Genomic DNA, 68,683 nt, shown 5'->3' with positions numbered 1-68,683 from the left:
GCGGTGTTTTTGACGTGTTTTGGGGTCTCCGTTTGGTTTCGTTGTGTTCTCGTTGGTCGTTAAGTTAAATGGGAGTGGATGGTGGGTTTTGCAGAAGATCAGGTGAGTTTAGAGTGGTTTGGGGGTTGGATCCGTACTTTTTGGGGATTTTCTTCCAGTTTTGGGGGTGATCCCGTTCTTGTTTGGGGTGTTTTTGACGTGTTTTGGGGTCTCCATTGGGTTTTGTTGGGTTTTCCGTGGTCATCATGGTGGAAATGCATAAATGGTGGGTTTTGGAGAACATCAGGTATGTTTAGGATGGTTTTTGGGTGGATCTATGGTTTTGGGGGATTTTTCTTCCAGTTTTTGGGTGATCCCATTCGTGTTTGCGGTTATTTTGACATGTTTTTGGGTCTCCGTTGGGTTTCGTTTGGTTTTCCGTGGTCATCATGGTGAAAAAGGGTAAATTGTGGGTTTTGGAGAAGGATCAGGTAGGTTTAGGATGGTTTTGGGGTGGATCTATGGTGTTTGAGCGTTTTCTTTCGTTTTGGGGGTGATCCTGTTCCTTTCTGGGGTGTTTTTGACGTGTTTTGTGGGCTCTGTTGGGTTTCGTTGGGTTTTCCATGGTCATCATGTTGGAAAAGGGTCAATTGTGGTTTTTGGAGAAGATCAGGGTGCTTTAGGGTGGTTTTGGGGTGGATCTATGGAATTTGGGCCTTTATTCTGTTTTTTGGGTTGATCATGTTCTTCTTTGCGGTGTTTTTGACATGTTTTGGGGTCTCCGTTGGGTTTCGTTGGGTTTTCATGGTCATCATGGTGGAAAAGTGTAAATTGTGGGTTTTGGAGAACATCAGGTAGGTTTAGGGTGGTTTTGGGGTGGATCTATGGCTTTGGGGGTATTCTTTCGTTTTTGGGTGTGATCCTGTTCTTGTTTGGGGTGTTTTTGACGTGTTTTGGGGTCTCCATTTGGTTTCGTTGTGTTCTCGATGGTCGTTAAGTTAAAATGGGAGTGGATGGTGGGTTTGCAGAAGATCAGGTGAGTTTAGAGTGGTTTGGGGGTTGGATTCCGTACTTTTGGGGGATTTTCTTCCAGTTTTGGGTGTGATCCCGTTCTTGTTTGGGGGTGTTTTTGACGTGTTTTTGTGGTCTCCATTGGTTTTGTTGGGTTTTCCATGGTCATCATGGTGGAACAGTGTAAGTTGTGGGTTTTGGAGAAGATCAGGTAGGTTTAGGGTGGTTTTGGGTTGGATCTATGGTTTTGCGGGATTTTCTTCCAGTTTTGTTGTTGATCCCTTTCTTGTTTGGGTGTTTTTGACGTGTTTTGTGGTCTCCGTTGGGTTTCGTTTGGTTTTCCGTGGTCATCCTAGTGGAAAAGAGTAAGTTGTGGGTTTTGGAGAACATCAGGTAGGTTTAGGGTGCTTTTCGGGAGGATATGTGGTATTTGGCATTTTGTTCTATTTTTGGGGTTAATTCTGTTCTTTTTTGGGTGTTTTTGGCGTGTTTTGCGGTCTCTGTTGGGTTTTGTTAGGTTCTCGTTGGTCGTCAAGGTAAATGGGAGTGGATTGTGGGTTTTGGAGAAGATCAGGTTAGTTTACGGCGGTTTGGGGGGAAATTCATAGTTTTTGGTGTTTTTTCTTCTGATCCCGTTCTTTTTTGGGGTGTTTTAGACGTGTTTTGGGGTCTCCGTTGGGTTTCGTTGGGTTTTCCGTGGTCATCATGGTGGAAAAGGGTAAATTGTGGGTTTTGGAGAACATCAGGTAGGTTTAGGGTGGTTTTGAGGTGGATCTATGGTTTTGAGGGGTTTTCTTTCAGTTTTTGAGTGATCCCAATCCTGTTTGGGGTGTTTTTGACGTGTTTTGGGGTCTCCGTTGGGTTTCGTTTTGGTTTCCGTGGTCATCATGGTGGAAAAGGGTAAGTTGCGGGTTTTGGAGAACATCAGGTAGGTTTGGGGGGACTTTGGGGGTGGATTCTTGGTATTTGGGTTTTCTTCTGCTTTTTTGGGGGGTGATCCCTTTCTTTTTTGGGGTGTTTTTAGACGTGTTTTGTGGTCTTTGTTGGGTTTCATTGGGTTCTCGTTTGACGTTAAGGTAAATGGGAGCGGATTGTGGGTTTTGGAGAAGATCATGTGAGTTTAGTGTGGTTTTTGGGGGGCAATGCATAGTTTTTGGTGTTTTTTCTTCTGATCCCGTTCTTTTTTGGGGTGTTTTTGACTTTTGTTTGTGGTCTCTGTTGGGTTTCGTTGGGTTTTCCGTGGTCATCATGGTGGAAAAGGGTAAATTGTGGGTTTTGGAGAAGATCAGGTAGGTTTAGGGTGGTTTTGGGGTGGATCTATGGAATTCGGGCCTTTATTCTGTTTTTTTGGGTGATCCTGTTCTTGTTTGCGGTGTTTTTGACGTGTTTTGGGGTCTCCGTTTGGTTTCGCTGGGTTCTCGTTGGTCGTTAAGTTAAATGGGAGTGGATGGTGGGTTTTGCAGAAGATCAGGTGAGTTAGAGTGGTTTGGGGGTTGGATCCGTACTTTTTGGGGATTTTCTTCCAGTTTGGGGGTGATCCCGTTCTTGTTTGGGGTGTTTTTGACGTGTTTGGGGTCTCCATTGGGTTTTGTTGGGTTTTCCGTGGTCATCATGGTGGAAATGCATAAATGGTGGGTTTTGGAGAACATCAGGTAGGTTTAGGATGGTTTTGGGGTGGATCTATGGTTTTGGGGGATTTTCTTCCAGTTTTTTGGGTGATCCCATTCGTGTTTGCGGTTATTTTGACATGTTTTGGGGTCTCCGTTGGGTTTCGTTTGGTTTTCCGTGGTCATCATGGTGAAAAAGGGTAAATTGTGGGTTTTGGAAAAGATTAGGTAGGTTTAGGATGGTTTTGGGGTGGATCTATGGTGTTGGGGGTTTTCTTTCGTTTTTGGGGGTGATCCTGTTCCTTTCCGGGGTGTTTTTGACGTGTTTTGTGGGCTCTGTTGGGTTTCGTTGGGTTTTCCATGGTCATCATGTTGGAGAAGGGTCAATTGTGGGTTTTGGAGAACATCAGGTAGGTTTAGGGTGGTTTTGGGGTGGATCTATGGCTTTGGGGGTTTTCTTTTGTTTTTGGGTGTGATCCTGTTCTTGTTTGTGGTGTTTTTGACGTGTTTTGGGGTCTCCGTTGGGTTTCGTTGGGTTCTCGTTGGTCGTTAAGTTAAATGGGTGTGGATTGTGGGTTTTGCAGAAGATCAGGTGAGTTTAGAGTGGTTTGGGGGTTGGATCCGTGCTTTTTGGAGATTTTCTTCTAGTTTTGGGGGTGATCCCGTTTTTGTTTTGGGTGTTTTTGACGTGTTTTGGGATCTCTGTTGGGTTTCGTTTGGTTTTCCATGGTCATCATGGTGGAAAAGGGTAAATTGTGGGTTTTGGAGAAGATCAGGTAGGTTTAGGGTGGTTTTGGGGTGGATCTATGGTGTTGGGGATTTTCTTCTAGTTTTGGGGGTGATCCCGTTTTTGTTTGGGGTGTTTTTGACGTGTTTTGGGGTCTCCGTTGGGTTTCGTTTGTTTTTCCATGGTCATCGTGGTGGAAAAGGGTAAATTGTGCGTTTTGGAGAAGATCAGGGTGCTTTAGGGTGGTTTTGGGGTGGATCTATGGAACTTGGGCCTTTATTCTGTTTTTTGGGTTGATCCTGTTCTTCTTTACGGTGTTTTTGACGTGTTTTGGGATCTCCGTTGGGTTTTGTTGGGTTTTGCGTGGTCAACATGTTGGAAAAAGGTCAATTGTGGGTTTTGGAGAAGGTCAGGGTGCTTTAGGGTGGTTTTGGGGTGGATCTATGGAATTCGGGCCTTTATTCTGTTTTTTTTTGGGTGATCCTGTTCTTGTTTGCGGTGTTTTTGACGTGTTTTGGGGTCTCTGTTTGGTTTCGCTGGGTTCTCAATGGTCGTTAAGTTAAATGGGAGTGGATGGTGGGTTTTGCAGAAGATCAGGTAAGTTTAGGGTGGTTTGGGGGTTGGATCCGTGCTTTTTGGGGATTTTCGTTCGTTTTTGGTTGTGATCCCGTTCTTTTTTGGGGTGTTTTTAATTTTTTGTTTGTGGTCTCCGTTGGGTTTTGTTGGGTTTTCCCTGGTCATCATGGTGGAAAACGGTAAATTGTGGGTTTTGGAGAAGATCAGGTAGGTTTAGGGTGGTTTTGGGGTGGATCTATGGCTTTGGGGGTTTTCTTTCGTTTTTGGGTGTGATCCTGTTCTTGTTTGCGGTGTTTTTGACGTGTTTTGGGGTCTCCGTTTGGTTTCGTTGTGTTCTCGTTGGTCGTTAAGTTAAATGGGAGTGGATGGTGGGTTTTGCAGAAGATCAGGTGAGTTTAGAGTGGTTTGGGGGTTGGATCCGTACTTTTGGGGGATTTTCTTCCAGTTTTGGCGGTGATCCCGTTCTTGTTTGGGGTGTTTTTGACGTGTTTTGGGGTCTCCATTGGGTTTTGTTGGGTTTTCCGTGGTCATCATGGTGGAAATGCATAAATGGTGGGTTTTGGAGAACATCAGGTATGTTTAGGATGGTTTTTGGGTGGATCTATGGTTTTGGGGGATTTTCTTCCAGTTTTTGGGTGATCCCATTCGTGTTTGCGGTTATTTTGACATGTTTTTGGGTCTCCGTTGGGTTTCGTTTGGTTTTCCGTGGTCATCATGGTGAAAAAGGGTAAATTGTGGGTTTTGGAGAAGATCAGGTAGGTTTAGGATGGTTTTGGGGTGGATCTATGGTGTTGAGCGTTTTCTTTCGTTTTTGGGGGTGATCCTGTTCCTTTCTGGGGTGTTTTTGACGTGTTTTGTGGGCTCTGTTGGGTTTCGTTGGGTTTTCCATGGTCATCATGTTGGAAAAGGGTCAATTGTGGTTTTTGGAGAAGATCAGGGTGCTTTAGGGTGGTTTTGGGGTGGATCTATGGAATTTGGGCCTTTATTCTGTTTTTTGGGTTGATCATGTTCTTCTTTGCGGTGTTTTTGACATGTTTTGGGGTCTCCGTTGGGTTTCGTTGGGTTTTCCATGGTCATCATGGTGGAAAAGTGTAAATTGTGGGTTTTGGAGAACATCAGGTAGGTTTAGGGTGGTTTTGGGGTGGATCTATGGCTTTGGGGGTATTCTTTCGTTTTTGGGTGTGATCCTGTTCTTGTTTGGGGTGTTTTTGACGTGTTTTGGGGTCTCCATTTGGTTTCGTTGTGTTCTCGATGGTCGTTAAGTTAAATGGGAGTGGATGGTGGGTTTTGCAGAAGATCAGGTGAGTTTAGAGTGGTTTGGGGGTTGGATCCGTACTTTTGGGGGATTTTCTTCCAGTTTTGGGTGTGATCCCGTTCTTGTTTGGGGTGTTTTTGACGTGTTTTGTGGTCTCCATTGGGTTTTGTTGGGTTTTCCATGGTCATCATGGTGGAACAGTGTAAGTTGTGGGTTTTGGAGAAGATCAGGTAGGTTTAGGGTGGTTTTGGGTTGGATCTATGGTTTTGCGGGATTTTCTTCCAGTTTTGTTGTTGATCCCTTTCTTGTTTGGGTGTTTTTGACGTGTTTTGTGGTCTCCGTTGGGTTTCGTTTGGTTTTCCGTGGTCATCCTAGTGGAAAAGAGTAAGTTGTGGGTTTTGGAGAACATCAGGTAGGTTTAGGGTGCTTTTCGGGAGGATATGTGGTATTTGGAATTTTGTTCTATTTTTGGGGTTAATTCTGTTCTTTTTTGGGTGTTTTTGGCGTGTTTTGCGGTCTCTGTTGGGTTTTGTTAGGTTCTCGTTGGTCGTCAAGGTAAATGGGAGTGGATTGTGGGTTTTGGAGAAGATCAGGTTAGTTTACGGCGGTTTGGGGGGGAAATTCATAGTTTTTGGTGTTTTTTCTTCTGATCCCGTTCTTTTTTGGGGTGTTTTAGACGTGTTTTGGGGTCTCCGTTGGGTTTCGTTGGGTTTTCCGTGGTCATCATGGTGGAAAAGGGTAAATTGTGGGTTTTGGAGAACATCAGGTAGGTTTAGGGTGGTTTTGAGGTGGATCTATGGTTTTGAGGGGTTTTCTTTCAGTTTTTGAGTGATCCCAATCCTGTTTGGGGTGTTTTTGACGTGTTTTGGGGTCTCCGTTGGGTTTCGTTTGGTTTTCCGTGGTCATCATGGTGGAAAAGGGTAAGTTGCGGGTTTTGGAGAACATCAGGTAGGTTTGGGGGGACTTTGGGGGTGGATTCTTGGTATTTGGGGTTTTCTTCTGCTTTTTTGGGGGGTGATCCCTTTCTTTTTTGGGGTGTTTTAGACGTGTTTTGTGGTCTTTGTTGGGTTTCATTGGGTTCTCGTTTGACGTTAAGGTAAATGGGAGCGGATTGTGGGTTTTGGAGAAGATCATGTGAGTTTAGTGTGGTTTTTGGGGGGCAATGCATAGTTTTTGGTGTTTTTTCTTCTGATCCCGTTCTTTTTTGGGGTGTTTTTGACTTTTGTTTGTGGTCTCTGTTGGGTTTCGTTGGGTTTTCCGTGGTCATCATGGTGGAAAAGGGTAAATTGTGGGTTTTGGAGAAGATCAGGTAGGTTTAGGATGGTTTTGGGTTGGATCTATGGTGTTGGGGGTTTTCTTTCGTTTTTGGGGCTGATCCTGTTCCTTTCCGGGGTGTTTTTGACGTGTTTTGTGGGCTCTGTTGGGTTTCGTTGGGTTTTCCATGGTCATCATGTTGGAGAAGGGTCAATTGTGGGTTTTGGAGAACATCAGGTAGGTTTAGGGTGGTTTTGGGGTGGATCTATGGCTTTGGGGGTTTTCTTTTGTTTTTGGGTGTGATCCTGTTCTTGTTTGCGGTGTTTTTGACGTGTTTTGGGGTCTCCGTTGGGTTTCGTTGGGTTCTCGTTGGTCGTTAAGTTAAATGGGTGTGGATTGTGGGTTTTGCAGAAGATCAGGTGAGTTTAGAGTGGTTTGGGGGTTGGATCCGTGCTTTTTGGAGATTTTCTTCTAGTTTTGGGGGTGATCCCGTTTTTGTTTTGGGTGTTTGTGACGTGTTTTGGGATCTCTGTTGGGTTTCGTTTGGTTTTCCATGGTCATCATGGTGGAAAAGGGTAAATTGTGGGTTTTGGAGAAGATCAGGTAGGTTTAGGGTGGTTTTGGGGTGGATCTATGGTGTTGGGGATTTTCTTCTAGTTTTGGGGGTGATCCCGTTTTTGTTTGGGGTGTTTTTGACGTGTTTTGGTGTCTCCGTTGGGTTTCGTTTGTTTTTCCATGGTCATCGTGGTGGAAAAGGGTAAATTGTGCGTTTTGGAGAAGATCGGGGTGCTTTAGGGTGGTTTTGGGGTGGATCTATGGAATTTGGGCCTTTATTCTGTTTTTTGGGTTGATCCTGTTCTTCTTTGCGGTGTTTTTGACGTGTTTTGGGGTCTCCGTTGGGTTTCGTTGGGTTTTCCATGGTCATCATGGTGGAAAAGTGTAAATTGTGGGTTTTGGAGAAGATCAGGTAGGTTTAGGGTGGTTTTGGGGTGGATCTATGGCTTTGGGGGTTTTCTTTCGTTTTTGGGGGTGATCCTGTTCTTGTTTGCGGTGTTTTTGACGTGTTTTGGGGTCTCCGTTTGGTTTCGTTGTGTTCTCGTTGGTCGTTAAGTTAAATGGGAGTGGATGGTGGGTTTTGCAGAAGATCAGGTGAGTTTAGAGTGGTTTGGGTGTTGGATCCGTACTTTTTGGGGATTTTCTTCCAGTTTTGGCGGTGATCCCGTTCTTGTTTGGGGTGTTTTTGACGTGTTTTGGGGTCTCCATTGGGTTTTGTTGGGTTTTCCGTGGTCATCATGGTGGAAATGCATAAATGGTGGGTTTTGGAGAACATCAGGCATGTTTAGGATGGTTTTGGGGTGGATCTATGGTTTTGGGTGATTTTCTTCCAGTTTTTGGGTGATCGCATTCATGTTTGTGGTGATTTTGACGTGTTTTCCTGTCTCCGTTGCGTTTCGTTGGGTGTTCCGTGGTCATCATGGTGGAAAAGGGTAAATTGTGGGTTTTGCAGAACATCAGGTAGGATTAGGGTGGTTTTGAGGTGGGTCTATGGTTTTGACGGGCTTTCTTCCAGTTTTTGGGTGATCCCATTTGTGTTTGCGGTGGTTTTGACGTGTTTTGGGGTCTCCGTTGTGTTTCGTTTGGTTTTCCGTGGTCATCATGGTGGAAAAGGGTAAGGTGCGTGTTTTGGAGAACATCAGGTAGGTATAGGGTGATTTTTGGGGTGGATCTATGGTTTTGGGGGATTTTCTTCCAGTTTTGGGGTGATCTGGTTCTTTTTTGGGGTGTTTTTGACGTGTTTTGGGGTCTCCGTTGGGTTTCGTTTGGTTTTCCGTGGTCATCATGGTGGAAAAGGGTAAGTTGCGGGTTTTGGAGAAGATCAGGTAGGTTTGGGGGGACTTTGGGGGTGGATTCTTGGTATTTGGGGTTTTCTTCTGCTTTTTTTGGGGGTGATCCCTTTCTTTTTTGGGGTGTTTTTGACGTGTTTTGTGGTCTTTGTTGGGTTTCATTGGGTTCTCGTTTGACGTTAAGGTAAATGGGAGCGGATTGTGGGTTTTGGAGAAGATCATGTGAGTTTAGTGTGGTTTTTGGGGGGCAATGCATAGTTTTTGGTGTTTTTTCTTCTGATCCCGTTCTTTTTTGGGGTGTTTTTGACTTTTGTTTGTGGTCTCTGTTGGGTTTCGTTGGGTTTTCCGTGGTCATCATGGTGGAAAAGGGTAAATTGTGGGTTTTGGAGAAGATCAGGTAGGTTTAGGGTGGTTTTGGGGTGGATCTATGGAATTCGGGCCTTTATTCTGTTTTTTTGGGTGATCCTGTTCTTGTTTGCGGTGTTTTTGACGTGTTTTGGGGTCTCCGTTTGGTTTCGCTGGGTTCTCGTTGGTCGTTAAGTTAAATGGGAGTGGATGGTGGGTTTTGCAGAAGATCAGGTGAGTTTAGAGTGGTTTGGGGGTTGGATCCGTACTTTTGGGGGATTTTCTTCCAGTTTTGGGTGTGATCCCGTTCTTGTTTGGGGTGTTTTTGACGTGTTTTGGGGTCTCCATTGGATTTTGTTGGGTTTTCCGTGGTCATCATGGTGGAAATGCATAAATGGTGGGTTTTGGAGAACATCAGGTAGGTTTAGGATGGTTTTGGGGTGGATCTATGGTTTTGGGGGATTTTCTTCCAGTTTTTGGGTGATACCATTCGTGTTTGCGGTTATTTTGACATGTTTTGGGGTCTCCGTTGGGTTTCGTTTGGTTTTCCGTGGTCATCATGGTGAAAAAGGGTAAATTGTGGGTTTTGGAAAAGATTAGGTAGGTTTAGGATGGTTTTGGGGTGGATCTATGGTGTTGGGGGTTTTCTTTCGTTTTTGGGGCTGATCCTGTTCCTTTCCGGGGTGTTTTTGACGTGTTTTGTGGGCTCTGTTGGGTTTCGTTGGGTTTTCCATGGTCATCATGTTGGAGAAGGGTCAATTGTGGGTTTTGGAGAACATCAGGTAGGTTTAGGGTGGTTTTGGGGTGGATCTATGGCTTTGGGGGTTTTCTTTTGTTTTTGGGTGTGATCCTGTTCTTGTTTGCGGTGTTTTTGACGTGTTTTGGGGTCTCCGTTGGGTTTCGTTGGGTTCTCGTTGGTCGTTAAGTTAAATGGGTGTGGATTGTGGGTTTTGCAGAAGATCAGGTGAGTTTAGAGTGGTTTGGGGGTTGGATCCGTGCTTTTTGGAGATTTTCTTCTAGTTTTGGGGGTGATCCCGTTTTTGTTTTGGGTGTTTTTGACGTGTTTTGGGATCTCTGTTGGGTTTCGTTTGGTTTTCCATGGTCATCATGGTGGAAAAGGGTAAATTGTGGGTTTTGGAGAAGATCAGGTAGGTTTAGGGTGGTTTTGGGGTGGTTCTATGGAATTTGGGCCTTTATTCTGTTTTTTGGGATGATCCTGGTCTTGTTTGCATTGTTTTTGACGTGTTTTGGGGTCTCCGTTGGGTTTCGTTGGGTTCTCGTTGGTCGTTAAGTTAAATGGGAGTGGATGGTGGGTTTTGCAGAAGATCAGGTGAGTTTAGGGTGGTTTGGGGGTTGGTTTCTGCTGTTTGGGGATTTTCTTCCAGTTTTGGGGGTGATCCCGTTCTTGTTTGGGGTGTTTTTGTCGTTTTTTGGGGTCTCCATTGGGTTTCGTTGGGTTTTCCATGGTCATCATGGTTGAAAATTGTAAATTGTGGGTTTTGGAGAAGATCAGGTAGGTTTAGGGTGGTTTTGGGTTGGATCTATGGTTTTGGGGGATTTTCTTCCAGTTTTGTTGTTGATCCCGTTCTTGTTTGGGTGTTTTTGACGTGTTTTGTGGTCTCCGTTGGGTTTCGTTTGGTTTTCCGTGGTCATCCTAGTGGAAAAGAGTAAGTTGTGGGTTTTGGAGAACATCAGGTAGGTTTAGGGTGCTTTTCGGGAGGATATGTGGTATTTGGCATTTTGTTCTATTTTTTGGGTTAATTCTGTTCTTTTTTGGGTGTTTTTGGCATGTTTTGCGGTCTCTGTTGGGTTTCGTTAGGTTCTCGTTGGTCGTCAAGGTAAATGGGAGTGGATTGTGGGTTTTGGAGAAGATCAGGTTAGTTTACAGTGATTTGGGGGGGAAATTCATAGTTTTTGGTGTTTTTTCTTCTGATCCCGTTCTTTTTTGGGGTGTTTTAGACGTGTTTTGGGGTCTCCGTTGGGTTTCGTTGGGTTTTCCGTGGTCATCATGGTGGAAAAGGGTAAATTGTGGGTTTTGGAGAACATCAGGTAGGTTTAGGGTGGTTTTGAGGTGGATCTATAGTTTTGAGGGGTTTTCTTTCAGTTTTTGAGTGATCCCATTCGTGTTTGCGGTGATTTTGACGTGTTTTGGGGTCTCCGTTGGGTTTCGTTTGGTTTTCCGTGGTCATCATGGTGGAAAAGGGTAAGTTGCGGGTTTTGGAGAACATCAGGTAGGTTTGGGGGGACTTTGGGGGTGGATTCTTGGTATTTGGGGTTTTCTTTTCTTTTTTTGGGGTGATCCCTTTCTTTTTTGGGGTGTTTTAGACGTGTTTTGCGGTCTTTGTTGGGTTTCGTTGGGTTCTCGTTGGTCGTTAAGTTAAATGGGAGTGGATGGTGGGTTTTGCAGAAGATCAGGTAAGTTTAGGGTGGTTTGGGGGTTGGATCCGTGCTTTTTGGGGATTTACGTTCGTTTTTGGTTGTGATCCCGTTCTTTTTTGGGGTGTTTTTAATTTTTTGTTTGTCGTCTCCGTTGGGTTTTGTTAGGTTTTCCCTCGTCATCATGGTGGAAAATGGTAAATTGTGGGTTTTGGAGAAGATCAGGTAGGTTTAGGGTGGTTTTGGGGTGGATCTATGGTTTTGGGGGTTTTCTTTCGTTTTTGGGTGTGATCCTGTTCTTGTTTGCGGTGTTTTTGACGTGTTTTGGGGTCTCCGTTGGGTTTCGTTGTGTTCTCGTTGGTCGTTAAGTTAAATGGGTGTGGATTGTGGGTTTTGCAGAAGATCAGGTGAGTTTAGAGTGGTTTGGGGGTTGGATCCGTGCCTTTTGGGGATTTTCTTCCAGTTTTGGGGGTGATCCCGTTTTTGTTTGGGGTGTTTTTGACGTGTTTTGGGGTCTCCGTTGGGTTTCGTTTGGTTTTCCCTGGTCATCATGGTGGAAAAGTGTATATTGTGGGTTTTGGAGAAGATCAGGTAGGTTTAGGGTAGTTTTGGGGTGGATCTATGGTGTTGGGGGTTTTCTTTCGTTTTTGGGGGTGATCCTGTTCCTTTCTGGGGTGTTTTTGACGTGTTTTGGGGGCTCTCTTGGGTTTCGTTGGGTTTTCCATGGTCATCATGGTGGAAAAGGGTAAATTGTGGGTTTTGGAGAAGATCAGGGTGCTTTAGGGTGGTTTTGGGGTGGATCTATGGAACTTGGGCCTTTATTCTGTTTTTTGGGTTGATCCTGTTCTTCTTTACGGTGTTTTTGACGTGTTTTGGGATCTCTGTTGGGTTTTGTTGGGTTTTGCATGGTCAACATGTTGGAAAAAGGTCAATTGTGGGTTTTGGAGAAGGTCAGGGTGCTTTAGGGTGGTTTTGGGGTGGATCTATGGAATTCGGGCCTTTATTCTGTTTTTTTTGGGTGATCCTGTTCTTGTTTGCGGTGTTTTTGACGTGTTTTGGGGTCTCTGTTTGGTTTCGCTGGGTTCTCAATGGTCGTTAAGTTAAATGGGAGTGGATGGTGGGTTTTGCAGAAGATCAGGTAAGTTTAGGGTGGTTTGGGGGTTGGATCCGTGCTTTTTGGGGATTTTCGTTCGTTTTTGGTTGTGATCCCGTTCTTTTTTGGGGTGTTTTTAATTTTTTGTTTGTGGTCTCCGTTGGGTTTTGTTGGGTTTTCCCTGGTCATCATGGTGGAAAACGGTAAATTGTGGGTTTTGGAGAAGATCAGGTAGGTTTAGGGTGGTTTTGGGGTGGATCTATGGCTTTGGGGGTTTTCTTTCGTTTTTGGGGGTGATCCTGTACTTGTTTGCGGTGTTTTTGACGTGTTTTGGGGTCTCCGTTGGGTTTCGTTGTGTTCTCGTTGGTCGTTAAGTTAAATGGGAGTGGATGGTGGGTTTTGCAGAAGATCAGGTGAGTTTAGAGTGGTTTGGGGGTTGGATCCGTACTTTTGGGGGATTTTCTTCCAGTTTTGGGGGTGATCCCGTTCTTGTTTGGGGTGTTTTTGACGTGTTTTGGGGTCTCCATTGGGTTTTGTTGGGTTTTCCGTGGTCATCATGGTGGAAATGCATAAATGGTGGGTTTTGGAGAACATCAGGTATGTTTAGGATGGTTTTGGGGTGGATCTATGGTTTTGGGGGATTTTCTTCCAGTTTTTGGGTGATCCCATTCGTGTTTGCGGTTATTTTGACATGTTTTTGGGTCTCCGTTGGGTTTCGTTTGGTTTTCCGTGGTCATCATGGTGAAAAAGGGTAAATTGTGGGTTTTGGAGAAGATCAGGTAGGTTTAGGATGGTTTTGGGGTGGATCTATGGTGTTGGGGGTTTTCTTTCGTTTTTGGGGGTGATCCTGTTCCTTTCTGGAGTGTTTTTGACGTGTTTTGGGGGCTCTGTTGGGTTTCGTTGGGTTTTCCATGGTCATCATGTTGGAAAAGGGTCAATTGTGGTTTTTGGAGAAGATCAGGGTGCTTTAGGGTGGTTTTGGGGTGGATCTATGGAATTTGGGCCTTTATTCTGTTTTTTGGGTTGATCATGTTCTTCTTTGCGGTGTTTTTGACATGTTTTGGGGTCTCCGTTGGGTTTCGTTGGGTTTTCCATGGTCATCATGGTGGAAAAGTGTAAATTGTGGGTTTTGGAGAACATCAGGTAGGTTTAGGGTGGTTTTGGGGTGGATCTATGGCTTTGGGGGTATTCTTTCGTTTTTGGGTGTGATCCTGTTCTTGTTTGGGGTGTTTTTGACGTGTTTTGGGGTCTCCATTTGGTTTCGTTGTGTTCTCGATGGTCGTTAAGTTAAATGGGAGTGGATGGTGGGTTTTGCAGAAGATCAGGTGAGTTTAGAGTGGTTTGGGGGTTGGATCCGTACTTTTGGGGGATTTTCTTCCAGTTTTGGGTGTGATCCCGTTCTTGTTTGGGGTGTTTTTGATGTGTTTTGTGGTCTCCATTGGGTTTTGTTGGGTTTTCCATGGTCATCATGGTGGAACAGTGTAAGTTGTGGGTTTTGGAGAAGATCAGGTAGGTTTAGGGTGGTTTTGGGTTGGATCTATGGTTTTGCGGGATTTTCTTCCAGTTTTGTTGTTGATCCCTTTCTTGTTTGGGTGTTTTTGACGTGTTTTGGTGTCTCCGTTGGGTTTCGTTTGTTTTTCCATGGTCATCGTGGTGGAAAAGGGTAAATTGTGCGTTTTGGAGAAGATCAGGGTGCTTTAGGGTGGTTTTGGGGTGGATCTATGGAATTTGGGCCTTTATTCTGTTTTTTGGGTTGATCCTGTTCTTCTTTGCGGTGTTTTTGACGTGTTTTGGGGTCTCCGTTGGGTTTCGTTGGGTTTTCCATGGTCATCATGTTGGAAAAGTGTAAATTGTGGGTTTTGGAGAAGATCAGGTAGGTTTAGGGTGGTTTTGGGGTGGATCTATGGCTTTGGGGGTTTTCTTTCGTTTTTGGGGGTGATCCTGTTCTTGTTTGCGGTGTTTTTGACGTGTTTTGGGGTCTCCGTTTGGTTTCGTTGTGTTCTCGTTGGTCGTTAAGTTAAATGGGAGTGGATGGTGGGTTTTGCAGAAGATCAGGTGAGTTTAGAGTGGTTTGGGTGTTGGATCCGTACTTTTTGGGGATTTTCTTCCAGTTTTGGCGGTGATCCCGTTCTTGTTTGGGGTGTTTTTGACGTGTTTTGGGGTCTCCATTGGGTTTTGTTGGGTTTTCCGTGGTCATCATGGTGGAAATGCATAAATGGTGGGTTTTGGAGAACATCAGGCATGTTTAGGATGGTTTTGGGGTGGATCTATGGTTTTGGGGGATTTTCTTCCAGTTTTTGGGTGATCGCATTCATGTTTGTGGTGATTTTGACGTGTTTTCCTGTCTCCGTTGCGTTTCGTTGGGTGTTCCGTGGTCATCATGGTGGAAAAGTGTAAGTTGCGGGTTTTGGAGAACATCAGGTAGGTTTGGGGGGACTTTGGGGGTGGATTCTTGGTATTTGGGGTTTTCTTCTCTTTTTTTTGGGGTGATCCCTTTCTTTTTTGGGATGTTTTTGACGTGTTTTGCGGTCTTTGTTGGGTTTCATTGGGTTCTCGTTTGACGTTAAGGTAAATGGGAGCGGATTGTGGGTTTTGGAGAAGATCATGTGAGTTTAGTGTGGTTTTGGGGGGCAATTCATAGTTTTTGGTGTTTTTTCTTCTGATCCCGTTCTTTTTTGGGGTGTTTTAGACGTGTTTTGGGGTCTCCGTTGGGTTTCGTTGGGTTTTCCGTGGTCATCATGGTGGAAAAGGGTAAATTGTGGGTTTTGGAGAACATCAGGTAGGTTTAGGGTGGTTTTGGGGTGGATCTATGGAATTCGGGCCTTTATTCTGTTTTTTTGGGTGATCCTGTTCTTGTTTGCGGTGTTTTTGACGTGTTTTGGGGTCTCCGTTTGGTTTCGCTGGGTTCTCGTTGGTCGTTAAGTTAAATGGGAGTGGATGGTGGGTTTTGCAGAAGATCAGGTGAGTTTAGAGTGGTTTGGGGGTTGGATCCGTACTTTTGGGGGATTTTCTTCCAGTTTTGGCGGTGATCCCGTTCTTGTTTGGGGTGTTTTTGACGTGTTTTGGGGTCTCCATTGGATTTTGTTGGGTTTTCCGTGGTCATCATGGTGGAAATGCATAAATGGTGGGTTTTGGAGAACATCAGGTAGGTTTAGGATGGTTTTGGGGTGGATCTATGGTTTTGGGGGATTTTCTTCCAGTTTTTGGGTGATCCCATTCGTGTTTGCGGTTATTTTGACATGTTTTGGGGTCTCCGTTGGGTTTCGTTTGGTTTTCCGTGGTCGTCATGGTGAAAAAGGGTAAATTGTGGGTTTTGGAAAAGATTAGGTAGGTTTAGGATGGTTTTGGGGTGGATCTATGGTGTTGGGGGTTTTCTTTCGTTTTTGGGGCTGATCCTGTTCCTTTCCGGGGTGTTTTTGACGTGTTTTGTGGGCTCTGTTGGGTTTCGTTGGGTTTTCCATGTTCATCATGTTGGAGAAGGGTCAATTGTGGGTTTTGGAGAACATCAGGTAGGTTTAGGGTGGTTTTGGGGTGGATCTATGGCTTTGGGGGTTTTCTTTTGTTTTTGGGTGTGATCCTGTTCTTGTTTGCGGTGTTTTTGACGTGTTTTGGGGTCTCCGTTGGGTTTCGTTGGGTTCTCGTTGGTCGTTAAGTTAAATGGGTGTGGATTGTGGGTTTTGCAGAAGATCAGGTGAGTTTAGAGTGGTTTGGGGGTTGGATCCGTGCTTTTTGGAGATTTTCTTCTAGTTTTGGGGGTGATCCCGTTTTTGTTTTGGGTGTTTTTGACGTGTTTTGGGATCTCTGTTGGGTTTCGTTTGGTTTTCCATGGTCATCATGGTGGAAAAGGGTAAATTGTGGGTTTTGGAGAAGATCAGGTAGGTTTAGGGTGGTTTTGGGGTGGATCTATGGTGTTGGGGATTTTCTTCTAGTTTTGGGGGTGATCCCGTTTTTGTTTGGGGTGTTTTTGACATGTTTTGGGGTCTCCGTTGGGTTTCGTTGGGTTTTCCATGGTCATCATGGTGGAAAAGTGTAAATTGTGGGTTTTGGAGAACATCAGGTAGGTTTAGGGTGGTTTTGGGGTGGATCTATGGCTTTGGGGGTATTCTTTCGTTTTTGGGTGTGATCCTGTTCTTGTTTGGGGTGTTTTTGACGTGTTTTGGGGTCTCCATTTGGTTTCGTTGTGTTCTCGATGGTCGTTAAGTTAAATGGGAGTGGATGGTGGGTTTTGCAGAAGATCAGGTGAGTTTAGAGTGGTTTGGGGGTTGGATCCGTACTTTTGGGGGATTTTCTTCCAGTTTTGGGGGTGATCCCGTTCTTGTTTGGGGTGTTTTTGATGTGTTTTGTGGTCTCCATTGGGTTTTGTTGGGTTTTCCATGGTCATCATGGTGGAACAGTGTAAGTTGTGGGTTTTGGAGAAGATCAGGTAGGTTTAGGGTGGTTTTGGGTTGGATCTATGGTTTTGCGGGATTTTCTTCCAGTTTTGTTGTTGATCCCTTTCTTGTTTGGGTGTTTTTGACGTGTTTTGGTGTCTCCGTTGGGTTTCGTTTGTTTTTCCATGGTCATCGTGGTGGAAAAGGGTAAATTGTGCGTTTTGGAGAAGATCAGGGTGCTTTAGGGTGGTTTTGGGGTGGATCTATGGAATTTGGGCCTTTATTCTGTTTTTTGGGTTGATCCTGTTCTTCTTTGCGGTGTTTTTGACGTGTTTTGGGGTCTCCGTTGGGTTTCGTTGGGTTTTCCATGGTCATCATGTTGGAAAAGTGTAAATTGTGGGTTTTGGAGAAGATCAGGTAGGTTTAGGGTGGTTTTGGGGTGGATCTATGGCTTTGGGGGTTTTCTTTCGTTTTTGGGGGTGATCCTGTTCTTGTTTGCGGTGTTTTTGACGTGTTTTGGGGTCTCCGTTTGGTTTCGTTGTGTTCTCGTTGGTCGTTAAGTTAAATGGGAGTGGATGGTGGGTTTTGCAGAAGATCAGGTGAGTTTAGAGTGGTTTGGGTGTTGGATCCGTACTTTTTGGGGATTTTCTTCCAGTTTTGGCGGTGATCCCGTTCTTGTTTGGGGTGTTTTTGACGTGTTTTGGGGTCTCCATTGGGTTTTGTTGGGTTTTCCGTGGTCATCATGGTGGAAATGCATAAATGGTGGGTTTTGGAGAACATCAGGTATGTTTAGGATGGTTTTGGGGTGGATCTATGGTTTTGGGTGATTTTCTTCCAGTTTTTGGGTGATCGCATTCATGTTTGTGGTGATTTTGACGTGTTTTCCTGTCTCCGTTGCGTTTCGTTGGGTGTTCCGTGGTCATCATGGTGGAAAAGGGTAAATTGTGGGTTTTGCAGAACATCAGGTAGGATTAGGGTGGTTTTGAGGTGGGTCTATGGTTTTGACGGGCTTTCTTCCAGTTTTTGGGTGATCCCATTTGTGTTTGCGGTGGTTTTGACGTGTTTTGGGGTCTCCGTTGTGTTTCGTTTGGTTTTCCGTGGTCATCATGGTGGAAAAGGGTAAGGTGCGTGTTTTGGAGAACATCAGGTAGGTATAGGGTGATTTTTGGGGTGGATCTATGGTTTTGGGGGATTTTCTTCCAGTTTTGGGGTGATCTGGTTCTTGTTTGGGGTGTTTTTGACGTGTTTTGGGGTCTCCGTTGGGTTTCGTTTGGTTTTCCGTGGTCATCATGGTGGAAAAGTGTAAGTTGCGGGTTTTGGAGAACATCAGGTAGGTTTGGGGGGACTTTGGGGGTGGATTCTTGGTATTTGGGGTTTTCTTCTCTTTTTTTTGGGGTGATCCCTTTCTTTTTTGGGATGTTTTTGACGTGTTTTGCGGTCTTTGTTGGGTTTCATTGGGTTCTCGTTTGACGTTAAGGTAAATGGGAGCGGATTGTGGGTTTTGGAGAAGATCATGTGAGTTTAGTGTGGTTTTGGGGGGCAATTCATAGTTTTTGGTGTTTTTTCTTCTGATCCCGTTCTTTTTTGGGGTGTTTTAGACGTGTTTTGGGGTCTCCGTTGGGTTTCGTTGGGTTTTCCGTGGTCATCATGGTGGAAAAGGGTAAATTGTGGGTTTTGGAGAACATCAGGTAGGTTTAGGGTGGTTTTGGGGTGGATCTATGGAATTCGGGCCTTTATTCTGTTTTTTTGGGTGATCCTGTTCTTGTTTGCGGTGTTTTTGACGTGTTTTGGGGTCTCCGTTTGGTTTCGCTGGGTTCTCGTTGGTCGTTAAGTTAAATGGGAGTGGATGGTGGGTTTTGCAGAAGATCAGGTGAGTTTAGAGTGGTTTGGGGGTTGGATCCGTACTTTTGGGGGATTTTCTTCCAGTTTTGGCGGTGATCCCGTTCTTGTTTGGGGTGTTTTTGACGTGTTTTGGGGTCTCCATTGGATTTTGTTGGGTTTTCCGTGGTCATCATGGTGGAAATGCATAAATGGTGGGTTTTGGAGAACATCAGGTAGGTTTAGGATGGTTTTGGGGTGGATCTATGGTTTGGGGGGATTTTCTTCCAGTTTTTGGGTGATCCCATTCGTGTTTGCGGTTATTTTGACATGTTTTGGGGTCTCCGTTGGGTTTCGTTTGGTTTTCCGTGGTCGTCATGGTGAAAAAGGGTAAATTGTGGGTTTTGGAAAAGATTAGGTAGGTTTAGGATGGTTTTGGGGTGGATCTATGGTGTTGGGGGTTTTCTTTCGTTTTTGGGGCTGATCCTGTTCCTTTCCGGGGTGTTTTTGACGTGTTTTGTGGGCTCTGTTGGGTTTCGTTGGGTTTTCCATGGTCATCATGTTGGAGAAGGGTCAATTGTGGGTTTTGGAGAACATCAGGTAGGTTTAGGGTGGTTTTGGGGTGGATCTATGGCTTTGGGGGTTTTCTTTTGTTTTTGGGTGTGATCCTGTTCTTGTTTGCGGTGTTTTTGACGTGTTTTGGGGTCTCCGTTGGGTTTCGTTGGGTTCTCGTTGGTCGTTAAGTTAAATGGGTGTGGATTGTGGGTTTTGCAGAAGATCAGGTGAGTTTAGAGTGGTTTGGGGGTTGGATCCGTGCTTTTTGGAGATTTTCTTCTAGTTTTGGGGGTGATCCCGTTTTTGTTTTGGGTGTTTTTGACGTGTTTTGGGATCTCTGTTGGGTTTCGTTTGGTTTTCCATGGTCATCATGGTGGAAAAGGGTAAATTGTGGGTTTTGGAGAAGATCAGGTAGGTTTAGGGTGGTTTTGGGGTGGATCTATGGTGTTGGGGATTTTCTTCTAGTTTTGGGGGTGATCCCGTTTTTGTTTGGGGTGTTTTTGACGTGTTTTGGGGTCTCCGTTGGGTTTCGTTTGTTTTTCCATGGTCATCGTGGTGGAAAAGGGTAAATTGTGCGTTTTGGAGAAGATCAGGGTGCTTTAGGGTGGTTTTGGGGTGGATCTATGGAATTTGGGCCTTTATTCTGTTTTTTGGGTTGATCCTGTTCTTCTTTGCGGTGTTTTTGACGTGTTTTGGGGTCTCCGTTGGGTTTCGTTGGGTTTTCCATGGTCATCATGGTGGAAAAGTGTAAATTGTGGGTTTTGGAGAAGATCAGGTAGGTTTAGGGTGGTTTTGGGGTGGATCTATGGCTTTGGGGGTTTTCTTTCGTTTTTGGGGGTGATCCTGTTCTTGTTTGCGGTGTTTTTGACGTGTTTTGGGGTCTCCGTTTGGTTTCGTTGTGTTCTCGTTGGTCGTTAAGTTAAATGGGAGTGGATGGTGGGTTTTGCAGAAGATCAGGTGAGTTTAGAGTGGTTTGGGTGTTGGATCCGTACTTTTTGGGGATTTTCTTCCAGTTTTGGCGGTGATCCCGTTCTTGTTTGGGGTGTTTTTGACGTGTTTTGGGGTCTCCATTGGGTTTTGTTGGGTTTTCCGTGGTCATCATGGTGGAAATGCATAAATGGTGGGTTTTGGAGAACATCAGGTATGTTTAGGATGGTTTTGGGGTGGATCTATGGTTTTGGGTGATTTTCTTCCAGTTTTTGGGTGATCGCATTCATGTTTGTGGTGATTTTGACGTGTTTTCCTGTCTCCGTTGCGTTTCGTTGGGTGTTCCGTGGTCATCATGGTGGAAAAGGGTAAATTGTGGGTTTTGCAGAACATCAGGTAGGATTAGGGTGGTTTTGAGGTGGATCTATGGTTTTGACGGGCTTTCTTCCAGTTTTTGGGTGATCCCATTTGTGTTTGCGGTGGTTTTGACGTGTTTTGGGGTCTCCGTTGTGTTTCGTTTGGTTTTCCGTGGTCATCATGGTGGAAAAGGGTAAGGTGCGTGTTTTGGAGAACATCAGGTAGGTATAGGGTGATTTTTGGGGTGGATCTATGGTTTTGGGGGATTTTCTTCCAGTTTTGGGGTGATCTGGTTCTTGTTTGGGGTGTTTTTGACGTGTTTTGGGGTCTCCGTTGGGTTTCGTTTGGTTTTCCGTGGTCATCATGGTGGAAAAGGGTAAGTTGCGGGTTTTGGAGAACATCAGGTAGGTTTGGGGGGACTTTGGGGGTGGATTCTTGGTATTTGGGGTTTTCTTCTCTTTTTTTGGGGTGATCCCTTTTTTTTTGGGATGTTTTTGACGTGTTTTGCGGTCTTTGTTGGGTTTCATTGGGTTCTCGTTTGACGTTAAGGTAAATGGGAGCGGATTGTGGGTTTTGGAGAAGATCATGTGAGTTTAGTGTGGTTTTGGGGGGCAATTCATAGTTTTTGATGTTTTTTCTTCTGATCCCGTTCTTTTTTGGGGTGTTTTAGACGTGTTTTGGGGTCTCCGTTGGGTTTCGTTGGGTTTTCCGTGGTCATCATGGTGGAAAAGGGTAAATTGTGGGTTTTGGAGAACATCAGGTAGGTTTAGGGTGGTTTTGAGGTGGATCTATGGTTTTGGGGGTTTTATTTCGTTTTGGGGGTGATCCTGTTCCTTTCTGGGGTGTTTTTGACGTGTTTTGGGGTCTCTGTTGTGTTTTGTTGGGTTTTCCATGGTCATCATGGTGGAAAAGTTTAAATTGTGGGTTTTGCAGAAGATCAGGTAGGTTTAGGGTGGTTTTGGGGTTGATCTATGGTTTTGGGGGTTTTCTTTCATTTTTGGTGGTGATCCCGTTCTTGTTTGGTGTGTTTTTGACGTGTTTTGGCGTCTCCGTTGGGTTTTAGTGTGGTTCTTGTTGGTCATCATGTTGAAAAAGGGTAAACTGTGGGTTTTGGAGAACATCAGGTAGCTTAGGCGGCCTTTTGGGGTGGATCTATGGCTTTTTTGGTTTTCTTTTCTTTTTGGTGTGATCCTGTTTATTTTTGTGCTGTTATTGACGTGTTTTGGGGTCTCCGTTGGGTTTTGTTGGGTTTCCATTGGATTTTCTCGTGGTTGGGAGTGGATTGTACATTTAGGAGAACATCAGGTAGGTTTAAGGGTTTTGGGGGGTTAAATCACGTTTTTTCTTCTGATCCAGTTTACTTTTGGGGTGTTTTTGACGTGTTTTGGGGTTTCCGTTGTGTTTCGTTGAGATCCTAATGGATTTTATGGTGGTTGGGAGTGGACTTTGGGATTTGGAGAACATCACGTAAGTTTAGGGTGGTTTTCGGATTGGATCCGTGCTTTTTGGGGATTTTCTTCCAGTTTTGGGGGTGATGTCATTTTTCTTAGGGGTGTTTTTGACGTGTTTTGGGGTCTCCATTGGGTTTTGTTGGGTTTTCCGTGGTCATCGTGATGGAAAAGGGTAAATTGTGGAATTTGGAGAACATCAGGTAGGTTTACGGTGTTTTTTGGGTGGATCTATGGTTTCTGGGGCTTTTCTTTTTTTGTTGTTGTTTTTTTTTTTTTTTTTTTTTCTCCCAAGAACCATATAAATTACATGCAAAACATTGTACATAGAGATTAATATGAAAATGCAATACACATCACGTGCACTTTAAGCTGGACTCTAGTATATGGCAAACACACCAGGGTACATATTGCTTTGAAACCACCATTTTTTTTTAATGTCATGCATACCACATAATATTCAGTCTTTTGTTTTGTATTTCTCTGATTTTATACAAACATACCAGTGCTTATTATACTATTTACTGGAAAAGAATAAAAAAATCAGATCTGTGTGCCCTCTTCAAATCAAAATTTTGTTCTGAGAGCACTGGATAAATATATATACACACACCAACAAGTGTCATAAGCTTTGCCTTTGCTGACGGAAGATAAATAGTACAAAGAAAGTCTGTCTAGTTTGTTTTACAGACTTGTCTTTCTCAGTATGGAACAAACTGACCTCCCTGGTCTAACTTTGCAGTTGCCTATTCTGCCTTTGTCCTGCAGAGAAGAGCAAGAAAGGAACAAATCTATTTTTGCACCCCAAAAACGCATTAGAGGAGGATTATCACACCCACCTAAGGGTACTTCCTTGTTTGTTTATAAAGCACAAAGCATTTCTCTTGGACAGTCTCTGATGCTGGCCTCTTTTGTGCCTTCCATTTATAATAAAGATATTAAGATGCTTACCCCTTGCTTGTTTTTTTTTTTTTTTATTTGTATGTTTGTTTGTTTTTGTTTTTTTTAAAGAACAGTGGAAGTGGAGAGTCGGATGACAAGCAAGAACAAACACTAGAAACTCCTTGTTCTGCCCCTGCTTTTTAATCACCCAGCATCACCCCGGCTGCAAAACAGCCTCTGCTGATTTACCTGCTTGTTAAAGCACCCCACAGGCTGCAAGTGCGGTGTGCTAGGTGTCAAGTTATATTTAACGGTGCACACGTAACCATTCATCTTCCCACAGTCGAAGCACAGAACAGCCTCTTGCTAACACAACTCATCCCTGCTGCTGCAAGAAACCTCATGGCCTGCAGGAAAACCTCAAGCTAAGAGTTCCAAAGCAAAAGCAGAAAACGCATCATTTGTACTCTTTCTATTTGAGGGAATTCTAGCTGCTAAATGCTGCCTACATCTGAGGGCACGTTCTGAGGCTGCCGGGAAGGACACTCAACACCCACTGACAGCAGGAGTGCAAAGATGCCAGCCAAGAAGGCAAAGGTTAGAGCTGAACGCTGCCTCAGCTTCCTCCAGCAGCCAGCTGGGGGTCACCTTTCACCACGCTCTCTGAGACTCGGAGCACCGAGTTACCGCAGCCGCCACGTACAGCTGCTCCTTGCTGGCCCAAACTATTTGAAGAGTCTTCAGACTTCAGGGACCTGTTTTACGACAGCCTCAAGATCAAATTCATCTGTTCCTGAAGGCGCTGATCGTCCTGCTGTTTCTGTAGCTGTCAAAGAACAATCCTGAACTGAGGCACTCGTCTGATCAAACAGTGCTTCGGCACAGATTTCTCTTTAGCTTGACACATCAAGGTGAAGAGGAATCGATTCTTGCAAGCAACCTCTCAAGCAGGGATCTAATAAGGTGACCAAAACGACAGATCTGTTGTGCAGATCTGAGCACGTCACTCTGCAGGGAATCACTTTCAAGCCTAAGATGTTTCACCCATCTCCCTGCCCCAGAGCGACACAAGGAAAGCTCTTAAGCAATTGCTAGCCTCTCCTCAGTGCTCACGAGTCCCAAATCACTAATTTTACAATATATAAACCATGGCAGCTGGCACCTAGTTGGCACACGGTGACACTGCACACGTGGGCAGTGCTGTCAGGAGCTGGAAAGTCAGGGGTGAGGGGGTTAAGGGAAAACCACACATCAGTTTAGCAACTTGGCTCCCGTAGGATACTTCCTACGGCAGGAGTTTTAGCAAAGTCCCTCCCTCAGAGGGACCTGCTGGCTAATTAAAACAGGACTTCTGCTGGAGCAGTCAGAAGGCAGCAGGGTATCAGGAGATATCCAGTGGGCATCACCGTCAGCCTGTGGCAGTTTGGGGTCCAGGTATCAGTGGTTATGCGTGGTTTTCTCTGCTTCACTTTCTCCAAAGCTGTGAAAAAATAGTTCTTTTACAGCACTGTACAGTCACACGTTACGGATGGAACCAGCTGCATCAACTTCCAGTACGACGGTGTTGGAAAAAGGTGTCTTTGGTGGTCAGGAGCACAACAGCTCTGGTGAGGTGTTATTTAAGTGTGTTCTTACATCTGAGTTTCCTCATAGCAGTATGTAGCTGAGGGGGTCCAGGTTTCCCAGGTAAGATTGATGTTTTTTCTCCTACCAAGCACCAGCTCAGTATACAAAGCTCTGTTAATAACACCCAAGCGTGTAGATGTTAAACTGAAACTGCTTTTAAACCTATTTGTTGTTACGAAAATAGCTTAATACACCATCTTCACAGGGTAAAAATTCACATGGAAGGACAAAAAAACCCAGAAGCGCTTCCTGAGCTTCAGTTTACCAACAGCACCATCGGATTTAGATCCTGGCCTGGCAGCCAGGATGCAGGGTCTGTAAGCATTGCTGCGATGTGCAAGTGCCAAGGCAGGTTTCTGGCCTGCCCTGAATAAAATACCTTTTTTTTTTTAATACAAACAGCGTGCCAGGTACGCTGTAATGCCAATGTGCCAGCTCAATAGAGGATGTCAAACAACAGAGGCGTTTATCCTAATTTCTGGCATGAAAACACTTTTAACAGCATTCTTTTCATGAAGAAAACCCTCTCTATCTTCTCCAATGCTCCAGGATCTGCTGCAGCTGCAGCAGCCGCGCTGGTACAACCCACATCTTTGCCAAATCTTTTCAGTAATTGTGCTTTACCTCGGCAATGTTGAGGTCACTCCTCTTCCTCCTCCAGCTGAGCAAGCAGCTCGCTGTCTCTGCCACACCTCAGGTGCAGAAGCGAAAGCTGGGAACACAGGAGTCAAACTCTCAGTGCTCACGAAGCCACCAGGGCAGAGGGCTGACACAGAGGCACCCCGGATCCACTCTCCCTCCCCGCTGCGAGGCTCGCAGCAGCCCCAACCCGAAGCACACACAATGCTTCGCATGGTGATGTCACCGCTGATTCTGAGTCCCCACGTGAGGATCTGCTTCACCACTCTCAACGTTGGTGTTGGTTTTTGATTTTTTTTTTCTTTTAAACATTCTCAGCTTATGGGAAACCATCAGGTAAACCACAGATCGCTAGGGAAGAAGGCCCACACGAGGGAAGTCCGTGCTTTTCTTCCAGGCAGTGGCACGTGCTTTAACACGCCGCGTTCGACAAAGCAGCTCTCCCCGTTTTGCTCAGTGGCAACAGGCACGACTGCAATGCACACAGGTGTAGGCAGCACCTGCAGGTCCCAAACCCTTAACCCGTTTTTAGAGAGCACCAATTTTTTAAGTATTGCTTTTCCCTTAATCCATGACCCCTTCTTTCCTTTATTTCTATCGGGTGGCTCTCCTCCATTTTCCTCCTCAGTGTCTGAGCAGACACTGGGAATCGTTTCCGGAGGAAGGGCACGGCTGAAGCTCCTCCATCTACTCTCCGAGAAAAGAGAGTATGTTAAAGAATACATCTTTCCTTTCTTTTCCCTTTTTTAAATACAATTTCTGAAATCAACGCTGCGGCCTGGCAGCAAATACCTACGGGACTAAAGGTGATTCCTCATCCTCACTGTAACGTTGTAGTTAACCTCCCAACGAACCCATCTCCCCAGGAAGCGGCCATTTGAGATGGGAAGGGGCAGAGCAAGAGGAAGCTCTCCTTAGCCTAGCTCTTCCCCCAACACCACCTCGCCACCCAGCACCAAATTCAACTCACCTGCTCCGCCCGATCACTCGAACGGGCGTCCGACGCTGGCACACGCCGCAGCGGTGGTTCTGACGTGCCTTAAATCACCTCTCCGCAGAATATCTCGGGTCTGTACGCTCAAATAACGCAGTATTTGAGAAATAACGCCCAGAGCTCACACTCTGAGTGCAGCCCAACAGCACCGAAGCACCGGTAGGCTAAACATTCCAAACCTGGCAACAAGGCTGACCCAAGCAACAGCACGGAACCCTTCTGCACCTTCAGCGTGGACATCAGCGTAAGGAAACACAGACCTCCTCGATCCAAATTTTAAGCGAGAAACGCAAAAGGTCACCCAACCGGCTTGTTTTCAGCAAGCTAAAGGAGAAATTAAGGCGACAACCGGGTGCATCCAGAGTTAGTCAGATCCTGAAGGCAGTTCCTTGGGGGAACGGAGGAGCAACGCGCCAGATGAGGGCTGCCTTACAGCGCACCCCTTAGAAGCACTGCTACGGAAGGAAGGCAGAAGGTTGGAACTCGAAAGAACTCGCAAGGCGCCCGTTAAGGGGGAAATCTTTCATTTTTTTCTCAGCAGAACCTCCCCTCTCCCTCCCCCCCCGCCCCCCCCATGAAGGCAGACCGGGGACTCTTTGCTTCCTTAGGGAGAGGGCAGGGACGGGGCAGGGTGGTGGGACAGATGGCCAGAGGTTCGGATGGATGGACAGACAGCCGGACAGAGGGCCCAGCAAGGCCTGACGAAGGGCTCAGGAGCGGGAGGGAAGGGCAGGGCGAGGGGAAAGGCAGAGAAGTACAAATCTCTTTTTCCTTGTGATAACTTTTCTTGACCAAAAAACACGATTGTGAATGAGGCAAAATGAAAGATGTAACATGGGGACGTGCGGATACTCACGATGATGCAGCCTTCTATCCGCATGTTCGCTGTGCTGCTGGGATAGCAGCTGCGGGAGCCTGGCAGCAGAGGGCAGTGAAGCCAAGCAGCTGGGATCCGTCTCTGGGGAAGGGGGCACTGAGAAAGCGCTTGCAAACGGGGCACAAGCCCTCAGCCTCTGGAGGCGGCGCCTGTCAGGCGTGAAGGAAAGGGATCCCTTCTGGGAAGATGCTGTGGGCTTGCTGAGGCTCGAAGAACAGACGGTGCTGGCTGCTACCAGCGTGCTGCAGCAGCGGCAAGACAGAGCCGTGGTGGTTTTCCTCAGCTGGGCAGCTGAGCTCCAGCACAAGCGCTCTCTCCCTGCCCCTCCTCCAACGCCAAGGGGAGAAAAGAGGCTGGCAAGGGCTCAAGGGCTGCCAGAAGGACAGGGAGATCACTCCACAAGGAGCGTCACGGGCAAAGCAGGCTCAGCACAGCCTGTTCCAGTCCAGCCCGGGGCCTGCTCCTGCGGGGGCTCTCCACAGGCCGCGGCCTCCTCCAGGCCACAGCCACCTGCTCCACCGGGGGCTCCTCCACCCGCAGGGGGGCTGCAGCGTGGAGATCTGCTCCACGGGGGACCCATGGGCTGCAGGGGGACAGCCTGCTCCACCAGGGGCCTCTCCCTGCACAGGCCGCAGGGGAACTGCTGCTGTGAGCCTGGAGCACCTCCTGCCTCCTGCTGCACGGACCTTGGGGACTGCACAGAGCTTTCTCACTCCTCCCTGAGCCAGACGCTGCTGGGCAGCAGCTTTTGTTCCCTTTCTTAGATGCAAGATCTTCTTAAATTCATCAGCGTAAGGAAACACAGACCTCCTCGATCCAAATTTTAAGCGAGAAACGCAAAAGGTCACCCAACCGGCTTGTTTTCAGCAAGCTAAAGGAGAAATTAAGGCGACAACCGGGTGCATCCAGAGTTAGTCAGATCCTGAAGGCAGTTCCTTGGGGGAACGGAGGAGCAACGTGCCAGATGAGGGCTGCCTTACAGCGCACCCCTTAGAGGCACTGCTACGGAAGGAAGGCAGAAGGTTGGAACTCGAAAGAACTCGCAAGGCGCCCGTTAAGGGGGAAATCTTTCATTTTTTTCTCAGCAGAACCTCCCCTCTCCCTCCCCCCCCCCCCCCCCCCCATGAAGGCAGACCGGGGACTCTTTGCTTCCTCAGGGAGAGGGCAGGGACGGGGCAGGGTGGTGGGACAGATGGCCAGAGGTTCGGATGGACGGACAGACAGCCGGACAGAGGGCCCAGCAAGGCCTGACGAAGGGCTCAGGAGCGGGAGGGAAGGGCAGGGCGAGGGGAAAGGCAGAGAAGTACAAATCTCTTTTTCCTTGTGATAACTTTTCTTGACCAAAAAACACGATTGTGAATGAGGCAAAATGAAAGATGTAACATGGGGACGTGCGGATACTCACGATGATGCAGCCTTCTATCCGCATGTTCACCTGCTCATAGAGCCACACCTGGATCCTCGACCTCTGCAGAACGAAGGAGGAGAGTAAGTCGGGCCACAAACACTGAGCACTTTTGTTCTCTCGTGTTCAGAAATACCTGCTAGCCACAGCCACGACAGCTCCCAAACGCTCCGAGGAGCAACTCTCAGGGGCAGTTCCAATGTGCAATCTGACATTTGAGCGTTATACCATCGGGTGAATACTACACGTTTGGTGAAGAACACGTTTCCAGTCACAAGGGAACACCCCTGCACGCCCGGCTACACGAGGGGGAAATGCCGGGCTCCTTGTGCCCACCAGCACACCGCACAGCTCTCCATCCCCCACAAACCCGTCCCGGGACACAGCCAGGAGCCGAAAACTCACCGAGGGGAATCCCCAGACCCTCCCCACTCCCCCCACACTCCCCAAATCCCCATCCCCGCCCCCTCCCCGCGGTACTCACGTTCTGCAGGTAGCAGAAGATGAGGTTCTGGGGCGCTGCGTTAAGGGCTCAGCACGGGGACGACAGTTCCGGGCTTGGGACAAGGCCCCAAACCCCACAGCGAGGCCTCAGGGCCCCGCGACAAGGCCTCAAGGCCCGGGCCGAGCCCCCTGAGGTCCGAGCCGCCCCCCACCCACCTCCCCGGCACCCCCCAGCCGCAGGAAGGATACGATGGGCTGCACCATCACCTTCTGCACCTTCTGGCCCTGCCCGCGGTACGCCATGGCTGCTGCCGCCTCGCCGCTCCCGCTCCCAGCACCGCAGGCAGAAGAGGCGAAGGCTGATGGTAGAACAGGGCTTCTTGGGGTGAAGGGAAAGCGAGGGCAGGTGGGCGCAGTCTCTGAGCTCTCCTCCTCCTGAGTTTGCTTTTTCTCCCCCATTTCTGAGCCGGCAGAAGTCCCCGTGAAGTCCTTCGGCACGATGAAGGCCTGCGTGAGCTCCAGCAGCAGTTTCGTCGGCGGAGGTTTTCCCTGGTCGGGCCGGGGCGTCACAGCACACACACACACACACAGAGACGCGTGGTTTTGTCCAAACATTAAGTATTTACAACAAATTCGACAAGCGCTTTTCCTCTGCCAGCAGCAAATGCCTGAGGGCCCCCACAGCTTCACAAATCATAGCGGGAAGTGCCTACCGTGCCGCGAAAAGTTCGGAAAATAATTCAAAATTGATCTGCTAGGGGAAAAAAAACGATGGCTGGTGCCAGGGTACACAATACACCCGAATCTCAGCTCTGTCCTCCGCAGGGTCAGTGCCCACGCCCAAGTGCGATGCTGATGGCACCCGAACATTTGCTGTAGCAGGCAGCAGAGCCAGCAGCTCAGGGGAGCAAGTTTTAAAACCAAGAGGCACTTAAACAACCCTTCATCGACCCTGTGACTGTGGCAGAGTCCCGACTGCTCGCCCCGGAGTCCTCACACAGGCAAAAAGCACCAACCAAAGCCTGGGGGAACTTTGGTATAGCACAAGAGAAGGGAGTGGGGGTAGTGGAGCCGCATGGCAGAGCTGCTGCTTTTCACCATTTGATCCTCCCTGATAATTGAAAGGAAGGCTGGGTGGGCTGACCCCCACCCCCATTCCTGGCAGCAAGTTTGGTCCACAACACACTGGAATAACGATTCTGCTCCCTCCCACCCCTACAGCTTCATCATCTGACACGGGTACAGTCAAAACAATGGCATACACGAGTAAAAGTCAAGAGTTGACATAGTAACTCCAGGATTTGGCTATCAACTGTCCGAGAAATCAGAACACCGAAGCTTCACAATGTGCCCAACATCGAGTTGTGCCAAGGGCGGAGGAAGGAAGAAGCTTTACATTTAAGCCTTCAGAGCATCGCTCCATCAGAAGATCGATTTGCAGCCACCATGGCGTGCCAATGGAGATCTTTCTGTGCCAAAAGAAGTGCTTTGTCCTCTCGATATCGAAGGTAACCACCTATAGTTACAGAACGGATGCACAAGACCTTAACTCTGACCAGCAGGGAAATTTAGGACAACTGAGCGCAGATTCTGCCAATTTCTACCACTTCAGACTGTGCTTTAAGTCTCATTGCAAAGCCTCAGTTAGAAAAAGGATCACCTCGGGGTATCCAACAAGAAGAACAGTTTTAATTTTTATTTTTTTTTTTAATTATACCCTAGGACTACGCAGTTCAACTGTCAATCATCTCGGAGAGTTCAAGGAGGAGGTCATCCTCGTCCTTCCCTGGGTCTAAGTCGATTTCAGCTTCCAGTCTGCCTCCTGAGATTTCCCAAAGTAGCTTCTCAAAATCTTCATCCGCAGATAAGGGCGCGTTCCCTGTGGAACTCAGCCAGCGTGTCCGTGCCTCTTCTGGCTGGGAAGAAGCTGAGGTCGAGGTCTCGAGATCCATCTCCATCTGCTCCTCAAATCGTTCCGGGCTTCCAAGACGCACTTCAGGTCTTGGGAGAGCAAGAAAGAACAATCAGGATATGCCATTTCTTAACGGGAAATCCTTTTCCTGCAAACCGGCTCTTAAAACTGTAGGCAAGCCCTCCTATGCTTCAATCTTACACAGGGATTGTTATCAATCAACCCAGGGCTACATTTAGAGCCCGATGTGTTACCAGGTACATTTTTCAGTCTGGGGGTTTATCTGTGAAGCCAGGGCACCTGGAGTTGAGGTGGCATTCTTGAGGACCAAAAGGCAGAGGACACTACTCATCATCTATCACCTCACGAGGAAGTAGAACTTCACCTCATCCTCGTTCAGGTATTCAGACAACCCAAGAAGTCACCGGAAAGCTGTGCTGACTTGCAGCATTTCAAGAAAGCCTAATTAAGCAATCCTGCTAGCTGCTAGAAAGTGGTTTCAGGTGACTTATTCCTTTGATGGATTTTGGCTTCAATTATCTCAGAACCCTCATTTTTTCCCACATGTGACAGAACTTGTTTCCCTGGGGATATACACTGATTAAGAAAAAGAACAAGTTGGGGTTGTCACCTGTTTTGGGGATTTTCTTCAAGTCTGATGGCTGGGACGTGCTCCGGCACGTCTGAAACACCCTAGAAAGCAGCAAAACAGTATTTATGACACATGGGTAAAAGATTCCTTAATAGCTTTTTCCTCCACACTGCTTCTCCTCTGGCATTGCGGAGCCGTGGCCAAAATACAAAACCAAGGTGCTCCTGAAGAAAGTTCACATTCACCTGGAGGTTACTCACGATCTGGTGTCTTTTAAGAACATGGCATTAATGGACAAAATCCCCCACACCAGAGAAATCACAGCATCAGAGTACCGGTTAAAGAGTGCCATTCATCTCATAAATACAGAAGGGTTCTACAAGCATCCTGGAGACAGCTACTGGATTTCTAAGGAAACAGAAGGCCTGCAGAACGTTTGAGTTTTCCACCTTTTCAAATAGAGGAGGGTAGAAATTTAACAAGGGATCCATCGCTGCATTAGCCCCTGGCCTTACCATGGCTGCTTTTCTGGCTGGAGGTCCCATCATGTCAGCATCAAAGGCAGTCTGTAGTTCCACAGCTGCTATGGCAGACGGGTAACTCCCAGGTGCCTTACGTTTCAGTGCCTTCTTCTTGGGGAAAGTGACTTTCCCACGCGAAGGCTTCGCAGATGTCATAAAGTTGGCTAGAGTAAAAGGAAGAGAGAACTGATACAGTCTTGCTCTGCCTCAGGAAAAATCCAGGTTCTCTTAATCATTTCCACAGTCCTTCTACACACTTAAATGCATTTGGCCAGCACAATTACACCGCCATTGCCTGGATTCTCAGGAATCTTTTCCACATAGTAAACTCTGTCTACCAACAAGCCATACAAAGGAACAAAGAAACCGAAGAGCTACAGTAAATAATAATCCAGGACAAGGAAAACCTCAGACACATAGCAATCCTAAGTGCAAGCTAGGTTCACAAATATAGACAGCTTTTATATTTAAAGTCCTGCTCCCGCTAGGAAAGGAAAAAGCAGCAGTTATAGTAGGACAAGAGTGTATGCAACTCTTGTACCAGCTTCCTCTCCCTTGCAGTGATGTCCCACAGTTAAGTTGTTCTACAAAGTCCACATTTGTAGTGTCATTTTCTAGTCTCCCGTTCCTTACCTAACATCTGGCTGGCAGGAAAAGAAGCAAACTAAGAAAAAGAAAGTACACCCTTCGCTTCGTAGCACTGCGTGGCAAAATGCACCCAGCCAGAGTTACAGCATGAGAAGTGTCATCTTCTGTCTGTATTTCAGAAGACAACCTAAGTAACTCTTAACCTTCAACACTTACTTTTAGCTTCCTGGCCCTGAAATTGAGCTGCCACTTTCCCTGCTGGTTCAGTATTAAAGAAGCCAGCAGTAGATTTGACAGCAGCTTCCTCCTGCCGAAGCTTCTCTTGTTGTTCTCTCTGTTGCCACTTCTCCCACCGTCTCTCTTCAAAGCTCTTCTCTGGACATTTACGAGTTCCACTCTGCTGAGTGGGCTAGAAGGAAAGAAAAGTAGTGCATGAATAGGACAAAAAAAATAAATAAAATCCGTGGAGATTTCGTTAAGAAAATCTGATCAGCAATCCCTCCAAAATGGTCTTGATGTGGAACAGCATATTAATCTCGTTCAGGTTACTGTTGGTTTTTTTGTTTGTTTGTTTGTTTGTTTGTTTTCCCATAAAATTCTGCCTGTAACAAGAGCCATGCTTTACTATGGACGCAGTCTCACATATCTGCAATATCCACTATGGCAAGCTTCTTTAAACAGCTAGGGTGTTCTGCTGTACATCTATTTATCACATTCTTTTTAAGCAGCAGAAAGTCATACAAGTTCCCCTATACAGTATCCACTGACAGATTGATTTCCTTGAACACAGAACTCTGGCCTTCTGTATTAAATCCTTCATGTCTGACAGATCAAGTCAGTAAGAACAAAAAGAATTCCCTCCACGTTAACTGTGTAGATTTCAGCTGGTGCTAACAGGGTTTCTTTCTTGCTGTGGTATAAACAGACTGATTCCAAGTTTGAGGATTACAGAGTTGTCTGGAAATGCTGCTGGCGATAGGATTTAGACTGCACTGCAGCTCCTACCAGCTGCTGAAGGGTAAGAACACACTCAAGAGGGTGGCACACGGTGAGTAACAAAACTTGTCAGAATTATCAGAAATTGTACGAATGTATGTGTGTCTTCACAGAGGACTCACCTGTACATCAGGTCCAGAGGAAAGTTTAGGAAAAGGCCGGTTCAATTCCACTGCCTTCTTTTCTTCTTTTTCAGGTGCTTTAAAAAAAGACAAAAAAAAGTGTTGTCAACGGCAGAAATAAAGAAAGCTGGGTACTTGTTTCCTTTGTGCATTTATTTCCTTGTGTCCCATGAGAGAGAGAGAGAAAGGCTACAATGTGCAAGCCATTCAGCATTTATCCATGAAGCAGATCCTGAGCAAACTGAACTTGCTCAATATGGGAAGCACCTCACTGGGGCAGGCATTAAAGCATCTTATTACCTGTTAGTTTTGTGCTCCATAAAGATTTCTGCTCTGCTGGGGCAGGTCCGGGTTGTGCTGAGGGAGCTGGCACATCTCCTTCACTCTGCTGCATCCGCAGAGCTTTCTCACGCTTTATTTCTTCCAAGGTTTTAACACGCACTTCTCCTTCTGGCTTGACTTTTCCTGCCGGCTCCCTCGCCTGCCCTTTGCTGGGCCCGGACAGAGCGAGCTGCTTCTTGGACTCACCCTGAATTTTGCTCTTGCTATGGCATTCTCCTGCTTTTTTCTTCTCTTCTACCAAGCGATTATTCTTTTTTTCAGACAAGGCTTCAGAGAAAGTTTGCATGCGACCTGCACGAGCAGCTCTTGCCCCTGCGCTGGAATCTTCAGTTTTACCGTGCCCTTCAGCCTCGGCTTTGGCTTGAGGTTCGCGTCTCTGAAGAGCTTTCTCACGACGGATTTCCTCCAGTGTTTTCACATGGATCTCTCCCATCGGCTTAGCAGCCTTCCCTGTCATCATCAAGAAATGAGGAGAAGCACCAACATTTAAAGAGAGTCCAGCAATATTTTAAGTCTCCAAAATTTGTCAGAGCACTAAGGAAAACTCATCTTGAGCGTTCCCAATAATGCATCTTAGAACAATATCCTTAGAACAACATTCTCCTCCTCCTCTGAGCCACTTGTATTTTGAAGACCAGCCCTATCCAGAGAGAACTGCTACACAGAAATGCTGCTTTACTTTATTACTTTTTCAGACTGCATTTCAAATTCCTGCTCCTGGCAGTGGTTCTATTCTAATTGTACGTAACGGTTCACACAAGCAGCTAAAAACCTCGACAAGGCACAAGTAGAAAATAAACACACACCTAGAGCCAGACTTCTGATAGTGGCTGTCAGAAGAGCTTCAGCACTCAACCAAGAGGCGTCAGTTCTTTGTTTTCGTTTAAATTAGTTTGTAGGGATGTATGAAAGCAGTCCAAGTTTGTGGAAAGGAAGGAGGAGAAAGCATATTTAAGATCTAGCTGTTACCTCTCTCAGTACTGGTCTGTTTAGGAGGTAATCCCAGCCTGTCCTTCAGAGACTTGGGAACTCGAACTGCAAAACAGAAAAAGAACGAATTAGGGAGGCTGCATAATGTCAACTTCAGGTTCACATTTCAAAACAAGACAGGAAAGGTAACTTTGAATCCCAGTGATTACGACCTCAGCCAACATGCAAAAAGAAACATCACTGGAAAAGGACAAACAGAAAGACTAAAAACGAAACCCAGGAATCCAATCCAGATGCCCGTTTAGTACCTGTCTCTCTCTTGGGTGCTTTGTCAGCATTTCCCGGAGCCTCTACCTTCTTCCCCAGCCTTTCAGCAAGGCTGCGCTTCACTGGAAGGCTGCCTACATCATCTTCAGAGAAAACAAGGAATATTGTAAGAACTTTTCTTTGCAGGAAGGTTTGAGAACAGTCAACAATAAGCTTCTCTTTTTCAAGCATATTTTCATAGAATTGCCTTTCAGCTGCTAAATGATTTATTTTTTTTTTTTTTTCCGTTTCTGCCGTCAACACAGATCTCCACTGCAATGTATTTTCCTTTCATACATCACAAATACTCTTTAATGCAGTCATATATAGAAGGCAGCACCTACGTAACAGCTCGTAAAAAGTTCTCACCTGCGGAGGCTTTCCGTTTTCCTTGTCTATCAGCAAGATCTACTCGAACCACAGGTTCCTCCCCTAAAACAAAAGGGAATTTTTTTTTCTATTTCACAGAAACCAGTAGCCAACAGAAATATTATCCTGTTAGCCCATGTCCAAAAAACCCTAGTCAGACACTGTTTTGACAGCTAAACCACACAAACTCATATTTTAACTATAATTAACATGGAAAAAAAATATTAATAGTCTCAGTGCTTGCTTCAAATTCCAGCTGAGATAGTAGAGAGTGAATCTGAGTCTGCTTGACACCTATACTTTGTGCAGAACAAAGCTGCATAAGCAAGCAGAATATTCTTAGGTGCAAATGCTGAGAAATATTCCTTTCTAAGGTGAATGTCTACGAGTAAAAGTACTTCCACACTTTTTTCCCTTTAAAAGGCATTTGCACAGCTCTAAACAATTTATACACAAACACCTGTCATACTGTGTCCACACCTGCCACTGTACGCCTCTTTAATGCTTCAGAAATTGCTTCTTATATAGCACTGGCTTCTACAGCTCGCTCTTCTCGTTACTCTTCTGTTTTTCAGTTACCCCCCTATTGGCATACTGACACTTTTTTTTTTCTCCTGCCACTGCACTTAACCTGAGCACCAAATCTTTCCAGTACAACCAGGGACTTTAAGCATAAAAGCACGTTTTGAACAGAAGGCAGCACCAGAAGGCTAACATGGGTGAATTGTTTTAATTATTGCTTAACCCTCCAGTTTAGGAGTAATGAAATCAAAACAAAAGCATTCATTATTACCTTTCTTGGAAGACACTGTCACAGTTCTCACCACTGTCCGGACATTTTCCTCTTCTGGAGCAGGAAAAATCATAGAATCAACGGGACGAAGAGAAGATCTTGAAGAACCTTCTGTTCAGAGCAACCAAAACGTAAGGAAGTTTACCCAACATAAAAAACTATCACAAAGAACAAAAAACTTTAAATGATTTGTTACTGTCAAAAATACAGCAAGCAGAGCATGTAAAGAAGAGAGGTGACTAATTTGCCTCTGGTTGCCCTTTGAACTCCCATTTAGAATACCAGCTGGCTGAGAATCAGGTTGCTTTATGCCCCCAGCTAAAAATGGAAGTCTGTCCCTCAAGCAGCTCCCAGTCACCATCACCTGCCGTGAACAGGATAAGAAAGTAGGCAATATTAACTCACCACCGTGTCTCTTCTTTTTTTCCTTCATCTTCTGCCATTTGATTTCCTCAAGTGTTTTTATTCCAAAATTCAGATTGCCCTCTGAAAACAGGAAACAGTTCATGAGACAGGCTTAGAGGCACTCACTGAGGACCACAGATCCTCAGGCTTCTTAGCGCTCAGGAACTTTCTGAAGTATTTCGAATAAAGCCTGTCAACACTCCTCACAAGTGAAAGAGCCATAGAACCAATGGCATTTTGCCCCTCCTTTCATCCTTCAGGGTTCAAAATGTAGTTTTAATTTTAATCCATTTACACAATATTAGATCCCTCTATCGTTAGATATGGCTTATCAGCAGTGGTTGCAAGGCTGCACGTGCAGCCATTTAAACTCCATGCTGTGGCCCTGTTTTGTTCTCCAAAAGTAAAGAAAAGGAGTTCACCTTTCTGACCCAATGGGCACATGATGGTATTAATGGCAGAAATGAGATCATGGAAATAACCGACTCCATTCAGCACCCCTACATTTTGTTGTGTTTTTACACCACGCTGCTTTTGACTTAACTGTCAAGTTCTTCTGATTTATCCTACTAAGGTGCTGGCATACCTTGTTTAGTAGTAATAGAACTGCCTTTCCGAGTGGAAATCACCCGTAATCCATTTTTGCCTTCCGCAGCTGGATGCTGGACGGGAGTTTTAGTTTCTTCTCCTTCCTCAGAAAGTTGGTCTGAAGGGGAAAAATCGATTCAGTTATGCATAGACCAGGTTGGTCGTGATTACGTAGCTCATGCAGTGACACTTCAGCCCATGGTTCATATAAAAAACTTTGTTGCTGTTTTGTTTTTTTTGTTTGTTTGTTTGTTTGTTTGTTTTTAAACAGCTACACTGACCTGATGAACTCCTAAGTAGAATACACTAGGACAAAACATCTAGGACTCTAGATTCTCTCTGCAGCTTTAACTACTACACAACACATTGCTCTTCAGACAGAAAAAAGAAATTTCCTTCCTAGTTTCACATAGAACTTTACACAAAAGACCAGCTAAAGCCAGGAGTGGTTCTAAGCTTTCCTCCAACGTTTCAGCTTCTGTCCACTGACTGCCAGACAAAGCCACCAGTGACCTGGCCAGACTGCCTGCCCTATCGCTAGTCAGACCTCAGGTCATCTGTGATTTATACACTCATTTACAGCACAGATTCCTTCCAAGAACCAAAGATTTAACACATTCATTTACAGCACAAATTCCTTCCAAGAACCAAAACATGCTCACCATCATCATCTTCATCATCATCTGCAGCATTGATTACAACTGGAGGGTGTGTAGGGCTTGGGACATTTTCAGAGTTTTCCACTTTCGTCACCCCCTTAGCTGTGGAGAGGGATTTGACTGGACAGAAAGTTTGTTTTGCTGCAGTGACATCTGAGCCACTTTCAGATCATCGTCCGCGCACTCAGGCGGACTTGGCAGTGTAGCTAGAGGAAGAGGAGGATCATCGGTAATATGGCAGTTTAAAACTTTGACCACAATGCAAAGAGATGGTAGCAAAGGCAGATAACCCGCACAGACAACGAATTCAGCATCTCCTTTTGCCCATCCCATCACTGCTTACACCGTGAACAATGATTTCCCTTCCAACAACAACACATCTCCCTACCACCCAGCAAAAGAGGAAACAACAGGAAGCAAACTGCAAGGCAAACATCACACAAAGCAAAGAGAAGCTGAGCACGAAAGCAGAAAACAAACACCAGCAGTACACTCGGTGCAGTACACCTATGACTGCAGACCTTTTCCTGCCCTCACAAATGAACAGTTACCTGACGCCCCCTACAGGATTGGCACCCACTAAGTAATACTCAAAATTAATTCTTCAGCGCTTAAAGAAAAAGGACCTAAACTCACTCTTGCTTGGTGGTAAGAATTGTCCATCGATGTAACGTCCCTTTGCATGATGAAAAGCACAGTTGGCTTTCTGACAGCCTCCCGGCTGGTTCTCCCAGTAGCAAGGAATCTCACTGCGCTTTTTCTGAAGACAGAAAGAAAGAAAAGCTCGTGATAACATGCACCTGAGGCTTGCAAAGAGATGCACAGCTCCAGATCGTGACAGCTGTCACAACACAGTGCTGAAACAGCATTCCAAAGGTCAGTTTCTCAGTTAAGCGTAGTATTTCTGGGCATATTCACAAAGTTTGCATACGCTGTAACCACTATGCACATTTAGTTTGGTCATCACTCAGTTTGAGAAGACAGGCACTCTCAGACATCACTTGAGGGTGGCTTAAACTAATACACCTAGGATTATACTAGGATTATTCAGAGGGAAAAAGAACATCTGAAATTGCCTAGGTTAACCCTGTCTAGAACTACTTCTTGGAGACTTAGTTCTGCTGCACCTTTAACTTTCCCCACTTCCTACCCCAGGCAGCTACAACAGCGTTATCTGAAGGACTGTGGGTCAGAAGACACCTGATAGTTCATTATCAAGCCTGCTCCCATGAGGATAGAACAGCCTGTTTATTACCCCCCTGCTCCAGCACGTTTTAGCAGTCTATTTAACAGCTATTCTGCATCTCTTGAGAAAACTGTCAGCATCTAATAAAAAAAAATAAACAAATATCTTGCTAAGACATACCTAAGGCATTGATTTTATTTCCCTCTGCTTCCTCCCACCCCCTCTCTTGGTAACAGAAACCAGTATGATTTTGAAGCAAACAAATCTATCCTGCAAAAGCGCAATCAGTACACCTACGGCACTGAAAAATGCTTTTGTGGATTTATTTTGAGAACACATTGTTAGGCACTCACCTCAATTTCCATGTGTCTGAATCGGCAGACATTCCTGAAACAACGACCCTCCTGCCACAGCTTGCAGACCGTCTCATTGCCCAGAGCAGCTTCGCAGTGGCGGTAGGCACATTTGTCTCCCTGGAACCAAAAGGAAACCAACAAGGAAAATAGAGTACAGCCTCAAAAATGGCCATGCTGCTGCCTAATGGTGCTACAACTGAATTCACAATCTATCTGGTTCTCAAGTTAACCAAAGACCAGTGTGCTTCCTCCTCCTAATCTACTCCTTCCTGAAAAAAAGGGGGAAAAAAAGCAAAGCAAAGGAAAGCCAGCCATACCTTGCTACAGGTAGAATAGAAATAGAAGTAGCAATCGTCTCCTTGTTTAGACATGCCGACGAGTTCTGCTAACAAGCTCGGGTTCTCTCCACAGGGACTTCCTCTGCTCTTGGAGAGAGCTGTCTTCACCCTTGCTTGGGCTGAAAGTCTTCTACTGGCTTGTGATCAGTGAAATCTTCTTTTTAAAAGTAACCCGAAAGAAAGTAACAAGTGAAAAATAATGAGGAACAAACATTTTTCCAGCTTTCTTCAGTTAATCAAATCAAGTTATCAGTCTCTCAAAGAGAGCAAAGCCTTGAAATCAGCTGTTACATGAACTAACTAAATATTAAAGTTCTGTAAAGCTGCCAGGAGCTTTGTCAGCAAGCGTTCTCTTCCACATCCTCAATAATATGACCTGGAGCACATCTGGAAGCCTGAAAACGGAGTCACTCCTTAAAAAACCACCTGATGATACATGCAAGTCAATTATCAACTATGGCTACAAATAACTTCTCTAGAACACAGTTAGGACGCATTAAACAGCACGTTCCAGGCCCTGTGGGTCTTCGATTTCACCTACCTGGACAACCTCAGCAAAGTTATCGATCTTCAAAGGCTTCCAGTTAACTGCTCCTGTAGGCCGAACCAAGACTGAATCCGTGAATTAATAATAAAGGGGTAGGAAGAATTTTCCTCCTCACTTTGCCAAGGGAACCTCTCATCCACAATTCAAACATAGGATGCGCTTTTAAACAGCTTATAACTAAGAGAGGAAGCAAGTCCATTTGAATGCTCTCTCAGACTGGATGCAGCCACGGTTAGTTAGCTCTTCAAAAAAATAAAAAACAAAAACCAAAACAAAACAAAAACAAAAAAAAACAGCGCATTTAGAGATGAACTCGTGATTCAAAGTGGCTGCAAAAATGAGGCTCCATCTTCCACAGCCGGACAATTTAACTTTTTTTTTTCTTTTTTTTTTTTTAATTTAAAATTCAGCATGTTCCAATCTCTGGTCTTCAAGATTTCTTCACCTATTAAGAAAACACAAAAACCTTTCCCCGTCTTTATTACCTGTACAGCAAAAAACATACCAGTGCATCTAAATCCACAGATGTGCATACGCATACACACATCTGTGTTTATACACACACGAGGAGGGAGTGAGAGAAAGTTAGCGAGAGCGACAGTGAAAATCAGAATTTTTGCCTTTTCGACACAGAGAACGCGTAAAAATTCTCTCATTTTGAGGGAACTAGAAAAAAATGGAGGCTCTACAAAAGATTTTGATGAGTATGCCTTCGAGGCCGATGCTTTGTAACATGAGGGATCTGGGGGCCAGCACACAAATATGCATACGGATGTACATGCATACAGGATAAACATATCTATACACACAAGCGTGCACAGTATATGTTGTATGATCTCCATATCGAGAACAACTCGTAGCCCTGATCAGACATGTAGAGTTGCAATCAATTAACAGCAGCAAGACAGCAGATCAAGGGTACAGCAAGCTTTGAGAGGCAGGGGAATGCTCACTTTGCCAGTGGCACGGCTGCATGATACCAAGGATTTTGAATTACTTTGATTTTTTGGAAGCAATTTGGTTTTTCTTTCTGCGCTGTAGCTGTGGTGGTTTTACCGTGCTGGGCAGCTAAACCCCACAACCGCTCTCTCACTCCCCCTCCTTTAGATGAGGAGGGGGAGAAGTAAAGCAAAGAACAACTCACGGGTTGAGATAAGGATAATTTAATTAAAGGGAAAAAATTATAATAATTAAATAAAGACTACCATGAACTAAACAATTTAACTAAGGGGAAATAAAAAGGGAAAGGGGAAAAGGAAAAATAAAAAGAAGGGAGGAAAACAAACAAACAAAATAAATGAAGGCTATATGGAAGTGCAGAGGAAAGAAATTACTCTCTACTTCCCACAAATGAGCCATGATTGACCACGTCCTTGAAGCAAGGCCTCAACGCACGCAGCCGGTGTTCGAGAGGAGGACCGACGTTTTCCCAACGAGAGCCCACCCCTCCCCTCTTCTTCCTGTTTCCACCTTTTATTGCTGAGTGGGACATCACATGGTATGGAATATCCCTTTGATTGGTTTAGGTCAGCTGCCCTAGTGATGTTTCTCTCCTCACCTTTTTGCCCACCCCCTAGGAGGGTTAGAGAAAGGCCCAATGCTGTGCCACTGCTGCTCAGCAGTAGACACAACACTGGTGTGATAACACTGCTGTTCCAGCTACAAGTACAGAGTACGGCACTGTATGGGCTGCTGCAGGGAAAGTAAACATTCCAGCCAGACCCAGTACAGTAGCAAATACCACAGGTTTGCCATCACGTGCTGTTCCCTAATCCATATATCCATCATCAGCCATTGCTGCAGGATCATGAAAGGTTAGAGAAGACGACTTAGGTCCAATTTAACAGCCAATGAGTTTTCGATGAGCAGAGCTGCAACAGATTTTATTTCGCCACAAGCATTTTTTTTTTCTTTTTTTCTGATATGAAGTCAGAAATTTTGATTTTTTTTTTTTTAAAGACACTAAATGTCACAAAACCTGCAACCAGACCAGATAAAGTTCAATTCAGAGTGATTCTGAATCCTTTCATTAAAACGCTGCACATTTCTGTGCAAATTATTTCTGACTCTTCTGGACAAAAGTGGATGAAATAGTTCTTACAAATTAATAATAAAAGGTTGGAAGCTTTTACTCACACAAACACTAGTGAATTTTCCAGGAAATATTGTTTTGGCAGGGAATTTTCCCAAATCTAAAATAAAGAGAGGAAAAGTTGGGTTCTCATATTAGTTACTGCTTTTGACTGCTGGACAAAGGGAATAAAAACAGTAGTTAAGTGCAAGGTTTCCTTCTCTTCTTTAGTATGGATAGGAATCGTCACTTCGGACCTTTAGCACCTTCAGAAACACACCCAGTGCCATGCAGGTTCCTCTGCAGCTACTTCTAACAATTACTGGTGCTCCTTAGCATGGAAGTTTGACTCAAAACACTCTCCAGATTTAGCTCTTTTGACTGCCCAAGGAGCTCATCATTTTGCTTGTTGCCTTCCATTTTCCTGAACACACCGGGAACGCTGTTCAGAATCTGAATGGATCTGGTCTAAGGAATGGGAAGAAAGCAAAACCAACGATACCTTGCAGTATTCCAAATTCCAAAAAAGCAGTCTCATTTTAAAAAGGACCTCAAAAGCTTTTTTTTTTTTTAAACTGACATCTGCCAACATAGCAATCCAAGCGCTAAACCAACTGAAGTTGCCCCTGAAAGCCTGAATAAAAATGAGTAACTCTGGTGCACTCAGCAGGTCTGTAATAGAAGTTGGTAAGGGTTTTAGGTTTCTTTTTTTTTGCTCCAGGGTGCTGGTAAAATTTTTGCATTAAGAGATTTTGAACCTTTTGTACCAAAGAATTAGAGATGCGCTACAGTGCCAGTAGCTGGGGGTCTGGAAATACACACCAACAAGTGTCATAAGCTTTGCCTTTGCTGAAGGAAGATGAATAGTACAAAGAAAATCTGTCTAGTTTGTTTTACAGGCTTGTCTTTCTCAGTACGGAACAAACTGACCTCCCTGGTCTAACTTTGCAGTGCCTATTCTGCCTTTGTCCTGCAGAGAAGAGCAAGAAAGGAACAAATCTATTTTTGCACCCCAAAAACGCATTAGAGGAGGATTATCACACCCACCTAAGGGTACTTCCTTGTTTGTTTATAAAGCACAAAGCATTTCTCTTGGACAGTCTCTGATGCTGGCCTCTTTTGTGCCTTCCATTTATAATAAAGATATTAAGATGCTTACCCCTTGCTTGTTTTTTTTTTTTTTTTGTTTTTGTTTTTGTTTTTTTTAAAGAACAGTGGAAGTGGAGAGTCAGATGACAAGCAAGAACAAACACTAGAAACTCCTTGTTCTGCCCCTGCTTTTTAATCACCCAGCATCACCCCGGCTGCAAAACAGCCTCTGCTGATTTACCTGCTTGTTAAAGCACCCCACAGGCTGCAAGTGCGGTGTGCTAGGTGTCAAGTTATATTTAACGGTGCACACGTAACCATTCATCTTCCCACAGTCGAAGCACAGAACAGCCTCTTGCTAACACAACTCATCCCTGCTGCTGCAAGAAACCTCATGGCCTGCAGGAAAACCTCAAGCTAAGAGTTTCAAAGCAAAAGCAGAAAACGCATCATTTGTACTCTTTCTATTTGAGGGAATTCTAGCTGCTAAATGCTGCCTACATCTGAGGGCACGTTCTGAGGCTGCCGGGAAGGACACTCAACACCCACTGACAGCAGGAGTGCAAAGATGCCAGCCAAGAAGGCAAAGGTTAGAGCTGAACGCTGCCTCAGCTTCCTCCAGCAGCCAGCTGGGGGTCACCTTTCACCACGCTCTCTGAGACTCGGAGCCCCGAGTTACCGCAGCCGCCACGTACAGCTGCTCCTTGCTGGCCCAAACTATTTGAAGAGTCTTCAGACTTCAGGGACCTGTTTTACGACAGCCTCAAGATCAAATTCATCTGTTCCTGAAGGCGCTGATCGTCCTGCTGTTTCTGTAGCTGTCAAAGAACAATCCTGAACTGAGGCACTCGTCTGATCAAACAGTGCTTCGGCACAGATTTCTCTTTAGCTTGACACATCAAGGTGAAGAGGAATCGATTCTTGCAAGCAACCTCTCAAGCAGGGATCTAATAAGGTGACCAAAACGACAGATCTGTTGTGCAGATCTGAGCACGTCACTCTGCAGGGAATCACTTTCAAGCCTAAGATGTTTCACCCATCTCCCTGCCCCAGAGCGACACAAGGAAAGCTCTTAAGCAATTGCTAGCCTCTCCTCAGTGCTCACGAGTCCCAAATCACTAATTTTACAATATATAAACCATGGCAGCTGGCACCTAGTTGGCACACGGTGACACTGCACACGTTGGCAGTGCTGTCAGGAGCTGGAAAGTCAGGGGTGAGGGGGTTAAGGGAAAACCACACATCAGTTTAGCAACTTGGCTCCCGTAGGATACTTCCTACGGCAGGAGTTTTAGCAAAGTCCCTCCCTCAGAGGGACCTGCTGGCTAATTAAAACAGGACTTCTGCTGGAGCAGTCAGAAGGCAGCAGGGTATCAGGAGATATCCAGTGGGCATCACCGTCAGCCTGTGGCAGTTTGGGGTCCAGGTATCAGTGGTTATGCGTGGTTTTCTCTGCTTCACTTTCTCCAAAGCTGTGAAAAAATAGTTCTTTTACAGCACTGTACAGTCACACGTTACAGATGGAACCAGCTGCATCAACTTCCAGTACGACGGTGTTGGAAAAAGGTGCCTTTGGTGGTCAGGAGCACAACAGCTCTGGTGAGGTGTTATTTAAGTGTGTTCTTACATCTGAGTTTCCTCATAGCAGTATGTAGCTGAGGGGGTCCAGGTTTCCCAGGTAAGATTGATGTTTTTTCTCCTACCAAGCACCAGCTCAGTATACAAAGCTCTGTTAATAACACCCAAGCGTGTAGATGTTAAACTGAAACTGCTTTTAAACCTATTTGTTGTTACGAAAATAGCTTCATACACCATCTTCACAGGGTAAAAATTCACATGGAAGGACAAAAAAACCCAGAAGCGCTTCCTGAGCTTCAGTTTACCAACAGCACCATCGGATTTAGATCCTGGCCTGGCAGCCAGGATGCAGGGTCTGTAAGCATTGCTGCGATGTGCAAGTGCCAAGGCAGGTTTCTGGCCTGCCCTGAATAAAATACCTTTTTTTTTTAATACAAACAGCGTGCCAGGTACGCTGTAATGCCAATGTGCCAGCTCAATAGAGGATGTCAAACAACAGAGGCGTTTATCCTAATTTCTGGCATGAAAACACTTTTAACAGCATTCTTTTCATGAAGAAAACCCTCTCTATCTTCTCCAATGCTCCAGGATCTGCTGCAGCTGCAGCAGCCGCGCTGGTACAACCCACATCTTTGCCAAATCTTTTCAATAATTGTGCTTTACCTCGGCAATGTTGAGGTCACTCCTCTTCCTCCTCCAGCTGAGCAAGCAGCTCGCTGGCTCTGCCACACCGCAGGTGCGGAAGCGAAAGCTGGGAACACAGGAGTCAAACTCTCAGTGCTCACGAAGCCACCAGGGCAGAGGGCTGACACAGAGGCACCCCGGATCCGCTCTCCCTCCCCGCTGCGAGGCTCGCAGCAGCCCCAACCCGAAGCACACACAATGCTTCACATGGTGATGTCACTGCTGATTCTGAGTCCCCACGTGAGGATCTGCTTCACCACTCTCAACGTTGGTGTTGGTTTTTGATTTTTTTTTTTTTTTCTTTTAAACATTCTCAGCTTATGGGAAACCATCAGGTAAACCACAGATCGCTAGGGAAGAAGGCCCACACGAGGGAAGTCCGTGCTTTTCTTCCAGGCAGTGGCACGTGCTTTAACACGCCGCGTTCGACAAAGCAGCTCTCCCTGTTTTGCTCAGTGGCAACAGGCACGACTGCAACGCACACAGGTGTAGGCAGCACCTGCAGGTCCCAAACCCTTAACCCGTTTTTAGAGAGCACCAATTTTTTAAGTAGTGCTTTTCCCTTAATCCATGACCCCTTCTTTCCTTTATTTCTATCGGGTGGCTCTCCTCCATTTTCCTCCTCAGTGTCTGAGCAGACACTGGGAATCGTTTCCGGAGGAAGGGCACAGCTGAAGCTCCTCCATCTACTCTCCGAGAAAAGAGAGTATGTTAAAGAATACATCTTTCCTTTCTTTTCCCTATTTTAAATACAATTTCTGAAATCAACGCTGCGGCCTGGCAGCAAATACCTACGGGACTAAAGGTGATTCCTCATCCTCACTGTAACGTTGTAGTTAACCTCCCAACGAACCCATCTCCCCAGGAAGCGGCCATTTGAGATGGGAAGGGGCAGAGCAAGAGGAAGCTCTCCTTAGCCTAGCTCTTCCCCCAACACCACCTCGCCACCCAGCACCAAATTCAACTCACCTGCTCCTCCCGATCACTCGAACGGGCGTCCGACGCTGGCACATGCCGCAGCGGTGGTTCTGACGTGCCTTAAATCACCTCTCCGCAGAATATCTCGGGTCTGTACGCTCAAATAACGCAGTATTTGAGAAATAACGCCCAGAGCTCACACTCTGAGTGCAGCCCAACAGCACCGAAGCACCGGTAGGCTAAACATTCCAAACCTGGCAACAAGGCTGACCCAAGCAACAGCACGGAACCCTTCTGCACCTTCAGCGTGGACATCAGCGTAAGGAAACACAGACCTCCTCGATCCAAATTTTAAGCGAGAAACGCAAAAGGTCACCCAACCGGCTTGTTTTCAGCAAGCTAAAGGAGAAATTAAGGCGACAACCGGGTGCATCCAGAGTTAGTCAGATCCTGAAGGCAGTTCCTTGGGGGAACGGAGGAGCAACGCGCCAGATGAGGGCTGCCTTACAGCGCACCCCTTAGAAGCACTGCTACGGAAGGAAGGCAGAAGGTTGGAACTCGAAAGAACTCGCAAGGCGCCCGTTAAGGGGGAAATCTTTCATTTTTTTCTCAGCAGAACCTCCCCTCTCCCTCCCCCCCCGCCCCCCCCATGAAGGCAGACCAGGGACTCTTTGCTTCCTTAGGGAGAGGGCAGGGACGGGGCAGGGTGGTGGGACAGATGGCCAGAGGTTCGGATGGACGGACAGACAGCCAGACAGAGGGCCCAGCAAGGCCTGACGAAGGGCTCAGGAGCGGGAGGGAAGGGCAGGGCGAGGGGAAAGGCAGAGAAGTACAAATCTCTTTTTCCTTGTGATAACTTTTCTTGACCAAAAAACACGATTGTGAATGAGGCAAAATGAAAGATGTAACATGGGGACGTGCGGATACTCACGATGATGCAGCCTTCTATCCGCATGTTCACCTGCTCATAGAGCCACACCTGGATCCTCGACCTCTGCAGAACGAAGGAGGAGAGTAAGTCGGGCCACAAACACTGAGCACTTTTGTTCTCTCATGTGTTCAGAAATACCTGCTAGCCACAGCCACGACAGCTCCCAAACGCTCCGAGGAGCAACTCTCAGGGGCAGTTCCAATGTGCAATCTGACATTTGAGCGTTATACCATCGGGTGAATACTACACGTTTGGTGAAGAACACGTTTCCAGTCACAAGGGAACACCCCTGCACGCCCGGCTACACGAGGGGGAAATGCCGGGCTCCTTGTGCCCACCAGCACACCGCACAGCTCTCCATCCCCCACAAACCCGTCCCGGGACACAGCCGGGAGCCGAAAACTCACCGAGGGGAATCCCCAGACCCTCCCCACTCCCCCCACACTCCCCAAATCCCCATCCCCGCCCCCTCCCCGCGGTACTCACGTTCTGCAGGTAGCGGAAGATGAGGTTCTCGGGCGCTGCGTTAAGGGCTCAGCACGGGGACGACAGTTCCGGGCTCGGGACAAGGCCCCAAACCCCACAGCGAGGCCTCAGGGCCCCGCGACAAGGCCTCAAGGCCCGGGCCGAGCCCCCTGAGGTCCGAGCCGCCCCCCACCCACCTCCCCGGCACCCCCCAGCCGCAGGAAGGATACGATGGGCTGCACCATCACCTTCTGCACCTTCTGGCCCTGCCCGCGGTACGCCATGGCTGCTGCCGCCTCGCCGCTCCCGCTCCCAGCACCGCAGGCAGAAGAGGCGAAGGCTGATGGTAGAACAGGGCTTCTTGGGGTGAAGGGAAAGCGAGGGCAGGTGGGCGCAGTCTCTGAGCTCTCCTCCTCCTGAGTTTGCTTTTTCTCCCCCATTTCTGAGCCGGCAGAAGTCCCCGTGAAGTCCTTCGGCACGATGAAGGCCTGCGTGAGCTCCAGCAGCAGTTTCGTCGGCGGAGGTTTTCCCTGGTGGGGCCGGGGCGTCACAGCACACACACACACACACACACAGAGACGCGTGGTTTTGTCCAAACATTAAGTATTTACAACAAATTCGACAAGCGCTTTTCCTCTGCCAGCAGCAAATGCCTGAGGGCCCCCACAGCTTCACAAATCATAGCGGGAAGTGCCTACCGTGCCGCGAAAAGTTCGGAAAATAATTCAAAATTGATCTGCTAGGGGAAAAAAAAACGATGGCTGGTGGCAGGGTACACAATACACCCGAATCTCAGCTCTGTCCTCCGCAGGGTCAGTGCCCACGCCCAAGTGCGATGCTGATGGCACCCGAACATTTGCTGTAGCAGGCAGCAGAGCCAGCAGCTCAGGGGAGCAAGTTTTAAAACCAAGAGGCACTTAAACAACCCTTCATCGACCCTGTGACTGTGGCAGAGTCCCGACTGCTCGCCCCGGAGTCCTCACACAGGCAAAAAGCACCAACCAAAGCCTGGGGGAACTTTGGTATAGCACAAGAGAAGGGAGTGGGGGTAGTGGAGCCGCATGGCAGAGCTGCTGCTTTTCACCATTTGATCCTCCCTGATAATTGAAAGGAAGGCTGGGTGGGCTGACCCCCACCCCCATTCCTGGCAGCAAGTTTGGTCCACAACACACTGGAACAACGATTCTGCTCCCTCCCACCCCTACAGCTTCAACATCTGACACGGGTACAGTCAAAACAATGGCATACACGAGTAAAAGTCAAGAGTTGACATAGTAACTCCAGGATTTGGCTATCAACTGTCCGAGAAATCAGAACACCGAAGCTTCACAATGTGCCCAACATCGAGTTGTGCCAAGGGCGGAGGAAGGAAGAAGCTTTACATTTAAGCCTTCAGAGCATCGCTCCATCAGAAGATCGATTTGCAGCCACCATGGCGTGCCAATGGAGATCTTTCTGTGCCAAAAGAAGTGCTTTGTCCTCTCGATATCGAAGGTAACCACCTATAGTTACAGAATGGATGCACAAGACCTTAACTCTGACCAGCAGGGAAATTTAGGACAACTGAGCGCAGATCCTGCCAATTTCTACCACTTCGGACTGTGCTTTAAGTCTCATTGCAAAGCCTCAGTTAGAAAAAGGATCACCTCGGGGTATCCAACAAGAAGAACAGTTTTAATTTTTTTTTTTTTTTTAATTATACCCTAGGACTACGCAGTTCAACTGTCAATCATCTCGGAGAGTTCAAGGAGGAGGTCATCCTCGTCCTTCCCTGGGTCTAAGTCGATTTCGGCTTCCAGTCTGCCTCCTGAGATTTCCCAAAGTAGCTTCTCAAAATCTTCATCCGCAGATAAGGGCACGTTCCCTGTGGAACTCAGCCAGCGTGTCCGTGCCTCTTCTGGCTGGGAAGAAGCTGAGGTCGAGGTCTCGAGATCCATCTCCATCTGCTCCTCAAATCTTTCAGGGCTTCCAAGACGCACTTCAGGTCTTGGGAGAGCAAGAAAGAACAATCAGGATATGCCATTTCTTAACGGGAAATCCTTTTCCTGCAAACCGGCTCTTAAAACTGTAGGCAAGCCCTCCTATGCTTCAATCTTACACAGGGATTGTTATCAATCAACCCAGGGCTACATTTAGAGCCCGATGTGTTACCAGGTACATTTTTCAGTCTGGGGGTTTATCTGTGAAGCCTGGGCACCTGGAGTTGAGGTGGCATTCTTGAGGACCAAAAGGCAGAGGACACTACTCATCATCTATCACCTCACGAGGAAGTAGAACTTCACCTCATCCTCGTTCAGGTATTCAGACAACCCAAGAAGTCACCGGAAAGCTGTGCTGACTTGCAGCATTTCAAGAAAGCCTAATTAAGCAATCCTGCTAGCTGCTAGAAAGTGGTTTCAGGTGACTTATTCCTTTGATGGATTTTGGCTTCAATTATCTCAGAACCCTCATTTTTTCCCACATGTGACAGAACTTATGTTTCCCTGGGGATATACACTGATTAAGAAAAAGAACAAGTTGGGGTTGTCACCTGTTTTGGGGATTTTCTTCAAGTCTGATGGCTGGGACGTGCTCCGGCACGTCTGAAACACCCTAGAAAGCAGCAAAACAGTATTTATGACACATGGGTAAAAGATTCCTTAATAGCTTTTTCCTCCACACTGCTTCTCCTCTGGCATTGCGGAGCCGTGGCCAAAATACAAAACCAAGGTGCTCCTGAAGAAAGTTCACGTTCACCTGGAGGTTACTCACGATCTGGTGTCTTTTAAGAACATGGCATTAATGGACAAAATCCCCCACACCAGAGAAATCACAGCATCAGAGTACCGGTTAAAGAGTGCCATTCATCTCATAAATACAGAAGGGTTCTACAAGCATCCTGGAGACAGCTACTGGATTTCTAAGGAAACAGAAGGCCTGCAGAACGTTTGAGTTTTCCACCTTTTCAAATAGAGGAGGGTAGAAATTTAACAAGGGATCCATCGCTGCATTAGCCCCTGGCCTTACCATGGCTGCTTTTCTGGCTGGAGGTCCCATCATGTCAGCATCAAAGGCAGTCTGTAGTTCCACAGCTGCTATGGCAGACGGGTAACTCCCAGGTGCCTTACGTTTCAGTGCCTTCTTCTTGGGGAAAGTGACTTTCCCACGCGAAGGCTTCGCAGATGTCATAAAGTTGGCTAGAGTAAAAGGAAGAGAGAACTGATACAGTCTTGCTCTGCCTCAGGAAAAATCCAGGTTCTCTTAATCATTTCCACAGTCCTTCTACACACTTAAATGCATTTGGCCAGCACAATTACACCGCCATTGCCTGGATTCTCAGGAATCTTTTCCACATAGTAAACTCTGTCTACCAACAAGCCATACAAAGGAACAAAGAAACCGAAGAGCTACAGTAAATAATAATCCAGGACAAGGGAAACCTCAGACACATAGCAATCCTAAGTGCAAGCTAGGTTCACAAATATAGACAGCTTTTATATTTAAAGTCCTGCTCCCGCTAGGAAAGGAAAAAGCAGCAGTTATAGTAGGACAAGAGTGTATGCAACTCTTGTACCAGCTTCCTCTCCCTTGCAGTGATGTCCCACAGTTAAGTTGTTCTACAAAGTCCACATTTGTAGTGTCATTTTCTAGTCTCCCGTTCCTTACCTAACATCTGGCTGGCAGGAAAAGAAGCAAACTAAGAAAAAGAAAGTACACCCTTCGCTTCGTAGCACTGCGTGGCAAAATGCACCCAGCCAGAGTTACAGCATGAGAAGTGTCATCTTCTGTCTGTATTTCAGAAGACAACCTAAGTAACTCTTAACCTTCAACACTTACTTTTAGCTTCCTGGCCCTGAAATTGAGCTGCCACTTTCCCTGCTGGTTCAGTATTAAAGAAGCCAGCAGTAGATTTGACAGCAGCTTCCTCCTGCCGAAGCTTCTCTTGTTGTTCTCTCTGTTGCCACTTCTCCCACCGTCTCTCTTCAAAGCTCTTCTCTGGACATTTACGAGTTCCACTCTGCTGAGTGGGCTAGAAGGAAAGAAAAGTAGTGCATGAATAGGACAAAAAAAATAAATAAAATCCGTGGAGATTTCGTTAAGAAAATCTGATCAGCAATCCCTCCAAAATGGTCTTGATGTGGAACAGCATATTAATCTCGTTCAGGTTACTGTTGGTTTTTTTGTTTGTTTGTTTGTTTGTTTGTTTTCCCATAAAATTCTGCCTGTAACAAGAGCCATGCTTTACTATGGACGCAGTCTCACATATCTGCAATATCCACTATGGCAAGCTTCTTTAAACAGCTAGGGTGTTCTGCTGTACATCTATTTATCACATTCTTTTTAAGCAGCAGAAAGTCATACAAGTTCCCTTATACAGTATCCACTGACAGATTGATTTCCTTGAACACAGAACTCTGGCCTTCTGTATTAAATCCTTCATGTCTGACAGATCAAGTCAGTAAGAACAAAAAGAATTCCCTCCACGTTAACTGTGTAGATTTCAGCTGGTGCTAACAGGGTTTCTTTCTTGCTGTGGTATAAACAGACTGATTCCAAGTTTGAGGATTACAGAGTTGTCTGGAAATGCTGCTGGTGATAGGATTTAGACTGCACTGCAGCTCCTACCAGCTGCTGAAGGGTAAGAACACACTCAAGAGGGTGGCACACGGTGAGTAACAAAACTTGTCAGAATTATCAGAAATTGTACGAATGTATGTGTGTCTTCACAGAGGACTCACCTGTACATCAGGTCCAGAGGAAAGCTTAGGAAAAGGCCGGTTCAATTCCACTGCCTTCTTTTCTTCTTTTTCAGGTGCTTTAAAAAAAGACAAAAAAAAGTGTTGTCAACGGCAGAAATAAAGAAAGCTGGGTACTTGTTTCCTTTGTGCATTTATTTCCTTGTGTCCCATGAGAGAGAGAGAGAAAGGCTACAATGTGCAAGCCATTCAGCATTTATCCATGAAGCAGATCCTGAGCAAACTGAACTTGCTCAATATGGGAAGCACCTCACTGGGGCAGGCATTAAAGCATCTTATTACCTGTTAGTTTTGTGCTCCATAAAGATTTCTGCTCTGCTGGGGCAGGTCCGGGTTGTGCTGAGGGAGCTGGCACATCTCCTTCACTCTGCTGCATCCGCAGAGCTTTCTCACGCTTTATTTCTTCCAAGGTTTTAACACGCACTTCTCCTTCTGGCTTGACTTTTCCTGCCGGCTCCTTCGCCTGCCCTTTGCTGGGCCCGGACAGAGCGAGCTGCTTCTTGGACTCACCCTGAATTTTGCTCTTGCTATGGCATTCTCCTGCTTTTTTCTTCTCTTCTACCAAGCGATTATTCTTTTTTTCAGACAAGGCTTCAGAGAAAGTTTGCATGCGACCTGCACGAGCAGCTCTTGCCCCTGCGCTGGAATCTTCAGTTTTACCGTGCCCTTCAGCCTCGGCTTTGGCTTGAGGTTCGCGTCTCTGAAGAGCTTTCTCACGACGGATTTCCTCCAGTGTTTTCACATGGATCTCTCCCATCGGCTTAGCAGCCTTCCCTGTCATCATCAAGAAATGAGGAGAAGCACCAACATTTAAAGAGAGTCCAGCAATATTTTAAGTCTCCAAAATTTGTCAGAGCACTAAGGAAAACTCATCTTGAGCGTTCCCAATAATGCATCTTAGAACAATATCCTTAGAACAACATTCTCCTCCTCCTCTGAGCCACTTGTATTTTGAAGACCAGCCCTATCCAGAGAGAACTGCTACACAGAAATGCTGCTTTACTTTATTACTTTTTCAGACTGCATTTCAAATTCCTGCTCCTGGCAGTGGTTCTATTCTAATTGTACGTAACGGTTCACACAAGCAGCTAAAAACCTCGACAAGGCACAAGTAGAAAATAAACACACACCTAGAGCCAGACTTCTGATAGTGGCTGTCAGAAGAGCTTCAGCACTCAACCAAGAGGCGTCAGTTCTTTGTTTTCGTTTAAATTAGTTTGTAGGGATGTATGAAAGCAGTCCAAGTTTGTGGAAAGGAAGGAGGAGAAAGCATATTTAAGATCTAGCTGTTACCTCTCTCAGTACTGGTCTGTTTAGGAGGTAATCCCAGCCTGTCCTTCAGAGACTTGGGAACTCGAACTGCAAAACAGAAAAAGAACGAATTAGGGAGGCTGCATAATGTCAACTTCAGGTTCACATTTCAAAACAAGACAGGAAAGGTAACTTTGAATCCCAGTGATTACGACCTCAGCCAACATGCAAAAAGAAACATCACTGGAAAAGGACAAACAGAAAGACTAAAAACGAAACCCAGGAATCCAATCCAGATGCCCGTTTAGTACCTGTCTCTCTCTTGGGTGCTTTGTCAGCATTTCCCGGAGCCTCTACCTTCTTCCCCAGCCTTTCAGCAAGGCTGCGCTTCACTGGAAGGCTGCCTACATCATCTTCAGAGAAAACAAGGAATATTGTAAGAACTTTTCTTTGCAGGAAGGTTTGAGAACAGTCAACAATAAGCTTCTCTTTTTCAAGCATATTTTCATAGAATTGCCTTTCAGCTGCTAAATGATTTATTTTTTTTTTTTTTTCCGTTTCTGCCGTCAACACAGATCTCCACTGCAATGTATTTTCCTTTCATACATCACAAATACTCTTTAATGCAGTCATATATAGAAGGCAGCACCTACGTAACAGCTCGTAAAAAGTTCTCACCCGCGGAGGCTTTCCGTTTTCCTTGTCTATCAGCAAGATCTACTCGAACCACAGGTTCCTCCCCTAAAACAAAAGGGAATTTTTTTTTCTATTTCACAGAAACCAGTAGCCAACAGAAATATTATCCTGTTAGCCCATGTCCAAAAAACCCTAGTCAGACACTGTTTTGACAGCTAAACCACACAAACTCATATTTTAACTATAATTAACATGGAAAAAAAATATTAATAGTCTCAGTGCTTGCTTCAAATTCCAGCTGAGATAGTAGAGAGTGAATCTGAGTCTGCTTGACACCTATACTTTGTGCAGAACAAAGCTGCATAAGCAAGCAGAATATTCTTAGGTGCAAATGCTGAGAAATATTCCTTTCTAAGGTGAATGTCTACGAGTAAAAGTACTTCCACACTTTTTTCCCTTTAAAAGGCATTTGCACAGCTCTAAACAATTTATACACAAACACCTGTCATACTGTGTCCACACCTGCCACTGTACGCCTCTTTAATGCTTCAGAAATTGCTTCTTATATAGCACTGGCTTCTACAGCTCGCTCTTCTCGTTACTCTTCTGTTTTTCAGTTACCCCCCTATTGGCATACTGACACTTTTTTTTTTCTCCTGCCACTGCACTTAACCTGAGCACCAAATCTTTCCAGTACAACCAGGGACTTTAAGCATAAAAGCACGTTTTGAACAGAAGGCAGCACCAGAAGGCTAACATGGGTGAATTGTTTTAATTATTGCTTAACCCTCCAGTTTAGGAGTAATGAAATCAAAACAAAAGCATTCATTATTACCTTTCTTGGAAGACACTGTCACAGTTCTCACCACTGTCCGGACATTTTCCTCTTCTGGAGCAGGAAAAATCATAGAATCAACGGGACGAAGAGAAGATCTTGAAGAACCTTCTGTTCAGAGCAACCAAAACGTAAGGAAGTTTACCCAACATAAAAAACTATCACAAAGAACAAAAAACTTTAAATGATTTGTTACTGTCAAAAATACAGCAAGCAGAGCATGTAAAGAAGAGAGGTGACTAATTTGCCTCTGGTTGCCCTTTGAACTCCCATTTAGAATACCAGCTGGCTGAGAATCAGGTTGCTTTATGCCCCCAGCTAAAAATGGAAGTCTGTCCCTCAAGCAGCTCCCAGTCACCATCACCTGCCGTGAACAGGATAAGAAAGTAGGCAATATTAACTCACCACCGTGTCTCTTCTTTTTTTCCTTCATCTTCTGCCATTTGATTTCCTCAAGTGTTTTTATTCCAAAATTCAGATTGCCCTCTGAAAACAGGAAACAGTTCATGAGACAGGCTTAGAGGCACTCACTGAGGACCACAGATCCTCAGGCTTCTTAGCGCTCAGGAACTTTCTGAAGTATTTCGAATAAAGCCTGTCAACACTCCTCACAAGTGAAAGAGCCATAGAACCAATGGCATTTTGCCCCTCCTTTCATCCTTCAGGGTTCAAAATGTAGTTTTAATTTTAATCCATTTACACAATATTAGATCCCTCTATCGTTAGATATGGCTTATCAGCAGTGGTTGCAAGGCTGCACGTGCAGCCATTTAAACTCCATGCTGTGGCCCTGTTTTGTTCTCCAAAAGTAAAGAAAAGGAGTTCACCTTTCTGACCCAATGGGCACATGATGGTATTAATGGCAGAAATGAGATCATGGAAATAACCGACTCCATTCAGCACCCCTACATTTTGTTGTGTTTTTACACCACGCTGCTTTTGACTTAACTGTCAAGTTCTTCTGATTTATCCTACTAAGGTGCTGGCATACCTTGTTTAGTAGTAATAGAACTGCCTTTCCGAGTGGAAATCACCCGTAATCCATTTTTGCCTTCCGCAGCTGGATGCTGGACGGGAGTTTTAGTTTCTTCTCCTTCCTCAGAAAGTTGGTCTGAAGGGGAAAAATCGATTCAGTTATGCATAGACCAGGTTGGTCGTGATTACGTAGCTCATGCAGTGACACTTCAGCCCATGGTTCATATAAAAAACTTTGTTGCTGTTTTGTTTTTTTTGTTTGTTTGTTTGTTTGTTTGTTTTTAAACAGCTACACTGACCTGATGAACTCCTAAGTAGAATACACTAGGACAAAACATCTAGGACTCTAGATTCTCTCTGCAGCTTTAACTACTACACAACACATTGCTCTTCAGACAGAAAAAAGAAATTTCCTTCCTAGTTTCACATAGAACTTTACACAAAAGACCAGCTAAAGCCAGGAGTGGTTCTAAGCTTTCCTCCAACGTTTCAGCTTCTGTCCACTGACTGCCAGACAAAGCCACCAGTGACCTGGCCAGACTGCCTGCCCTATCGCTAGTCAGACCTCAGGTCATCTGTGATTTATACACTCATTTACAGCACAGATTCCTTCCAAGAACCAAAGATTTAACACATTCATTTACAGCACAAATTCCTTCCAAGAACCAAAACATGCTCACCATCATCATCTTCATCATCATCTGCAGCATTGATTACAACTGGAGGGTGTGTAGGGCTTGGGACATTTTCAGAGTTTTCCACTTTCGTCACCCCCTTAGCTGTGGAGAGGGATTTGACTGGACAGAAAGTTTGTTTTGCTGCAGTGACATCTGAGCCACTTTCAGATCATCGTCCGCGCACTCAGGCGGACTTGGCAGTGTAGCTAGAGGAAGAGGAGGATCATCGGTAATATGGCAGTTTAAAACTTTGACCACAATGCAAAGAGATGGTAGCAAAGGCAGATAACCCGCACAGACAACGAATTCAGCATCTCCTTTTGCCCATCCCATCACTGCTTACACCGTGAACAATGATTTCCCTTCCAACAACAACACATCTCCCTACCACCCAGCAAAAGAGGAAACAACAGGAAGCAAACTGCAAGGCAAACATCACACAAAGCAAAGAGAAGCTGAGCACGAAAGCAGAAAACAAACACCAGCAGTACACTCGGTGCAGTACACCTATGACTGCAGACCTTTTCCTGCCCTCACAAATGAACAGTTACCTGACGCCCCCTACAGGATTGGCACCCACTAAGTAATACTCAAAATTAATTCTTCAGCGCTTAAAGAAAAAGGACCTAAACTCACTCTTGCTTGGTGGTAAGAATTGTCCATCGATGTAACGTCCCTTTGCATGATGAAAAGCACAGTTGGCTTTCTGACAGCCTCCCGGCTGGTTCTCCCAGTAGCAAGGAATCTCACTGCGCTTTTTCTGAAGACAGAAAGAAAGAAAAGCTCGTGATAACATGCACCTGAGGCTTGCAAAGAGATGCACAGCTCCAGATCGTGACAGCTGTCACAACACAGTGCTGAAACAGCATTCCAAAGGTCAGTTTCTCAGTTAAGCGTAGTATTTCTGGGCATATTCACAAAGTTTGCATACGCTGTAACCACTATGCACATTTAGTTTGGTCATCACTCAGTTTGAGAAGACAGGCACTCTCAGACATCACTTGAGGGTGGCTTAAACTAATACACCTAGGATTATACTAGGATTATTCAGAGGGAAAAAGAACATCTGAAATTGCCTAGGTTAACCCTGTCTAGAACTACTTCTTGGAGACTTAGTTCTGCTGCACCTTTAACTTTCCCCACTTCCTACCCCAGGCAGCTACAACAGCGTTATCTGAAGGACTGTGGGTCAGAAGACACCTGATAGTTCATTATCAAGCCTGCTCCCATGAGGATAGAACAGCCTGTTTATTACCCCCCTGCTCCAGCACGTTTTAGCAGTCTATTTAACAGCTATTCTGCATCTCTTGAGAAAACTGTCAGCATCTAATAAAAAAAAATAAACAAATATCTTGCTAAGACATACCTAAGGCATTGATTTTATTTCCCTCTGCTTCCTCCCACCCCCTCTCTTGGTAACAGAAACCAGTATGATTTTGAAGCAAACAAATCTATCCTGCAAAAGCGCAATCAGTACACCTACGGCACTGAAAAATGCTTTTGTGGATTTATTTTGAGAACACATTGTTAGGCACTCACCTCAATTTCCATGTGTCTGAATCGGCAGACATTCCTGAAACAACGACCCTCCTGCCACAGCTTGCAGACCGTCTCATTGCCCAGAGCAGCTTCGCAGTGGCGGTAGGCACATTTGTCTCCCTGGAACCAAAAGGAAACCAACAAGGAAAATAGAGTACAGCCTCAAAAATGGCCATGCTGCTGCCTAATGGTGCTACAACTGAATTCACAATCTATCTGGTTCTCAAGTTAACCAAAGACCAGTGTGCTTCCTCCTCCTAATCTACTCCTTCCTGAAAAAAAGGGGGAAAAAAAGCAAAGCAAAGGAAAGCCAGCCATACCTTGCTACAGGTAGAATAGAAATAGAAGTAGCAATCGTCTCCTTGTTTAGACATGCCGACGAGTTCTGCTAACAAGCTCGGGTTCTCTCCACAGGGACTTCCTCTGCTCTTGGAGAGAGCTGTCTTCACCCTTGCTTGGGCTGAAAGTCTTCTACTGGCTTGTGATCAGTGAAATCTTCTTTTTAAAAGTAACCCGAAAGAAAGTAACAAGTGAAAAATAATGAGGAACAAACATTTTTCCAGCTTTCTTCAGTTAATCAAATCAAGTTATCAGTCTCTCAAAGAGAGCAAAGCCTTGAAATCAGCTGTTACATGAACTAACTAAATATTAAAGTTCTGTAAAGCTGCCAGGAGCTTTGTCAGCAAGCGTTCTCTTCCACATCCTCAATAATATGACCTGGAGCACATCTGGAAGCCTGAAAACGGAGTCACTCCTTAAAAAACCACCTGATGATACATGCAAGTCAATTATCAACTATGGCTACAAATAACTTCTCTAGAACACAGTTAGGACGCATTAAACAGCACGTTCCAGGCCCTGTGGGTCTTCGATTTCACCTACCTGGACAACCTCAGCAAAGTTATCGATCTTCAAAGGCTTCCAGTTAACTGCTCCTGTAGGCCGAACCAAGACTGAATCCGTGAATTAATAATAAAGGGGTAGGAAGAATTTTCCTCCTCACTTTGCCAAGGGAACCTCTCATCCACAATTCAAACATAGGATGCGCTTTTAAACAGCTTATAACTAAGAGAGGAAGCAAGTCCATTTGAATGCTCTCTCAGACTGGATGCAGCCACGGTTAGTTAGCTCTTCAAAAAAATAAAAAACAAAAACCAAAACAAAACAAAAACAAAAAAAAACAGCGCATTTAGAGATGAACTCGTGATTCAAAGTGGCTGCAAAAATGAGGCTCCATCTTCCACAGCCGGACAATTTAACTTTTTTTTTTCTTTTTTTTTTTTTAATTTAAAATTCAGCATGTTCCAATCTCTGGTCTTCAAGATTTCTTCACCTATTAAGAAAACACAAAAACCTTTCCCCGTCTTTATTACCTGTACAGCAAAAAACATACCAGTGCATCTAAATCCACAGATGTGCATACGCATACACACATCTGTGTTTATACACACACGAGGAGGGAGTGAGAGAAAGTTAGCGAGAGCGACAGTGAAAATCAGAATTTTTGCCTTTTCGACACAGAGAACGCGTAAAAATTCTCTCATTTTGAGGGAACTAGAAAAAAATGGAGGCTCTACAAAAGATTTTGATGAGTATGCCTTCGAGGCCGATGCTTTGTAACATGAGGGATCTGGGGGCCAGCACACAAATATGCATACGGATGTACATGCATACAGGATAAACATATCTATACACACAAGCGTGCACAGTATATGTTGTATGATCTCCATATCGAGAACAACTCGTAGCCCTGATCAGACATGTAGAGTTGCAATCAATTAACAGCAGCAAGACAGCAGATCAAGGGTACAGCAAGCTTTGAGAGGCAGGGGAATGCTCACTTTGCCAGTGGCACGGCTGCATGATACCAAGGATTTTGAATTACTTTGATTTTTTGGAAGCAATTTGGTTTTTCTTTCTGCGCTGTAGCTGTGGTGGTTTTACCGTGCTGGGCAGCTAAACCCCACAACCGCTCTCTCACTCCCCCTCCTTTAGATGAGGAGGGGGAGAAGTAAAGCAAAGAACAACTCACGGGTTGAGATAAGGATAATTTAATTAAAGGGAAAAAATTATAATAATTAAATAAAGACTACCATGAACTAAACAATTTAACTAAGGGGAAATAAAAAGGGAAAGGGGAAAAGGGAGGGGATAAGGAAAAATAAAAAGAAGGGAGGAAAACAAACAAACAAAATAAATGAAGGCTATATGGAAGTGCAGAGGAAAGAAATTACTCTCTACTTCCCACAAATGAGCCATGATTGACCACGTCCTTGAAGCAAGGCCTCAACGCACGCAGCCGGTGTTCGAGAGGAGGACCGACGTTTTCCCAACGAGAGCCCACCCCTCCCCTCTTCTTCCTGTTTCCACCTTTTATTGCTGAGTGGGACATCACATGGTATGGAATATCCCTTTGATTGGTTTAGGTCAGCTGCCCTAGTGATGTTTCTCTCCTCACCTTTTTGCCCACCCCCTAGGAGGGTTAGAGAAAGGCCCAATGCTGTGCCACTGCTGCTCAGCAGTAGACACAACACTGGTGTGATAACACTGCTGTTCCAGCTACAAGTACAGAGTACGGCACTGTATGGGCTGCTGCAGGGAAAGTAAACATTCCAGCCAGACCCAGTACAGTAGCAAATACCACAGGTTTGCCATCACGTGCTGTTCCCTAATCCATATATCCATCATCAGCCATTGCTGCAGGATCATGAAAGGTTAGAGAAGACGACTTAGGTCCAATTTAACAGCCAATGAGTTTTCGATGAGCAGAGCTGCAACAGATTTTATTTCGCCACAAGCATTTTTTTTTCTTTTTTTCTGATATGAAGTCAGAAATTTTGATTTTTTTTTTTTTAAAGACACTAAATGTCACAAAACCTGCAACCAGTTCAAATTAGAGTGATTCTGAATCCTTTCATTAAAACGCTGCACATTTCTGTGCAAATTATTTCTGACTCTTCTGGACAAAAGTGGATGAAATAGTTCTTACAAATTAATAATAAAAGGTTGGAAGCTTTTACTCACACAAACACTAGTGAATTTTCCAGGAAATATTGTTTTGGCAGGGAATTTTCCCAAATCTAAAATAAAGAGAGGAAAAGTTGGGTTCTCATATTAGTTACTGCTTTTGACTGCTGGACAAAGGGAATAAAAACAGTAGTTAAGTGCAAGGTTTCCTTCTCTTCTTTAGTATGGATAGGAATCGTCACTTCGGACCTTTAGCACCTTCAGAAACACACCCAGTGCCATGCAGGTTCCTCTGCAGCTACTTCTAACAATTACTGGTGCTCCTTAGCATGGAAGTTTGACTCAAAACACTCTCCAGATTTAGCTCTTTTGACTGCCCAAGGAGCTCATCATTTTGCTTGTTGCCTTCCATTTTCCTGAACACACCGGGAACGCTGTTCAGAATCTGAATGGATCTGGTCTAAGGAATGGGAAGAAAGCAAAACCAACGATACCTTGCAGTATTCCAAATTCCAAAAAAGCAGTCTCATTTTAAAAAGGACCTCAAAAGCTTTTTTTTTTTTTAAACTGACATCTGCCAACATAGCAATCCAAGCGCTAAACCAACTGAAGTTGCCCCTGAAAGCCTGAATAAAAATGAGTAACTCTGGTGCACTCAGCAGGTCTGTAATAGAAGTTGGTAAGGGTTTTAGATTTCTTTTTTTTTGCTCCAGGGTGCTGGTAAAATTTTTGCATTAAGAGATTTTGAACCTTTTGTACCAAAGAATTAGAGATGCGCTACAGTGCCAGTAGCTGGGGGTCTGGAAATACACACCAACAAGTGTCATAAGCTTTGCCTTTGCTGAAGGAAGATGAATAGTACAAAGAAAATCTGTCTAGTTTGTTTTACAGGCTTGTCTTTCTCAGTACGGAACAAACTGACCTCCCTGGTCTAACTTTGCAGTGCCTATTCTGCCTTTGTCCTGCAGAGAAGAGCAAGAAAGGAACAAATCTATTTTTGCACCCCAAAAACGCATTAGAGGAGGATTATCACACCCACCTAAGGGTACTTCCTTGTTTGTTTATAAAGCACAAAGCATTTCTCTTGGACAGTCTCTGTTGCTGGCCTCTTTTGTGCCTTCCATTTATAATAAAGATATTAAGATGCTTACCCCTTGCTTGTTTTTTTTTTTTATTTGTTTGTTTGTTTGTTTGTTTGTTTTTGTTTTTTTTAAAGAACAGTGGAAGTGGAGAGTCGGATGACAAGCAAGAACAAACACTAGAAACTCCTTGTTCTGCCCCTGCTTTTTAATCACCCAGCATCACCCCGGCTGCAAAACAGCCTCTGCTGATTTACCTGCTTGTTAAAGCACCCCACAGGCTGCAAGTGCGGTGTGCTAGGTGTCAAGTTATATTTAACGGTGCACACGTAACCATTCATCTTCCCACAGTCGAAGCACAGAACAGCCTCTTGCTAACACAACTCATCCCTGCTGCTGCAAGAAACCTCATGGCCTGCAGGAAAACCTCAAGCTAAGAGTTCCAAAGCAAAAGCAGAAAACGCATCATTTGTACTCTTTCTATTTGAGGGAATTCTAGCTGCTAAATGCTGCCTACATCTGAGGGCACGTTCTGAGGCTGCCGGGAAGGACACTCAACACCCACTGACAGCAGGAGTGCAAAGATGCCAGCCAAGAAGGCAAAGGTTAGAGCTGAACGCTGCCTCAGCTTCCTCCAGCAGCCAGCTGGGGGTCACCTTTCACCACGCTCTCTGAGACTCGGAGCACCGAGTTACCGCAGCCGCCACGTACAGCTGCTCCTTGCTGGCCCAAACTATTTGAAGAGTCTTCAGACTTCAGGGACCTGTTTTACGACAGCCTCAAGATCAAATTCATCTGTTCCTGAAGGCGCTGATCGTCCTGCTGTTTCTGTAGCTGTCAAAGAACAATCCTGAACTGAGGCACTCGTCTGATCAAACAGTGCTTCGGCACAGATTTCTCTTTAGCTTGACACATCAAGGTGAAGAGGAATCGATTCTTGCAAGCAACCTCTCAAGCAGGGATCTAATAAGGTGACCAAAACGACAGATCTGTTGTGCAGATCTGAGCACGTCACTCTGCAGGGAATCACTTTCAAGCCTAAGATGTTTCACCCATCTCCCTGCCCCAGAGCGACACAAGGAAAGCTCTTAAGCAATTGCTAGCCTCTCCTCAGTGCTCACGAGTCCCAAATCACTAATTTTACAATATATAAACCATGGCAGCTGGCACCTAGTTGGCACACGGTGACACTGCACACGTTGGCAGTGCTGTCAGGAGCTGGAAAGTCAGGGGTGAGGGGGTTAAGGGAAAACCACACATCAGTTTAGCAACTTGGCTCCCGTAGGATACTTCCTACGGCAGGAGTTTTAGCAAAGTCCCTCCCTCAGAGGGACCTGCTGGCTAATTAAAACAGGACTTCTGCTGGAGCAGTCAGAAGGCAGCAGGGTATCAGGAGATATCCAGTGGGCATCACCGTCAGCCTGTGGCAGTTTGGGGTCCAGGTATCAGTGGTTATGCGTGGTTTTCTCTGCTTCACTTTCTCCAAAGCTGTGAAAAAATAGTTCTTTTACAGCACTGTACAGTCACACGTTACAGATGGAACCAGCTGCATCAACTTCCAGTACGACGGTGTTGGAAAAAGGTGCCTTTGGTGGTCAGGAGCACAACAGCTCTGGTGAGGTGTTATTTAAGTGTGTTCTTACATCTGAGTTTCCTCATAGCAGTATGTAGCTGAGGGGGTCCAGGTTTCCCAGGTAAGATTGATGTTTTTTCTCCTACCAAGCACCAGCTCAGTATACAAAGCTCTGTTAATAACACCCAAGCGTGTAGATGTTAAACTGAAACTGCTTTTAAACCTATTTGTTGTTACGAAAATAGCTTCATACACCATCTTCACAGGGTAAAAATTCACATGGAAGGACAAAAAAACCCAGAAGCGCTTCCTGAGCTTCAGTTTACCAACAGCACCATCGGATTTAGATCCTGGCCTGGCAGCCAGGATGCAGGGTCTGTAAGCATTGCTGCGATGTGCAAGTGCCAAGGCAGGTTTCTGGCCTGCCCTGAATAAAATACCTTTTTTTTTTAATACAAACAGCGTGCCAGGTACGCTGTAATGCCAATGTGCCAGCTCAATAGAGGATGTCAAACAACAGAGGCGTTTATCCTAATTTCTGGCATGAAAACACTTTTAACAGCATTCTTTTCATGAAGAAAACCCTCTCTATCTTCTCCAATGCTCCAGGATCTGCTGCAGCTGCAGCAGCCGCGCTGGTACAACCCACATCTTTGCCAAATCTTTTCAATAATTGTGCTTTACCTCGGCAATGTTGAGGTCACTCCTCTTCCTCCTCCAGCTGAGCAAGCAGCTCGCTGGCTCTGCCACACCGCAGGTGCGGAAGCGAAAGCTGGGAACACAGGAGTCAAACTCTCAGTGCTCACGAAGCCACCAGGGCAGAGGGCTGACACAGAGGCACCCCGGATCCGCTCTCCCTCCCCGCTGCGAGGCTCGCAGCAGCCCCAACCCGAAGCACACACAATGCTTCGCATGGTGATGTCACCGCTGATTCTGAGTCCCCACGTGAGGATCTGCTTCACCACTCTCAACGTTGGTGTTGGTTTTTGATTTTTTTTTTTTTTCTTTTAAACATTCTCAGCTTATGGGAAACCATCAGGTAAACCACAGATCGCTAGGGAAGAAGGCCCACACGAGGGAAGTCCGTGCTTTTCTTCCAGGCAATGGCACGTGCTTTAACACGCCGCGTTCGACAAAGCAGCTCTCCCCGTTTTGCTCAGTGGCAACAGGCACGACTGCAACGCACACAGGTGTAGGCAGCACCTGCAGGTCCCAAACCCTTAACCCGTTTTTAGAGAGCACCAATTTTTTAAGTAGTGCTTTTCCCTTAATCCATGACCCCTTCTTTCCTTTATTTCTATCGGGTGGCTCTCCTCCATTTTCCTCCTCAGTGTCTGAGCAGACACTGGGAATCGTTTCCGGAGGAAGGGCACCGCTGAAGCTCCTCCATCTACTCTCCGAGAAAAGAGAGTATGTTAAAGAATACATCTTTCCTTTCTTTTCCCTTTTTTAAATACAATTTCTGAAATCAACGCTGCGGCCTGGCAGCAAATACCTACGGGACTAAAGGTGATTCCTCATCCTCACTGTAACGTTGTAGTTAACCTCCCAACGAACCCATCTCCCCAGGAAGCGGCCATTTGAGATGGGAAGGGGCAGAGCAAGAGGAAGCTCTCCTTAGCCTAGCTCTTCCCCCAACACCACCTCGCCACCCAGCACCAAATTCAACTCACCTGCTCCTCCCGATCACTCGAACGGGCGTCCGACGCTGGCACACGCCGCAGCGGTGGTTCTGACGTGCCTTAAATCACCTCTCCGCAGAATATCTCGGGTCTGTACGCTCAAATAACGCAGTATTTGAGAAATAACGCCCAGAGCTCACACTCTGAGTGCAGCCCAACAGCACCGAAGCACCGGTAGGCTAAACATTCCAAACCTGGCAACAAGGCTGACCCAAGCAACAGCACGGAACCCTTCTGCACCTTCAGCGTGGACATCAGCGTAAGGAAACACAGACCTCCTCGATCCAAATTTTAAGCGAGAAACGCAAAAGGTCACCCAACCGGCTTGTTTTCAGCAAGCTAAAGGAGAAATTAAGGCGACAACCGGGTGCATCCAGAGTTAGTCAGATCCTGAAGGCAGTTCCTTGGGGGAACGGAGGAGCAACGTGCCAGATGAGGGCTGCCTTACAGCGCACCCCTTAGAGGCACTGCTACGGAAGGAAGGCAGAAGGTTGGAACTCGAAAGAACTCGCAAGGCGCCCGTTAAGGGGGAAATCTTTCATTTTTTTCTCAGCAGAACCTCCCCTCTCCCTCCCCCCCCGCCCCCCCCATGAAGGCAGACCGGGGACTCTTTGCTTCCTTAGGGAGAGGGCAGGGACGGGGCAGGGTGGTGGGACAGATGGCCAGAGGTTCGGATGGACGGACAGACAGCCGGACAGAGGGCCCAGCAAGGCCTGACGAAGGGCTCAGGAGCGGGAGGGAAGGGCAGGGCGAGGGGAAGGGCGGCCCCGGGCCTGACAGGAGACCTTGGGCCTAACCCCGGGCAGCAGCTCCGCGTCTCACAGGGCCCAGAAGGGGCTGATACAGGGGGAGGGAACACCCCAGCCCCCAGCCCTGCCTCCAGGCCCTGCGCCCTTCACCCCCCCCCCCTCCCCTAAGGGCACCCCGACCCACAGGGCCCGCGACACGGCCTGCTCCCCCTCAGGGCAGCAGAGGGGAGCCCGGCCGGGCAGGAGGCCTTTCCCCTGTCCCCCGCTGGTCTATGAAGGGCTCTAGTTACCGGCGAGCAGGGATTTTTACTGATACTGGCCGGACAACAAAGACTACTTATTAGAGAAGTACAATTCTTTTTTTCCTTGTGATAACTTTTCTTGACCAAAAAACACGATTGTGAATGAGGGAAAATGAAAGATGTAACATGGGGACGTGCGGATACTCACGATGATGCAGCCTTCTATCCGCATGTTCGCTGTGCTGCTGGGATAGCAGCTGCGGGAGCCTGGCAGCAGAGGGCAGTGAAGCCAAGCAGCTGGGATCCGTCTCTGGGGAAGGGGGCACTGAGAAAGCGCTTGCAAACGGGGCACAAGCCCTCAGCCTCTGGAGGCGGCGCCTGTCAGGCGTGAAGGAAAGGGATCCCTTCTGGGAAGATGCTGTGGGCTTGCTGAGGCTCGAAGAACAGACGGTGCTGGCTGCTACCAGCGTGCTGCAGCAGCGGCAAGACAGAGCCGTGGTGGTTTTCCTCAGCTGGGCAGCTGAGCTCCAGCACAAGCGCTCTCTCCCTGCCCCTCCTCCAACGCCAAGGGGAGAAAAGAGGCTGGCAAGGGCTCAAGGTCTGCCAAAAGGACAGGGAGATCACTCCACAAGGAGCGTCACGGGCAAAGCAGGCTCAGCACAGCCTGTTCCAGTCCAGCCCGGGGCCTGCTCCTGCGGGGGCTCTCCACAGGCCGCGGCCTCCTCCAGGCCACAGCCACCTGCTCCACCGGGGGCTCCTCCACCCGCAGGGGGGCTGCAGCGTGGAGATCTGCTCCACGGGGGACCCATGGGCTGCAGGGGGACAGCCTGCTCCACCAGGGGCACAGCCTGCTCCACCAGGGGCCTCTCCCTGCACAGGCCGCAGGGGAACTGCTGCTGTGAGCCTGGAGCACCTCCTGCCTCCTGCTGCACGGAGCTTGGGGGCTGCACAGAGCTTTCTCACTCCTCCCTGAGCCAGACGCTGCTGGGCAGCAGCTTTTGTTCCCTTTCTTAGATGCAAGATCTTCTTAAATTCAGTCCAGCCAAGTAGGAAAAGTCAATGTGGACAGCTGTATCTTGGCAAAGAAGATAGTAGGGAGCAAGGAGGTTCAGCAGTCAAGATGGAAGGTGATGCCATGAGGCTTATAGGCTAGTAATGTTCTAGTGAAACCCTGCCTTCCTAAAGAAACCTGCCTGACTACTTGATGTGAATAACAGACTCTATCCAGCTCTTTGCTATCATAGAAATGGTGCTGACTGCTTCTTCAGAGTAACAGAAGTTAGTGATACTACTGAAATAGTTATGGTTCAGATGTAGATCTGATTTCTCCTAAGCACGCTGAATTCGCAGCTATTGATCCTCCAGAGGAGGCTTTGCAATTGAACACCTGGAGAATAGGTAAATTTCCCGCTGTTGTTCTCCTCTCCTCTTGTTTTGTTTTGTTTTGTTTTGTTTTCCTAGCAGCATAGGCTTAAGACTCTGAAGAAACAGGCTGCTTTTTTTCATTTCCAACATTTGCTGTTCCCTGAGCCCCGCCTTCTATTTTTGCAGTCATAGGATATGTGAATGTAAATTCGTGGAGAGAGGTAAAAAACTGTTTCAACTGGTGTTTTTTCGGCTATGTGGGGAGAACAAATAGAGTGGTTTTGAATATTCTGGCTCTTATTCAGAGCGGCATGTGGAGGGAGACAGATGCGTTTGCTTTTTTAGTGCAATGGCTTCAGAAGCAAGAGGGGAAAAAGCACTTTCTCTGGGAGCTGGAGAAGGTGTCCTAATCACCGGAGAGGTTTCTAAATGGCATATCTTTGCGAGGGTTCCTTTAGTCCGGAGGTTTTTGTTTGTTTGTTTGCCTTTGGAAGATTTTACTCGTAATATTCATGTCCTTCAGCAGAAGTGAGAAATGTGATTTTATTTTGTGCAGTGTCGCGGACCCTCCGAAATCTCCTGGGAATGATGAATACCTCACCCAGTACCAATGTGATGACGGTAGAGACAAGGAGAAAGCAAGAAGATCAAAAGAACGTGACCTCATTTCAAAAGAAAGCGT

The 68,683-nt window shown here is 46.1% G+C and overlaps 2 protein-coding genes and 1 pseudogene across 4 annotated transcripts; all 3 read right to left on the bottom strand.

The window, feature by feature from the left end:
- Positions 1–29,010: 29,010 nt before the first annotated feature.
- LOC311428890 (zinc finger CCCH domain-containing protein 11A-like) lies at positions 29,011–31,788 on the bottom strand. Its single transcript, XM_084540120.1, has 3 exons — positions 31,429–31,788; positions 30,953–31,014; positions 29,011–30,410 (listed from the first exon to the last, which is right to left on the bottom strand). Exons 1-3 carry the CDS (start codon positions 31,588–31,590, stop codon positions 30,143–30,145), a joined length of 492 nt encoding a protein of 163 aa, XP_084396246.1. The 5' UTR covers positions 31,591–31,788; the 3' UTR covers positions 29,011–30,142.
- Positions 31,789–34,649: 2,861 nt separating this feature from the next.
- LOC311428887 (zinc finger CCCH domain-containing protein 11A-like) lies at positions 34,650–42,702 on the bottom strand (annotated as a pseudogene). The gene is made up of 11 exons: positions 41,301–42,702; positions 39,954–40,000; positions 39,392–39,569; positions 39,072–39,191; positions 38,169–38,292; positions 37,536–37,738; positions 36,872–36,991; positions 36,286–36,366; positions 35,881–35,991; positions 35,088–35,150; positions 34,650–34,822 (listed from the first exon to the last, which is right to left on the bottom strand). The product of its transcript is annotated as a zinc finger CCCH domain-containing protein 11A-like (transcript).
- Positions 42,703–48,231: 5,529 nt separating this feature from the next.
- LOC311428888 (zinc finger CCCH domain-containing protein 11A-like) lies at positions 48,232–62,490 on the bottom strand. Of its 2 annotated transcripts, none has more exons than XM_084540118.1 (18): positions 60,586–62,490; positions 59,227–59,273; positions 58,665–58,842; positions 58,345–58,464; positions 57,442–57,565; positions 56,809–57,011; positions 56,145–56,264; positions 55,559–55,639; positions 55,154–55,264; positions 54,361–54,423; positions 53,994–54,095; positions 53,725–53,790; positions 52,714–53,205; positions 52,414–52,490; positions 51,512–51,704; positions 50,702–50,871; positions 50,226–50,287; positions 48,232–49,681 (listed from the first exon to the last, which is right to left on the bottom strand). In XM_084540118.1, the coding sequence occupies exons 8-18, from the start codon at positions 55,584–55,586 to the stop codon at positions 49,414–49,416; spliced, it is 1,632 nt and encodes a 543-aa protein (XP_084396244.1). In that variant the 5' UTR covers positions 55,587–55,639; positions 56,145–56,264; positions 56,809–57,011; positions 57,442–57,565; positions 58,345–58,464; positions 58,665–58,842; positions 59,227–59,273; positions 60,586–62,490; the 3' UTR covers positions 48,232–49,413. The 2 variants fall into 2 exon arrangements, with proteins under 2 accessions (XP_084396244.1, XP_084396245.1); XM_084540119.1 differs by having other exon boundaries at positions 59,227–59,279; positions 60,593–62,490.
- Between the last annotated feature and the right edge of the window lie 6,193 nt (positions 62,491–68,683).

This window comes from Aythya ferina (assembly GCF_964211825.1).
Source record: "Aythya ferina genome assembly, contig: HAP1_SCAFFOLD_178, whole genome shotgun sequence".
NCBI lineage: Eukaryota > Metazoa > Chordata > Aves > Anseriformes > Anatidae > Aythya > Aythya ferina.
Note: the sequence above shows the minus strand (reverse complement) of the source record. Positions and strands in the feature narration are given on the sequence as shown.

Excerpts from the sequence above, each read along its gene's own strand:
- LOC311428890 (XM_084540120.1), bottom strand. The coding sequence starts at position 31,590 with ATGACATCTGCGAAGCCTTCGCGTGGGAAAGTCACTTTCCCCAAGAAG. Across the intron at positions 31,015-31,428 it reads CAGCCAGAAAAGCAGCCATG|GGTGTTTCAGACGTGCCGGA; the intron begins GTAAGGCCAGGG and ends GCTGCTTTCTAG. Across the intron at positions 30,411-30,952 it reads GAAGAAAATCCCCAAAACAG|ACCTGAAGTGCGTCTTGGAA; the intron begins GTGACAACCCCA and ends TGCTCTCCCAAG.
- LOC311428888 (XM_084540118.1), bottom strand. The coding sequence starts at position 55,586 with ATGAAGGAAAAAAAGAAGAGACACGGTG. Across the intron at positions 55,265-55,558 it reads AAAAAAGAAGAGACACGGTG|AAGGTTCTTCAAGATCTTCT; the intron begins GTGAGTTAATAT and ends TGCTCTGAACAG. Across the intron at positions 53,206-53,724 it reads ACAGACCAGTACTGAGAGAG|GGAAGGCTGCTAAGCCGATG; the intron begins GTAACAGCTAGA and ends TGATGATGACAG.